A 72,089-nucleotide genomic window follows, 5' to 3' on the forward strand; every position below is an offset into this window, starting at 1 on the left:
CATACGTAGTTTGCTAGTTTATTATGGAACCAATCTCTATTAATGGACAGTGTTAGGTGGCTTTTATTTCAGTTCTCCACCAGTTTTGTAGACTGATTAGAGCTGTCAATCTTCCTTCTTTTCAAGTAATGTGTGAGTTTTCTTGGTCTGCCAGCCTAGTTCAAGTTTTGATACCTTTGGTTTACTAGGTGTGTGCTACCAGGTGAGTTACAATCTCTCTTCTTGGGGTTTTGGGCTTTTATTCCTTTCTTAACCTTCAATGAGCTTTATAAGGTTACAGGTTTTGTTACTACATTACTCTTTGCACATTGGGATGGCAGTTGCTTCATTGATGTGCACAAGTTAGAATACATTATGTGGAACATCTGTCCAGGTGTCCTTCATGCTGAGGTAATTTTGAAAGGTGGTTTCATTAACGTTAGCATCTAAGTTACAAGGCCTGTGCATTCTATATGCACTTTTGGTTTTTTACTGCTTGGAAAAGTTCTTTGATATTGTTATCTTGTACTTTAAAAGTACCTTATGGCTTTGAGGTATTGGGAACATCAAAACTGAACCCACTGCCTACCACAGCAAATTTTGGTTTTCTGAAATGTATAATTTTATTTGGCTTGGGGTCACATTAACTTGAAATGTCAAAATCTAGGTGAGTAAATTTCTTTGGGAGCAGTTTACTTCTAATTTATCAGCTCTCTAACATTTAAGCATGACTCCGAATTATTCATAAAAACTGATTTTTACTATCTACTTTGGGCAAGCTGAGTGCATTCTTTATCTCTTCACTGCTGGCCATGTTGAAGTCTAGCCTGAAAATCTCCATGGCTGAAATAATTCTGGCAAGATGAATATCCAATTGTGCAAATTGAATCTGCCTGGCCTGCTAATTGCTGTCAGTTGCCTATAATCTGGTAAAATTGGAGAAAGGTTAGTTATAATCCTCATTTCAAAGAGGCTTGAGCCCATTTACATCGGAATCAATCAGAATTGTTTAGGTGTTGCCTGGGAACTTGGATTTCACACCCCACTCCAAGTGATCTTCGCTACTCTAAAGTTTTAGGTATTGTTGCTTTAAGATGGTTAAATAATGCTGTTTCATAAAGATTTTTTGTTTTTACTTTTATTTCGGGTAAAGACAAAGGTGTGTGTTTCATAAAACAATGCCACTCAAGCATTTTAATCATGATCCCTTAAGTCTCGCTTGGAAAAAAAATCAGAAAGACTTGGCATTCTAATGAGTGTACAAGATGATTATGTGTGCTGCCGAAGGCGAGCACCGAGATGACAATGAGTAATAGTGTACCAAGTGGGGGAAGAGATGTGGTGGAAGTAGCAGTAGGCTGGGAACGTGGGGAGTTGGTTTTATGATTTTTAAATTAACTATAGGCGATACACTTTCCTTATTGCCTGCATATTGCCCCACTTTAGTTTGTCACTGATGTCACTCATCCATTCCATTGTGAATTGGTAATTAGTAACTGAAATTGACTTGCTGTAGTTTTGGGTTGGGCTTGTTACATATTGTCCCACTATCCTTAGCATCTTTTAGATTCTCTAGTAATTTCCAGCAGCCTCTTATTTTCAATGGCTGTAGTATAGAAGTAGCCTTAGGTAACAACTGTGGTATCCAAGGGACTATGCAATTTAGGAAGACAGCAATGGGTGACTGCTGAGTGTTAATTTACCCTAGTAAGCCCTGTAAATTTGGGGGGACAGAAGAGGGGCTCTAAGGGCATGAAAAAAGGACCTTGCAAAATTACTGTACTGCTTTTAAAAGGTGATGGCTTCATAAGAATTAGATCTTAAGTAAGAGCAAGGTGTTCTTTGTTGTTAACAGTCCAAATCAGTTACTTTACTTGTCAGAAGAGGAATTCTTTAAAGTCTTTCAAGAAAGTACAGAATAGGCATTAGGGGAGGTGCTAATTCATTTAACAATGATAGTTACTGAATTCTATTTTGAGAAACTTAAGTCACTTGATAGGAAGATCATTTAAACTTCAAGGTTAATTGGTATACAATTTATTTTGTAATTGGATAGGCTACATTATTTGCACTTCGGGATTTAAATGCGAGGTTATTTTTCCTGCCTCTCTCATTTCTCTGAAAAATAAAATATTTGAAGAAACTTAAGAGGTCTGTTAATGTTGCTAACCTAAAAGCGACATTTAACATGTCATGGAAGCGATGCTTTGAATAAATACTTAAGAAAAGGAATTATATAATTCCCCTTTGTTGTATGGATGGCCTTGGATTACACAAGGCTTAATCACACTTTTAGAAGACACTTGCCAATCTCACTAAGTAGAACCCGTTTAAAATAAAAAATTGGAAGATGGCTCTGGCTATTACAAGTGTAGTTAAATTAGCTAAGGCAATAAAGAAAACTTCAAAATGCTCAGAAATTTGTTGTACATTGCTTCTACAATCACTGATATATAATAAAGCATGCTACTACTAGTCAATTAGTTTTATGTATTAAGACCTATCAGCATGTCTTTGTTTTTTTTGTTTTTTTTTTAGTACCTGGTTGACTTGATTTCACACTAACGTGATGTTCTCTGTACCATTTAACATTTTCAAAACCTATTCTCCCCCCAGCAAATTCTGTTAGAACCAAGTGTTTCCATTTCTGGAAGCCTACTTTTAGAGTTCATATTAAGTTTATAGTGGGCTTTAGTGGGGTTTTAATTTGCACTAAATTTTCTTTTCTGGAAGATTACTTATGTTCAAATTTATAATGTAGTGCTTTTGTCTTACAATTAAACTCTTATAGCACTCATGCATTTTTTGCAGTCTTTTTGTTTTTCTTTCTTTTTTTTTCAATTTAAGCTTTCCCTTCTTGGATGAATACTTTGAAATAACAGGTCTTATTTTCTTAGTTGAAAAGGTAAGAACTATCATATTTAAAATGTAACAGTTTTAAATGATGGGATTCTTTTGAAAGATTATGCAAAATGGTCAAATAGTTTTTTAATTTGAAGAGTCACTGAATTCAATGGAAGAAAGAAGGGTCATTTTCAGTTTTCTCCAGAATGTTCAGGAGGAAGGATAGTGAGAAAAGGAAGATTCTGTATGGGGATATTCAGTCTCTGTCCTCTACTGGGTTTGCTGTCAAATGTGGTGAGACTGTTGAAAGTGCTGGTAGGCATCTGCTATTTATGCAGACTTGTATATATTTCTCAGAGGATGGCAAATTGAATTAGATGTGTAAAGTTGCACTAATGTTCGCCAAGGTATTCCTACTCTGAATACAGAGGAAACCTAACATAACATTATTGTTCCACTATTCCATTTCCTATGTTTGTGTTCCTCGAGAATTCTGAGGCATTTGGGTCGTTCCTAGTTCTGGCCTGCCAAGAGAGAAGCTGATATTATGGCAGGTCATGGTATGATGCTTAGAAGGTCTTCACTCCCTCACAAATGATCTCTGTGACCAGTTTGTGATTTGCCTTTTTGTTCTATAAAATCAGGCCAAGTTAAATAATGGGTTCTGTTATTTTAGGTTCTGCCATGATTCTATAATGAGAATATTAACTTTATTTTTTTAGAAGTCTCCTACTAAATATTTGGGGGGGGGGGGGCAGAGGGAGAAAGAGAAAGAATCCCAAGTAGGCTTCATGTTGCCAGTGCAGAGCCTGATCTGGGGCTCCCATCTCACAGCTGTGACATCAGGACATGAGCCTATATCAAGAGTCAGACCACTGAGCCACTCAGGTGCCCCAAGAATATGTACTTATTTAAAATAAGTTAAAATCATCTTTTCAGATTTATTAAAGTGTATAGGATATTGTCTAGCAGACTTAAAGCAATTTCTAGTTTAATACATAATTCAATGGAATGGACTTGAAAAAAAGAATGTTTCTGAGGTCCAGCTCTGTCATTTGCCCTGTGATGTTGGACAAATAAAATTTAACTTGTCTAAGCATCAGTTTTCCAACTGAAAATTATTTCTCAGATACGGATGTTTGATGATAGGCATGTGAATGTGCTTTGGAGTTAGTAGTTCTCAACTTTATCGTAAGGTTAAACACACTTTGAGGCCCTATCCCAGCCTTAAGTAGAATCTTCAGGGGGGAGAGCCCAGGCATCTATATTATTAAGATCCCTGAGTCTGAGAGTTGAAAACCAAAGCTTCATATTTATTGCTATGACCATGTTTAAGAGCTATGGAGTTCACACATAGGAAAAGGTATCAAATGTTAATACCTATATGTGCTGGGCAGTCTGAATATGAAGAGTATAATGTGGCCAGGCTTGTGGGGAGTAGATACACATAGCTGTCTACCAAGATGCGATGAGTGCCCTTTGCAGTTTGGGCATCTGCTAGGACTTCCCACTTGTGCTTCTGTAACTCTTCTGGGCTTCCCTGGCTATGAACCTTCAGATTTAGTGTAGCAGTCCCTTGAGTTTGGGGAGTAATTTGAGATAAGCAGAAAGGCTAAAAAAGGTTCTGGATTACAGAATAGTGTAAAAGCCTTTGTAAATAAGAAATAAGGTCAAGGAAGCATTTTTGTGGGGAATGGAGGAAGAATATATCATTGAGTTTTGGGGATTTAAAGTTTAAGGTGTTTGCATGATACCTAAGTGGGTGTATCCAGTAGAGAGTTGGAAAAAGGTTTGGAATTCAGAAGAGAGGTTACTTGCTGGAGAAGGGAATGTCATGGGAGTAAATAAAAGCACCCTAGAGAGTGTGGGAAATGAAGAGAACCAAAGGCTGAGCTCTGTTGCAGGCCATTTGATGAATGAGTGCATGATTAGACTCCCAAAGGCCTACTCTGCTTTCTGCACCCCCCCGCCCCCCCCCCCCCCAACACACAAACAGCAAGCAGTGTCTTAATTTGCTAATCCTCTCTCTTACTAGCCCAGTGGAGTCAGGCAAGTGACCTAGCTTGTTAAGTTTTCTTATCTGTAAAATGGAAATAAGAGTCCCTACCTCAGGGTTGTGAGGATTAAAAAAGAATCTGTAAAGTACTTAAACAGCTACTGGCATATAGTTAAGTGTTTTAACTGTTACTGTTGACTGCCTTGACCTATTGAGATAAATTTTTTTTTTTCCCTTTTTAAGTAGGCTTCATGCCCAGCATGGAATCCAAACTTGAACTCACAAGCCAGAGATTAAGGCCTGAGCTGAGATCAAGAGTTAGATATGGTTTAACCGACTGAGCCACCCAGGCACACCAAGATAAATTCAATTTCTAGTAAGATCCAATTACCAGCTCCACTTACAACCCACAAAATCTCCATCAGTGACTGGAGCTGGTGTTGATCATTATCTTTCTTGAATTTATTCTCTGCTGCACAATGTGCCACTTAAATAGGCATTGTTTTAAATGTGCTTATGATTTTTTTCAGTCTTGCTGCCTCAACTGGAATGTTAGCTTCCATTGGGATTAGGTCCATTTCTTAACTTCTGTGTATAGCCACTAATTTCTCAAACATCAGTTATCTCTATTGATGTGGTAACTTACAATAATATTGTAATGTTTTAGAACTATTTTGGTGCAGAGTGGGAGCTCAACAATGTTTGGATGCATAAATCAATGAAAAGTCTAACATTGCCTTAATATTTGTTTCTATCTACTCAGGTATTTTCTGACAGATGTAGCATAAATAGCAGATAAACACTCCTTACTAAACGAGTGCTTTTCTTCCTAACTCTTAAGCTCTAAGACAGTTCTAAGACTGGGAAAACCAGCATTATGTGGGACTTAATAGCCTGGAACCAGAGTGATAGCTTGTGTCTTATTTGTGCTGCAAGTGGAGAGAAGCTTGTCACAACATGCTCTTGATTTTTAGGCTCCTGGGTCTTGGCATCCTAATATGTAAAATTGGGGAGGGGGTAGATTAAGTGATCTTTAGATTCATGTCTTCTAGCAACACATATGCTAGTATTCACTGGCAATCAGGAAACAAATACATTGTTTTATAAATATATTACAGAAATGTAAGGGAAACACATTATATAGGCTTTAAAAATAATAGCAAAATACATGGCAGTTCTCACAATGCTTCTCTTTAAATTTCTGTCTCCTCCCCTCTCCCCCCCCCCCCCCCCCCCCAAACAACCTACCACCTACAAAAAGCAAAAATACTCCCATGTGTCTTATCTGGACCACAATTGAGGGGTCAGATAATATACTCTGAGTTAAAGATACAGATTTCCTATATACAACAGCCAGGACTTGAATTCATAAAATCTCAGCTTTCTAGGTGTGTGACTTTGAACATGTCATTGAACTTGGCTATTTTCTGATCTGCAAAATAAAGATAATATGAGCGAATATTTACACAGCACTTTTCTATGTGCCTTACATTATACTTAATAGGGGCGCCTGGGTGGCTCAGTCGGTTAGGCGGCCGACTTCGGCTCAGGTCATGATCTTGCGGTCCATGAGTTCGAGCCCCGTGTCGGTCTCTGTGCTGACAGCTCAGAGCCTGGAGCCTGTTTCAGATTCTGTGTCTCCCTCTCTCTGACCCTCCCCCGTTCATGCTCTGTCTCTGTCTCAAGAATAAATAAACGTTAAAAATAGTTTTTACTTCTTTATGTCATTGTAAAATTAATGAGACATTCCTCCTCCAAAGCACTTAGTGCATTATATCAGAGTACATATTCAATATAACACCTGTTTTTTCCTGACATAAACTACAGAAACTCTAAAGTTTCTAACATTTAAAATCCTTTAAAAATACTTTGTGCATGGAAAGGTGATACTGTGCTGGAGGAATAACAAGCTTGGTGTCTATTTAAAGTGCTGATACTTGATCATTAGAATTAAAATGAGCTATCTACCAGATAGGAACCCATGTTTTTACTCTTCCCCATGGATCACTAAGTGATTTTTAAAACTGACTTTAGACCTCAAGTTCCCATTTAAGAAACACCTCATGATACCTTGTTACCAACTGCAAAGTGAAGCTGGATGTTTTGGTTATTAGATATCTTAGTGGTTTGAGGTTATTGAGTGAAATGTAGGGGGAAAGCTATTAGGGTGGTAAAATGGGACAGGAAATCTCCAGGTTTATTGGAGATACAATACAGCTTCCTAATTTTAAAATCGTTACCCAAGGAAATGTCTAGTATAAAACAATGGTGTGAGTAGTCATTTCAAATGAAAGAATCTGTGGAAGAGGTGAATGTTTATTTCTGGACTGTGTACTCATGTGAAGAGTCAATTTTTATTTGTATTTAATTTTAGAGAGAGAGAGCAAGGGAGGGGCAAAGAGAGAGGGAGAGACAGAATCTTAAGCAGGTTCCATGCTCAGTACAGAGTCCAATGTCAGGCTCGATCCCATGACCCTGGGATTATGACCTGAGCCAAAATCAAGAGTTGGACACTCAACCAATTGAGCCACCCAGGCACCACAAGACTTCTATTTCTAAGGGAATTAATGAGATCACAGTCATTTTTCTTCTGAGTAAGAAGGAAAATATTAGGGATTTAATGCCAAAAATGCAATCATTTTTTTCCTGTTAAGTAATAGTTAACACTTAAATAGCATTTACTATGTGGTAGACATAATTCTTTGTGGTATTATTACTAGCTCCCTTTTACAGATGAGGAAACAGGCACAGGTTAAACAACTTGTCCAAAGTCACCTGATGGTATCTTGCAGGGTGGAGAGTTAAACTTCAGTGGTCTGATTCCAGGGTTTGTGCTTTTAATCTTAACAAAGGGCAGAGAGGCTGGGGAAGTAGCTGGAGCAGTGGGGAAAAAACTGGCAGCATTACAGAAATGGAAGAGGTACGAAAATTAATAAAGCACACTACAAGGACAAGGAAAAACTTCCAAAACCCTCTTCCTTCAGTCTTCCCACCACTGGGGAATGCTATTTCATAATTGTTGATTGTAGAACTCTCTATTTACACACAATTTATTGGTAACTGCTGGGGATGGGGAGAAAAAGGGTCAGGGTCAGGTTGGTATTACATTTGTACTTAAAAGAATGATGATGATTGAGAGGAGAATTACCACGGTGATGATTATAATCTTTCTGAAGTGTTTCCACCATATCCTCCTGAGAATCTTTCTTGTTTTTTGGGACTCTTTGGCCTGAAATAAAAATAAACACAAATTTAATGTTTTCTTTCTGTATCTGGATTAATGGACACACTTCAATACCTAATAAAGCTATGTAAAAGGACAGATTTAGCTTGGTTTTGAGCAATCCCAGAGAGTCCCACAAAGTCTGCACAGCTTTTATAAAATGATGCACCAAGATTCCAGGTGCCTTCCTCATTGAGTTCAGCTGTAATTTTATTAATATTAATAAATTAATATTTAATAAATATATTTAATAAACATTTATTAATAAATATTTAATAAATTAATAGAATTTATTAATAAATAATTAAATTTATTAACTGTGTGACCAAGTTAATAACTCTTTGAGCCCCAGTTTCCTCATCTTCACTTTATGATTTTACTTAAATGCCACTATCCCTTACAACCCTATTTAAAATCGCTACCCCCATCTCCATCCCAGAAACGCTATTTCCCTTCGATACATTATTTTTCTCTAAAGTATTTATCTCTTGGGGTGCCTAGGTGGTTCAGCCAGTTAAGCGTCTTGACTGGCTCAGGTCATGATCTCATGGTTTGTGAGTTTGAGCCTCTGGCTCTGTGCTGACAGCTCAGAGCCTGGAGCCTGCTTTGGATTCTGTGTCTCCCTCTCTGCCCCTAAACCATTTGCACTCTGTCCCTGTCTCTCTCAAAAATAATCATAAAAAATTAACATGTTTAAGGTATCTATCTCTTATCTAACATTATGTAAATCTTATTTATTGTGTGTTGAGAATGTAAGATCCGCGAAGGCAGGGATTTTGGTCTGTTTCATTCACTGCTGTATTCCCAACAATGCTTAACTTAGAATACTCCTTTATTTTTCTTCAGCACCCGTATATTGCTATTGAGAAATGTGATGCTATTCTGATTGCCAAGTCTTTGTATTTTCTCTCTGAAAACATTTAAAATCTCTCTTCCTTTTTTAATGTTCTACAATTTCAATATTACATACATGCCCTGCTATGGTCCTTGTTTTGTTCATTCAATCTAGAAACTCGTGTTACTTAGTTCTAGGAATTTTTCTTGCATGCCTCTAATTTTCTCTCCTTTGATTTCTTCATTGTCTGAAACTCCTGTTGTTCATATGTTGGATCTCAGATTCGCTGTCTTATCTTTCCTCTTTCTCTTTTTGCTCTCCTTTCTGAGAGAATATCTCAACTTTATATTATAATAATTCTACTGAATTTAAAATTTTTACTATTGTTTTAATTTCCAAAAGATCTCTTTTGTTCTATGAATAAGCTTTTACATAGCTTTTCATTCTTGTTTCAGGGATGCATTACTTTCTATTATTTCTCTGAAGACAGAGAAAGGTTGGGGAATGGTCACCATATTCAAAGATACAGATACTCAGGATAAAACTTTTCACTTGATCCATCGGATTTTAATATGCTGGTCACTCTGGCCTCAACTGCGTATGGTTTCTGAAGGTAGACCCTCTCTGGTCTGTTGTCTTTAGGTAATAACACTTATTATCCTTTTGTCAGGGGTAAGGAGAGGAAGTGATGTGGCTCTAAAATGTAGGGAAGAGGCTCTGCAGGTAACATGTTCCTTTTAAAGACTTTATACCCAGTCTCCTCTTGAGACTTCTATTGCATGTCTACTTTTACAAGTACCATGTATCTCCAATTTCTGATTCTTTCCAAAGTTCTATGGCCTGGATCAGTTTGCATCTTAATGTCTTCTGGTACAAACTTAGGTTTTGAGGTTTTTGCTACTAAAAAGGTTAAAAAGTACTCATAATTGGTTTTCTAGCTTCCAGAATTGTTGCCATCTCTTACCTGTTGTCTTTTCCTTGTTGTTTGTCCTAGTAATTTATACATTAAAATTCCTAATTATTGCTTTACCTATAATTTTATTGGAATTTTGAGTGTATGCCAAGATAAATGTATCTGTTTAATCTGTCAAATTAAAATCCATGACCCATATTTATCTGTAGGCAGACTGAGAGAAAGCTTACTGGCCTTTTTGTTTAAAAGCCAAATGGGCTTTTTTTTTTTTTTTTTTTCCCTTTAAAAAAGCTTATTTATTTTGAGAGAGAGAGAGAGCACTTGTGCACAGGTGTGAGCACAAGCAGAGCAGGGGTGGAGAAGGAGAGAGGGCTTGATGTCAAGAACCATGAGGTCATGACCTGAGTTGACAGGAGTTGGAAGCTTAACTGACTGAGGCACCCAGGTGCCCCCAAATCAGCTTCTTAAGGACATTCAGTAGTCTTTTATATAAAGATTAAGGGGGAAAAGAGAGGTAACTAATTTTGCAAGTCAAAAAATAGAGGTTTTTGTGAGAATGATTATGTGGTATCTGTGTGAAAAATATTCTGAGAAAAACTGTAAAATACTTCAAATATGTTTTATTGAGCTGCTTCTACTCAACTGTCCTCAAAGAGGAAGTCATTTTTTTCTTCATGTAATCATGTATGCATAAAAGTGGGATTTGTTTGGAAGGTAAGGCAGTAAAGTGAAATAAAATCTCTTACTTTTTTTGCCATATTTTTTGTGGGATTTACATGTTGCCACTTACCCCATAAAAAAGACAAAATCTAATAAAAAAATTAATAGATCTGGCAGTATGGTAGACTAAGTAATCCCATAACCCTCCTGCCACTATTACTACTCAGAAATGCTAGATAAGATATAATAAGCAAACTTAAATTCATAGCAGAATTGGGAAGAAAGTCAGAGTACAGCCTGGTGCCGAAACTTAGGCAAACAGTGAGAAATTGCACTTCTGGTGCAGCTTGTCTGGATTTGGGAGGGTGAGGACATTGGCTTCTGTCATCCAGGGCTTGGGATTTTCACTGCCCACAGGAACAGCAGGCTAATCTCTGGGCTCCATGAGGAGAACATGGAACTATATTGAATTTTCATCTTTCCTGCTAACTAGGCTCAAAACTTTGGAGTCTTCCTTAACTCCCTCTCACCACACATGCAATCTGTCAGCAACTCCAATTTGTTCCACCTTCAAAATGTATACAGAATCCAACCACCTCTCACCACTTGTACTGAACTAAATATTCATTTTATGTTACCTACACTTTTACCACTTTCCTTGCTCTTTAATTTTTTGCTGAAAGTCAGATTTCTCCTCAGAGATAATTTTCCAACTACCTAAAATACCTTCTTTAGAATTTCCTTAGTGCAGATGTGATAAACACAGCCAGCTATCCACTGCAGACTTTAGTTCCCCTCTCATAATGTAGAATTATTGCTGGCAAGAGACTCTCCAATCACAGACCACATTTATCAGGCTCTTCACCCCACTCTGCTGTTTCCCTCTCTGCCTCTTGCACATATGCAAAGCTGTAAGACTAATTCTTACCAATAGGTCGTGAGTAGAAATGATGGTGTCACTTTTGGGCTGAAGTGGCTATAAGCAAATATGCTTCTTCCACTCCATGTTTAACCAACTGCCACCTGAAATGGAAAGACTCTAAGGCCCCAGGCAATGGCAGAGTCACAAAACGGAAAAAGCTTGGGTTCCTGGATTACCATGTGAAATTATGCCCACGGAAAACCTGTTTTAAATTGTTATGCAACCAAGAAATAAACCTTTATTTAGTTCAACAGTTAGTGTTTCTCTAATACTGCAGTTGGTAGTAGGATGAGATGTTATTAAAAGAGTCTAAAACATGTGGCATTGGCTTAACCATCAGGTGGTAGGCAGTGAAGAAACTGGTAGTAGAGGCTGGAAAGATAAAGACCTATATTCTTCAGAATAAAACACTGGATAGTTTTACCATTGCCTGTGACAACTTGGAAGGCAAACAAATTGCCTATTGAGTCTTTCACTTTGGAAGAAAATGTTGGAAAACAGAATGGTAATGGTGTGAGTTCTTGTTACTGGCTGCATTTATCAAGGTACCAACTGGCTGGTTTGCAAGAAGAAATGAAAAAGGAATAGGGTGAAGAAATGTGGAACACTGAAACATTAGATAAGCTTATGTTTTTTTGGTCCAGAAATAGAAATATTGAAAAGGTCTTTAATGACAGATGCCCATTAAGAAGATTCTGTCCTCCCTCAATAACAGAAAAACTCCAAACCTATTAAAAAAAAATGGGAAAAGGACTTGAACAGACTTTCATCAAAGATCTATAAATGGCCAATAAGCATGCGAAAAGATGCTCAACATCATTAGTCATTGAGGGAATGCAAATCAAAAGGAGATGCTGGTTAAAAAAGTGAGATGCTAGTTCATACCCAGTAGGATGTCTATAATTAAAAAAATGGAAAATAACAAGTGTTGGAGAGGATATGGAGAAATCTGAACCCTCTTACATTACTGGTGGGTACTTGTGGCTACCCTCTTACATTACTGGGTTCAACCACTGTGGAAAATAGTTTGGAAGTTCCTCAAAAAGTTAAACACAGAATTACCACATGATGTAGCAATTCCATTCCTATGTATACACACAAAGGAATTGAAATCAAGTATTCAAACAAAAATTTGTACATGGATGTTAATAGCATTATTCACAATAGCCAAGGCAGAAACAACCCAAATGTCCACCAAATGATGACTAATAGATAAGCAAATAGGGGTGTATCCATAAAATGGAATATTACTCAGCCACAAAAAGGAATGCATTACTGACATATGCTACAACATGGATGAACTAGAAAAACATGCTAAGTGAAAGAAGCCAGCCACAAAAGACTGGATTGTATGATTCTATTTATATGAGATAGCCAGAATAGGTAAATCCATAGAGACAGAAAGTAGATTCGTGGTTGCCAGGGCCTGGGGAATAATTGTTTAATGGATATGAGGTTTCTTTTTGGGGTGACAAAAATGTTTTGAAACTAGTAAGGTGTTGGATATACAATACTGTGAATGTATTCAATGCCACTGAATTGTATACTTTAAAAATGTTAATTATACCTTATGTGAGTTTTACCTCAATTAAAAAAAAAAGATTCTGCCCTGTGGTGGAGACGAGGTTAAGGGTGCAATATGCTTCCTATCCAAGCCTAATGGCCTCAAAGTAGTTGTCTTTAAATTGAGAGGGAGGCATGAGGGCAAGGAGCAGGAGCAAAGAAATAACCGGGTTTCAGAATATTGTCCAGAAAAGAACTTTACATGTGGATACAGGCACTTGGAAACGACTAGAAGCAAAAAGATTCAAAATCAACCAAATTTTGAAATGGAAAATAAAGCAGAACCTGGTCCTTTGAAAAGACCAAAACAAAACAAAACAAAACAAAAAACTTGATTAAAATAATCGAAAGGCTAAGAATGAGGAAATTAAACCAACCACAGGCACAAGACAAAAGTTAAGAATACAACTGCATACAGCATATAGTATAAGTTTTTATACACGGCTAGAGTCAGTCTTTTGAGGCAACAAAGGTAAAACTATAGCAGTGAATCCTACAACACGTACAAACATGTAATGTGAAATTTATCATATTAACAGGTTTAAGAAGAAAAATCATTATCTCAATTAATGTAAAGATAGCATTTGATACAATTCAACCCCCTGTCATGATAAAGTTTCTTAGCAAATAAAGAATAGAAAGGAAGATTTATAAGTTGTTAAAAAGTATCTATCAAAATCTGAATGTAAATTTAATACTTAATTGGGAAGCATTAAAAATATTCATTTTAAATTGGGAACAAGTATTTCAGATATCACCATTTCTAGTCAATATTTTACTGGCATTCCTAGATAACATAGTAAGACAAGCAAAAATAAAGAGGGGTGCCTGGCTCTTGGTGGAACATGTAACTCTTGATGTTGGGGTTGTGAGTTTGAGCCCCATGTTGGGTGTAGAGGGTACTTAAACAAAAAAAATTAAAAAATGAATATATATGGGAAAGGATGAAAAAATATAGTCATTATTTAGTATATGATAAAGTTTTTATGTAAAAATGCAAAGAAATCCATAGATAATATTACCATGAAAGTTCAGTAAGATTTAGGATACATTAGTATGCAAAAATTGATTGTGTTCCTATTAATCAAAAAACAGAGTCAGAAAGAGACCTAGAAAAATGGAGACCTAGCACATTCAGAGATGTGAAAACAATATTTTAAAGATGTCAATCCTCCCCACATTAATGTAATTCCAACTAACATCCTAAAATTGTGTGTGTGTGTGTGTATGTGTGTGTGTAACTCAAGATGTAGATTCTAAAATTCACTGAAAGAGAAAGCAAGACTTGCTAACACAATTTTCAAAAAGTAGAATACCATTCACTGTAAGATATTAAGACTTCTTATAAAACCACAGTAATTAAAACAGTATAGTACTGGTCCAAGGATAAAGAAATGGATTAGTAGATATTAAATATGTATAGGGAGGGGCACCTGGCTGGCCTACTCGTAAGTGCATGTGGCTCTTGATCTTGTGGTCATGAGTTCAAGGCCCACGTTGGGTATGGAGATTACTTAGATAAATTAAATAAAAAGAAAAAAGAATAGAGTATATATATATTTACATATACATATATGTACATACATATACATATATATGTAAATATATATATAATTGGCATTACAAACCAAATTTGGAAAGGCTGAGTGCTATTCAATAAATGGTGTTTGGGCAACTGATTTTTTGTACAGAAAATTATAAAACTTTGATTCCTACATCATACTCTATGCAAAAAACAAAATTCCAGATGTTTTAAAGATCCATGTTTAAGAAGCAGAATTTAAAACTTTTAGGAAACAATGTAAGAATATCTTTATAACTTTGGGAAAGGAAGGAGTTCTTTTTTTTTGAGAGAGGGAGAGAGCGCTAGCAGGGGAGAGGGGCAGAGGGAGAGAGAGAATCTCAAGCAGGCTCCACACTCTGTGTAAAGCCCAATGCAGGCCTTGATCCCAGGACCCTGGGATCATGACCTGAGCCCAAACCAGGAGTTGCATACTCACTGAGCCACCCAGGCGCCTCAAAGGAGTTCTTAAACAAGACCCAGAAAAGCATAAACCATGAAGGACAAGACTGATATATTTGTCTAGATGAAAGTTAAAGACTTCTTTCCTAAAAAAGGTATTTTACATAAAGCTGAAAGCCAAGCCACATACTGGGAGAACATATTTACACTTTATACAACTAAGTATCAACAACTAAGAATTGTATACCATTTTTTATCCTTTATTATACATTAGTATTTTATGTATTTCCTATAAATTATTTTAAAAGATAAAGATTCACATTAGCAAAATGGGCAAAGGATATCAACAGGCAGTTCACAGAACAAATTCTAATAGTTAATAAACATAAAAATTGTTCAATGTCATTCAAAATTAGGAAAACACAAATTAAGACAATAGTTATCTTCTTTCCCTTACAGATTGTTAAAAATCATAATCTCATAATCCCAAGTATTAGAAAGAATGTGGGGCAACAGAACTCTCATATACTACGGATGGAAGTATAAATGGCACAACACTTCTTAAGGAATTTTGAAGTATTTAGTTAATTTAAAGATGCACACTGGGGTGCCTGGGTGGCGCAGTCGGTTAAGCGTCCGACTTCAGCCAGGTCACGATCTCGCGGTCCGGGAGTTTGAGCCCCGCGTCGGGCTCTGTGCTGACAGCTCAGAGCCTGGAGCCTGTTTCCGATTCTGTGTCTCCCTCTCTCTCTGCCCCTCCCCCGTTCATGCTCTGTCTCTCTCTGTCCCAAAAATAAATAAACGTTGAAAAAAAAAATTAAAAAAAAAAAAAGATGCACATATTTTAAGATCCAGCAATTTCATTTCTCTTTCTATATATAGCAGAGTGAGGGTTCTACAATGAGATCAAGCATCCCAGGGAGTTGCATGAGATGCTCCATTGGAAAGCAGGCAATTAATTTTAGAACTTCTCTTTGTTTATTTTAATCAAAAAAATAGGAAGGGAATGAACATGTATTAATGTACAACATATGGATAGGTGCTGACACCTTCCCTAAGTGTGTACGTAAAATGATACATGAGGACGCTTAAGGTTTTTTAGGGGTAAAGTGTAAATTCCCTAGTGACAAAGAGTTGACCACTGCCTACCCCTTTATCCATTTACCTGTAGTGTATTGCAATTCCTATAATTTACATGCATCTGGGGAAGAGAATTTATGGGCAATATTATTTAGTTTTAACTAAACTAAAAAGTACACATGTGGCTTAAAAATTCTACCAATAAAGGGGTGCTGGTTGGTTCAGTAGGAAGAGTGTGCAACTCTTGATCTTGGGGTTGTGAGTTCATTACTTAAATAAATAAATAAACTTAAAAAAATTATACCAATAAGGCAAACATAAACAACAAAAACATGGCAAAGAGGATATATCTCTTCTAGTTTGAGTATTTCATCTGCCATATTTAGAAATAAAAATATAATGATTATAATCAGATCTGACTTTTAATCACAATTACTATTATTAAAAACATTCTTATTAATATTTTTCTTAATCAGAGAGAAAGTTTTAATCTTCTTAAAAAACCAAATTATTTAATATTTTATTTCATCTTCATCCCATTCTTTTAATTACTACTTTCCTATATGCTTTATATTATATAGTGTTATTATAGAAGAATATATAATTTAGATATATATCTAAATGCATTCTCAAGAATGCACTTGTAAATTTGTAAAATTACAAATAAGTATGCATGACCAAAAAACTCTACAGATCACTGTCTTAGAAACAGTTTTGAGGGGAACCTGATTGAGGTGACTCAATCAGTTGAGTGACTGACACTTGGTTTTGGCTCAGGTCACGACTCATAGCTTGTGAGCTGAAGCCCCACATCAGGCTCCACACTATGGCCCTCCCATGTGCACTCTCTCTCTCAAAATAAATAAACAAAAAGAACAGTTTTGCAAAAGTGTACCAAGAGATATGAATAGGTTGTTCAAAGAAGTATTGTTCATAATAAAGTTAGAATCTACATTAATGTTTATTAAAAGGAGAAAAAATAAGTATACTGTGTTTATGTATTTTTAAGTTTTTTACATTTTATTTAGAGAGAGAGAGAGAGAGAGAGAGAATGGGGGATGGGCAGAGAGAGAATCCCAAGCAGGCTCTCCACTGTCAGCGCAGAGCTGGATGTGGGGCTTGAACACACGAACTTGAGATTATGAACCTGAGCCGAAATCAAGAGTCAGTGCTTACTTGACTGAGCCACCCAGACGCCCCGACTACGTTTACTTAAATAGTAATGATATGCTGTCAGAAGTTAAACTGATAAATTAAAGCTAAGTGTGTCCAAATAAATACAGTTCATAAACATAATGTTGAACTAAAATCTTATGTTTTAGTTCATTATATGTACATTATAATGTCACAAACATAAAGTTAAAAATGCAAACTAAGAATGTAGATACATATATACCTACAGATACAAATCAGGACTCAAGCATACAAATGATTCATATCAAATTCATGATAGTGGTTCTGGTGTGGAAGGGGAATGGGCTTGGGAAAGGTACACAGGGACTTTAATCATAGTCTAATTTCTTTTTTAAATTTTTTAATGTTTTTTTTTTAAATTTATTTTTGAGAAGGAGAGAGTGTGAATGGGGGAGGGACAGAGAGAGAGGGAGACACAGAATCGGAAGCAGGCTCCGTGCCATCAATGCAGAGCCTGATGTGGGGCTCGAACTCATGAACTGTCAGATCATGACCTGAGCTGACATTAAGAGTCAGATGCTTAATGGACTGTGCCCCCTAGGCGCACCCACAACTATCTTCTAATAGAAAATTTTGAACACATACAAAAATTGACAGAATGGTATAATGAAACCCTATATACTCAACATCTAGTTTTAACAATTATCAACTTATGGCCAATTTTGTTTCATTTATACCTCATTCTACTCCCCCACTCCTGAACTATTCTGAAGCTGATCTCAGACATTACATAAATTCATTCAAAATATTTTAATATGTATTTCTAATAAGTAGTGACTTTTTAAAAACATAACCATAATACCATTATTACATCTAAAAACCAATAATATTTCTTACTGTCATCTAATATCCAGTCAGAATTCAAATATCTACTTATTCGTGAAGTTGTAAATGTTCACGTTTAGAGTTTGTTTGAATCAAATTTCAAATTAAGACCACACACTGAAATGATACACCTTCTAAATCCATTTTTTGGTAAGTTCTCCCTTTTTTTTCCCTTGAAATTTATTTGTTGACTAATCTGTGTGTTTTTTAATGTAAGAAATACATCTGTTATGCAAATAAGTACCTCCTACTTTAATGGGTTTTAAATTTTCATTGTTTTATAATTAATACTTTAGTTGCATTCTTATAATTTTTTTTTTAATTTTTGTTAACATTTATTTATTATTGAGAGACAGAGAGACAGAGCATGAGCAGGGGAGGGGCAGAGAGAGAGAGAGACACAGAATCTGAAGCAGGCTCCAGGCTCCAAGCTGTCAGCACAGAGCCCGACGCGGGGCTTGAACTCACAAACCATGAGATCATGACCTGAGCTGAAGTCGGACACTTAACCAACTGAACCACCCAGGAGCCCCTATAATTTTTTGATAAAGCCATAGTTTGGTGACATAGGATTATCTCACAGTATTCCTGGTATTCCTCACAGTATTTCCTTTTGGCCATTTGTCTCAAGTCCTAAGACACTGTTTGGATATCAAGACAGGTGAACATCACTTACAGTTGTTTGGAGATCATCGGTTTTATCAGTGAAGATATTCAATCTTTCTTCATTTTCCAAAATTTCATCAATATTTTTGGACATAATATTTTTTACTTCAGTTACTTGGCTCCTCAGTGTAGATATTGAGCTATCACCTTGATTTTTATTGTATTGCATCTATATAGAAATGAAATATAATACAAATATCATTTTCTATAAATAAAATCTATGATAATAGATTATACAAATTAGAACAAAAGTGTCAAAGGCGCATTTCAATTGTATTTCAGCATAAGGAATCAACTAAACTGCAAATTGTCCCACCTTAATCTTGCTAAAAAAGGGGAGAGGGTGGATGGAAGAGTGATATTTCAATATATTCAATCAGTGGTGGAAGTCTTTTTTAAAATTTAAGTTGTTTATTTATATATTTATATAGACTTTTAAAGAGAAGTTTTAGGGGTGCCTGGGTGGCTCAGTGGGTTAAGTGTCCGACTTCTGCTCAGGTCATGATCTTGTGGTTGGTGAGTTTGAGCCCCGCGTCAGGCTCTGGGCTGACAGCTCAGAGCCTGGAGCCTGCTTTGGATTCTGTGTCTCCCACTCTCTTCCCCTCCCCCACTCACACTCTGTCTGTCTCTCTCTCTCTCTCTCAAAAATAAATAAACATTAAAAAAATTTTTTTTAAATAGAAGTTTTAGGGTCATAGTAAAATTGAGTGGGAAGTATAGAGTTCTCACATGCCCCTTATCCCCTCCCTACACCCCTCCCCCTCCCCAAAGCTCCCCATCAACAACCTGCACTAGAGTGGTACATTTGCTACAATGGATGACCCCACACTGATGCATCATTATCACCCAAAGTCCATAGTTTACATTAGGTTTCACTGTTGGCATTGTACATTCACTTGGTTTGGACAAATGTATACTGACATGTATTCACCATAATATAGTATCATACAGAACAGTTCCACTGCCCTTAAATTCCTGTGTTCCACCTATTCATGCCTCCCTTCTCCCTAAGGCCTGGCAACAATTGGTCTTTTTACTGTCTCCATAGCTTTGTCTTTTCCAGAATGTCATATAGTTGGAACCAAGTACTGGCTTTTCATATTGGCTTCTTTCACTCAGTAATATGTATTTTTTTTTAAGTTTATTTATTTATTTTGAGAGAGACAGATCGAGCGGGGGAGGGGCAGAGAGCTAGGGACACCATCCCAGGCAGGCTCTGTGCTGTTAGCACAGAGCCGGGTGTGGGGCTCCACTCATGAAACCGTGAGATCATGACCTGAGCTGAAACCACGAATTGGACGCTTAACTGACTTGAGCCACCCAGGCGCCCCTCACTTAGTAATATGTATTTAAGTTTCCCACATATCTTTTCATGGTTTGATTTACTCATTTTTTTTAGTGCTGAATAATAGTCAATTGTCTGGATGTACCACAGTTTATCCATTTACCCATGGAAAAACATCTTGGTTGCTTCCATGTTTTGGCAAGTATAAATAAAGCTGCTATAACATCTGTATGAAGACTTTTGTGTGGACATTACTTTTCAACTTATGTAAATAACAAAGGTGTGGTTGTTGCATCATATGGTAAGAGTATGTTTAGTTTTGTAAGAAACTGCCAAACTGTCTTCCAAAGTGACTGTAGCATTTTGCGTTCCCATCAGTAGTGAAGAAGCATTCCCACTGCTCTACTTCCTTGTCAGCATTGGTGTTGTCAGTGTTTTGAATTTTGGCCTTTCTATTTAAAAATTATTTTCATGTTTATTTATTAAAATTTTCTTTAACGTTTATTTAGTTTTGAGAGAGAGACAGAGTGCAAGCGGAGGAGGAGCACAGAGAGAGGGAGATACAGAATCTGAAGCAGGCTCTAGGCTCTGAGCTGTTAGTATAGGGCCCAATTTGGGGCTTGAACTCACAAACCATGACATCATGACCTAAGCTGAAGTCGGAAGCTTAACTGACTGAGCCACCCAGGTGCCCCTAAAGTCTTTATTTTTAAAAGTAATTTCTACAACCAACATGGGGCTTTAACCCACAACCCTGAGATCAAGAGTCACATCCTCTACCGACTGAGCTAGCCAGGCACTCCTTTGGCCCCTCCCCTCTTTTTGAGAGAGAGAGAGCATGCGCATGTGCAAGTGAGATTGGCGGGAAGGGCAGAGGGAGAGGGAGAGAGAGAACCCTAAGCAGGCTCCACACCCAGCATCAAGCCTGACTCAAGGCTCCATCTTACAACTGTGAGACCATGACCTGAGCCAAAATCAAGACTTGGACACTTAACTGACTGAGCCACCTAGGCGACTCTGGCCCATTTTTAAATCAGGCTGTTTTATGTTACTGTTGAGTTTTCAGAGTTCTTTGTGTATTTTGGATAACAGATGTATCTTTTGCAAACATCTTCTCCCAGTCTGTGGCTTGTCTTCTCATTCTCTTGACAATTTTTTGAAACAAGCTTACAATCTGTCTCTTAATTGGTGTATTTAGATTATTAACTTTATTATTATTTTTTTTTTATATAGTTTATTGTCAAGTTAGCAAACATACAGTGTATACAGTGTACCTTTGGCTTTGGGAATAGATTCCTGTGATTTATCACTTATATACAACACCCCAGTGCTCATCCCAACAAGTGACCTCCTCAATGCCCATCACCCATTCCTCCTCCCCCCCCCCCCCCGCCCCTTCAACCCTCAGTTTGTTCTCTGTATTTAAGAGTCTCTTATGGTTTGCCTCCCTCTCTGTTTGTAACTACTTTTTTTTCCTTCTCTTCCCCCATGGTCTTCTGTTAAGTTTCTCAAATTCCACATATGAGTGAAAACATGATATCTGTCTTTCTCTGACTTATTTCACTTAGCATGATACCCTCCAGTTCCATCCACTTTGTTGCAAATGGCAAGATTTCATTCTTTTTCATTGCTGTGTATATATATATATATATGTATATATATATATGTATATATATGTATATATATATATGTATATATATGTATATATATGTATATATATATACATATATATAGTAGTACAGTAGTATATATATATATATATATATATATATATATATATATACACTACCTCTTCTTTATCCATTCATCAATGGATATATATATATATATATATATATATATATATACACTACATCTTCTTTATCCATTCATCAATGGACATTAATGGACATTTGGACTCTTTTCATAATTTGGCTATTGTTGATAGCACTGCTATAAACATTGGGGTACATGTGCCCCTATGAATCAGCACTCCTGTATCCTTTGGATAAATTCCTAGTAGTGCTATTGCTAGGTTGTAGGGTAATTCTATATTTAATTTTTGAGGAACCTCCACACTGTTTTCCAGAGCGGCTGCACCAGTCTGCAGTCTCACCAACAGTGCAAGAGGGTTCCCGTTTTTCCACAACCTCACCAGCACCTGTTGTTTCCTGAGTTCATTTTAGTCACTCTGACCAGTGTGAGGTGGTATCTCAATGTGGTTTTGATTTATACTTCCCTGATGATGAGTGATGTTGAGCATCTTTGCCTGTATCTGTTAGCCATCTGGATGTTTTCTTTGGAAAAGTTAGACCATTAACTTTTAAAGTGATTATTGATATAGTTGGACTAATATCTACCATATTTGTTACTGTTTTCCATTCATTGTTCTTGTCCTTTGTTCCTATTTTATGTCGTCCACTTTATCCATGTTAACAAAAATGGTCATTCCAATGTAGAGTTATATATAAAAAGCTACAGCTGCAGAACAATATTAAATAATAACTTATTGAACACTTAGTATGTGCCAGGTGCTGTTTTAAGCACTTCACACATATTAACTCATTTAATTTCCAAACCACGATATAAGGTAGTACTTTTATCATTTTATTTTCTAAAGAAGAAAACAGAGACTGAGAGAAATTAATAAGGTACTCAATGTTACACAGCTAGAAGCAAAACTAGGATTTAGACTCAAGTTCCAGAGATCAAGCCTTTACCCATTGTATTAATGACCTTAGTTTTGTGAATTTAAAATGTATGTATAAACTTATGTTATATATATTATAAACATATAATGTATACAAAAATGTATACTTACATACATGTGCATACATTTATATTTATATGTATGTTTATACACATAAAAAATTCTGGAAGGTTATACACTAAACTGTTCAGAGTGCTCACCTCAGGGGGTTTGACTGAGATTGTAGGAGATACTCGTATTTTGCTTCATATACTTTTGTATTATTTTACTTTACTAATGAGCATTATTTTTTAAGCTTTATTTATTTTTGAGACAGAGAGAGAGAGAGAGAGAGGAGAGAGAGAGAGACAGAGCGTAAGTGGGGGAGGGGCAGAGAGAGGGAGACACAGAATCCGAAGCAGGCTCTAGGCCCTGAGCAGTCAGCACAGAGCCCGACGCAGGGCTCGAACTCATGAACCGCGAGATCATGACCTGAGCTGAAGTCAGATGCCCAACCAACTGAGCCACCCAGTTGCCCCAACTAATAAGCCTTATATTTTAAATAAAAAAAAAAAGGGGCACCTGGGTGGCTCAGTCGGTTGAGCGTCCGACTTCAGCTCAGGTCACGATCTCACGGTCTGTGAGTTCGAGCCCCGCGTGGGGCTCTGGGCTGATGGCTCAGAGCCTGGAGCCTGCTTCCGATTCTGTGTCTCCCTCTCTCTCTGCCCCTGCCCCATTCATGCTCTGTCTCTCTCTGTCTCAAAAATAAATAAATGTTAAAAAAAAAAATTAAAAAAACAACAACAAAAAAAAACCCCCTGCTCGTTGGCAAGTGATCAAATCCACCTTAGACAGAACTCTGATCTTGTTGGTTACAGGACCATGCAACTTACAATTGATGTTTTGTGAGGAGCTCACTAGGTAAATGTAGAAAAGAGGAGGTTGCTAGTTGAACTGTGTCCCCCAAAAGATATGTTCAATTCCTAACTCCAGGAACCTGTGAATGTTACTTTATCTGGAAATAAGGTCTTTGCAGATATAATCGACTTAAGATGAATGGTTAATTTTTTATTTTTCTTTTTGTTCCTTTTTTCTTTCTCTCCTTTTAAAAAATGTTTAAGTTTTTTAACCTAAGAGAATCATTTAAGATTTGTTAAGATAATGTATTTATAGTCCATTCATTGGCATTCAGATTATACACACACACACACACACACACACACACACACACACACACACATTTAAATCTCTCAAAACATTTTTCTTTTGTTAATTATAGTATAAGAAATTCAACAACTTTTAAAAATTTTCTACAGATTTAATGCTTACCAGGTTAGTTTATAAATGTTAAAAAGAAATGTCTTTGATGTCAGATGTGTTAACTGCTTAAAATATGCATATTTTCATATGGTAACTAGTTTTTGGGGAGCTCTGTCAATAATATATTTTGGCTGTGTAGAATATGCAGAATTCTTCATAAAAAATTTATGAATTTAATATAAAAGCATCTATCCTTAAGTATTTTTTAGGCATTGTGGTAGACACACCCTATGGTGACCCCCAATGTATCACATCCTTGTAAACCACCCCTCCCCACCCCCAAGTGTGACTTACTTCTAATTAAGAGAAGCAAAGGTGATGGGATGTGACTCTTGTGATTATGTCACATTATATAATGTTTAGTAGACTGGAGTGAGAGAGATTCCTCTGCTGGTCTTGACAGGGAAGCAGCCATACTGAGGACAGCAACTGGCAAGGACCTGTTGTTGTCAGTTCCTAGGACCTGAGGGTGTCCCCTGGTCAATAGCCAGTAAAAAGCTGCATCCCTGGCACAGCTGTAAGGAAATGAATTTTGCAACAGGCTCTGAATGAGCCTGGAAGCCAAATCTTCCCCAGAGCTCCTGGATGAGAACACAGCCTGGCTAACAAACTCACTGCAACTTTGTGTGGACCCTGAGGAGAACTTGTTAAGTCCTGCCTGGATTCCTGACCCACAGAACCTGGGAGATAATAAATGTGTGCTGTTTTAGGCTGCTGATTTGTACTGATTTGTTAAATACATAATTAGAAAACTAAAACAGTTATACTGAGAATATTTTAATACGGAAAAGTTCATATACAGAGTGAACAGTATAATGCAAAGTGAACAGTATAACCCATCCCTATGCACCCATCACCGAGTAGCGACACATGGCCAATCTTGTTTCATCTATACTACTACCAATTACCTCTTCCCCAAATATATTGTTTCAAAGCACATCCCAGACATTTTATCATTTTAATCTGTAAATGCTTCAGTTTGTATCTCTAAAAGATATGGCCTCATTTTTCTTAAAAATAAAACTACAACATCATTATCATATCTATAAAAATGCCTTAATATCATCAAACATCCAGTTTGTAACAAATTTATTAAAAAAATCATAGTTGTTTTGTTTTTTAACATTTGTTTTGCTGATCCAGGATCCAAAGTCCGCATTTAGCTGATATGCATAAGTTTCTTTTAATCTGTGGATTCTCCTTAACTTTTTCCCCATTGCAATTTATTTGTTGAAGAAATTTGATTATTTGTCTTGCAGAGTTTCTCATATTCTGGATTTTGCTGATTGGATTGCTGTGTATCATTTAATGTGGTCACTGATCTCTCTATTTCCTGTAAACTGGTAGTTAGATATAAAGGCTTGGTCCTATTCAGGTTTGATGTTTTGGGCAAGCCTACTTCAGATGTGTGCTATATACTACTTACTGTGTGACATCAAGAAACACATAACTGATGACTGATTGTCTCCCTTATTGTGACCTTAGGAATAATCAATGGGTTTAGGTATTTAAAAAAAAATTTCTTTTTTACATTTATTCACTTTTGAGAGACAGAGAGAGACAGAGCACAAGCGGGGGAGGGGCAGAGAGAGAGGGCAACACAGAATCTGAAGCAGGCTCCAGGTTCTGAGCTGTCAGCACAGAGCTGGATGTGGGGCTGGAACTCACAAACTGCAAGATCATGACCTGAGCTGAAGTTGGACGCTTAACTGACTGAGCCACCCAGGTGCCCCAGTGGGTTTAGGTATTTTGAGTCAGTTTCATTTCATTTATTATGAATTTCCCCATCAGCGTTTCACCTAATTTTTTCAGTCATCAATGATCACTGCCTAGATCTATTATTACATTAGGGATTGTAAAATAGTGAAATTTATTACCTCTTCTTTGTTTATTAGCTGGAGTATTTCTATATTTGGTCTATATAAAGACCAAAAAAAAAAAAAACCTTTTTCCCTATCAACTATTTGTTTTATCTGAAGTACAGTTCATATAAGAAAGTCAGAATAAATGGCTAAGCCTTTTATTTATTGGTTTTTGGAGTGATGAGGTGGATCCTTAGAATCTTCCAGAGCTGACTGACAGGGATTATTTCCACCCCCTCCCCTTGATAGTATCTAGGAACTCAAGGAGTTTTAACATATATGATGTGTTACAATCCACTGCAGTTATTATTCTTTTTGATGTTCAGTTATTCAATTACTGACAAGTGTTAGCTACTTCAAGTTGGCTCCTAAAGTCTTTTGACAAGAGTACAGTGAACTTTGAAAGCTTCCTTTTTTCTGGTATGACAAAATGTTTCTGGCTTATATGTTTCCTGCCTGACATCTGCAATTAGGTCTTATTCTTTTTAGTGTAAAATGGTATTTAGAGACAATAATCTAGATGCTAAGGGGGCACACTGCTACTGGGTTGGTCATTATTTCTAATGTTTTTCAATAGACAGCCTAGGAAATACTTTTATTTTTTATTTTTATGAGGTTTATTTATTTATTTTGAGAGAGAACAAGGAGCAGAGAGAGAGGGAGAGAAATAATTACAAATCACAAGGGGCCTGATCTCACAAACTGCGAGATCATGCCCCGAGCCAAAATTAAGAGTTGGTCACTCGACTGACTGAGCCACCCAGGTGCCCCATTATACTTTTTTTTAAAAGAGAAAAAAGGATTGATATATTTTCAGTGAAAAAAATTTCAATATGTAACTTTCAATTAAAATTTTCAGTATTTAATTTTCTTTAAAAATTTTTTTTAATTTTCAAGTAAAATTTAGGATTATAAGGTTTTACTCAATTCTTTGATTTTATATTTGCAACTATTGCTGAAAACCTTGATTCCTAATGACATTAACTTGATTACTTAAAGTAATATATTTATATAAACCAATTTTAGAATAGCAACACCAATGTCATTATTAACAATGGGACACTTGAAAATAAAAACTTTAATATTTATTTTTTAGTTCTTTTGTCATTAGGGTATAATCTCACTAGGAATATACAAATTGTTGTTTCTTAAAGTCGGTTGAAATAAATTTTCACTGTCTTTTAAGTCATCAGCTCAATACACAATTAGGTTCTATGCTGACAGCTCAGAGCCAGGAGCCTTCTTTGGATTCTGTTTCCCTCTTTCTCTGCCCCTCATCCTCTGTCTCTTTCTCTCTCTCTTAAAAATAAATAAACATTAAAAAAAAAACCTATTAGATTTTTTTTTTTTTGAGTTTTAGGGATTACTTTTTTAAAATAAAAAAAATTGTTATGGTAAGATATACAGAACAAAATTTACCATTGTAATGATTTAAAAAAATTTTTTTAAGTTTATTTATTTTGAGAGAGAGATAGCAAGAGTGAGCAGGGAGGGGCAGAGAGAGAGAGAGAGGGAGACAGAATCCCAAGCAGGCTCTGCACTGCCAGCTCAGAGCCTGATGTGGGGCTTGAACCCACAAACCATGAAATCATGACCTGAACGGAAATCAAGAGTTCGATGCTTAACCGACTGAGTCACCCAGACACCCCTACAATTGTAATGATTTTTAACTGTACAGTTCAGTGGCATTAAGTATATTCACATTGTTGTGCAATTATTACCACCATCCATTTCCAGAACATTTTTCATCTTCCCAAACTGAAACTCTATACCCCTTAAACACCAATTCCTCCTCTTCCTTTCCCCCCAGGCTCTGGCAACTGTTGTTCTACTTTTTGTCCCTACAGATCTGACTTTAGGTACCTCATATAAATGGAATCACACAGTATTTGTCCTCTTGGGACTGTCTTATTTCACTCTAGGGACTATTTTTTAAAAATTTAATTTAATAGTATTCTATAATTATGTAAAATATTTACATGGTTCCAAAGTCAAATTTGCAAAATAAGTTTCATTCAGAAAGGCCTTGTTTCTATTCCTGCCCCTTATCCCTATGTAGGCAACCATTAAAATGTTTTCGATTTATCCTTTTCTTGCCCCCAATCTCCCTTTTTTTTTGACTATAAGCAAACAAATAAATATGTTTGTATTTACTCCCTCTTTCTTAAATGGCTGCATATAAGATTGGTAAACAAATAATGGTATACCATATATACTTTCTCTATCTTGCTTTATTCACTTACCAATATATTGAGGATATCATTCCTTATCATTATATAAGAATAGAAATCCTCAGTTCTCATCTTTACAGCTCTTATCTCCCAATTCCAAACTGATTTTTCAGCTGTCATACAATGTTTAGGAGTACAGTTGGAGGTTACATACCATATACTTCCCTAATACTTGTTGAAAATCTGCAGCAACTGCATTTGAAGGAGAAAAATGTTCTTGTGACATCAAAGGATTTCTCAGAAAAGTGTCGCTAACCTAGGGACATTAATGGAAATGTTTAACCTGTGTAGATAATTTAACTGGAGAATTACAGAGCAAATGTTTATTTGAAGCAAAATCTGGCAGAAATGTGAAGTAAACGAATATTGTATTTCCGCACCGTTTCTAGCTTTTTGGTGGGAGAGTGTCCTTTCTAATTAAAGATGCAGTATTTATGAAAACTGTGCTTGCTCAGTCTTCTCCACTGCTGCAGTACAGATCACAATCTTACGGAGTGAGACTGCAGATACCACTTGGAGCCTTTGGTATGTCTGAGGACTTGAGGGGAAGAGCAGATGTTCACCTCTGGGAGACAAAGAAAGATGGATGGCCATGATATTTTCTAAATAAATGTGTCCTCCTGCTCCTACCCTCAAAATCCACTCAACAATAACTAAACAATCCCAACTAAGTGTCATGACACTATCTTTCAAACCCTTATGGTTGTTAAAGGACATTTCAAAGTCTCAGGAAGGAATTCTTTCAATTGTTTGTACTCGATGTTGTATTCCCCAGAAGTAGTGGTAAAATTTATGTGGTTGGCAATTTGGTATCATCTGGTTTTGAAAAGGTGGTAAAATTGGGATGTTTTGTCACAGTAGCAGAGAGATAAAAAATCAGAGTATAGTCAGTTAAATGGCTAACAGTGTTTAGTATCTAGACTCTAGGGATTGTCAAGGCATATCTGAAGAGTGAATTACAGTTCTTATGATCCTTGATTCTATATGTGGTACAGTTTGAGTTGTATTAAAGCAAGATGGTACACTAAACAAATGAAATATATACATAATTCATGAATATGAATGGAAAATAACAATTAGTAACTATAGGATAGCTGACTAATTTTTCATGAATATTTTTTATTATAATATTGTTCTGAATTAAAAATTTGTGCATAAAATTAAAGGTTAGTATCATTTACTTTTTTTTTTTTAACATTTATTTATCTTTGAGAGACAGAGAGAGACAGAGCATGAGCAAGGGAGGGGCAGAGAGAGAGGGAGACACAGAGTCAGAAGCAGGCTCTAGGCTCTCAGCTGTCAGCACAGAGCCTGACGTGAGGCTCAAACTCAAAAACTGTGAGATCATGACCTGAGCTGAAGTCGGACACTTAACCCACTGAGCCACCCAGGCGTGCCCTTTTTTAACATTTATTTTTGAGATAGAGACAGAGCATGAACAAGGGAGGGGCAGAGAGAGAGAGGGAGAGTATCATTTACTTTTTTTTAAAGTTTACTTTATTTGAGAGAGAGAGAGAGTGAAAGAGTGAGAGAGTGAGCAAGCTGGGGAGCAGCAGAGAGAGAGAGGGAGAGAGAGAACCCCAAGCAGGCTCTGCACTGTCAGCATGGAGCCTGACAGAGGGCTTGATCTCACAAACAGTGAGATCATGACCTGAGATGGAATCAATAGTCGGATGCTTAACAGACTAAGCCACCCAGGTGCTCTAGTATCATTTACTCTTTAAAATAAGAAACAAATGTACTATCTGGGCTGTAAAGTTACTCGAATAATGGGTTAGCCCTATTCTGTCTCTGAGACTGGCTTTTATAAAGTCTCCTTGGTGCTGGCTGGAGATCAAACTTGGGGTGATAATCAGCAACAGCTGATATCTATTGAGAAGGCTAATTAACCTTTAAGAAATTTATAAAATCTCATGAATGTATGTAAGTACATATACGTACGTGTTGTATTTACCATATTTTATATTTTCTGACAATTTTCAGTTAAAACTTCCCTAAAGATAGTATGTCTTGATTAAACAATTTTTTTCTTTTCATTTAACTCTTATAATTGATTCATATTTTCAACCAGAAGTGTCTTATATATAATTACTTGTAAATTAAATACACATGCTATTGAAAAGGTATATTAAATATTAGTAAAGTTTAATTTCTCTTTTACAGAACAAGATAAACACAAGGAGAGAGCCTAGTAGATCTGTGTGGATAGTCTTTGCAGACCTTGCTTTAGGGTCAGGGGAAGTGTGGAAACAGGGCAGATGAAGGATAGAGTCAAATCTCTGAAGGTAAAAAAAAAAAAAAAAAAAGAAATTTCTGAGGGTCATTAATAACTCTGCTTTATAGACAAATCAGTGATCTGCTTTTGGTTAGTGACACTATTACTAACACAGTATAAAACAGAGACCTCATAATTTCAATAACTGAAAAAAATCCTTAAAGTAGTGTAAGAAGTTACTTACGTTTTTAAGAAATGCAGATGGTGTTATAGTATCCAAGGCATTGTCTGTGGCACATAGGTAAGTGATTCCATCAATAAAGAGAGTATGGTAGACAAAGCTTTGAAAAGAATACATTCATTTACATGATAACACTGAAGACATTAAGTACCCTCACAAAGAATATAATTTTGTTTTCAAGCTCTCATTAGTAGTATACAAGCTATATAGATAACTTTTTACAATAAGAATTAGAAAATCTTTCATATATGTGAAAAATTAAATTATATTAAATAGAAACTATAAAATTTGAATATGTATTTAATATCATATCAGTAAAAATGAAATACAATAAAGAGAAAACTCTATATTTAAAATGACTTTGAATTAAAAAAAATTTTAATGTTTATTTTTGAGAGAGAGACAGAGACAGAGACACAGCACGATGGGAGGAGGGGCAGAGAGAGAGAGGGAGACACAGAATCTGAAGCCGGCTCCAGGCTCTGAGCTGTTAGCACAGAACCAGAAGTGGGCTTGAATTCACGAACCATGAGATCATGACCTGAGCAGAAGTTGAATGCCCAAGGTACTGAGCCACCCAGGCACTCCTAAAGTGTCTCTGACAGAATCACTCATTCCAAGACTGAATCAAGATTCTCATCTTGATCAAATAGAAAATGCTATGTTCACTCATTTTTACTATCCCTCTATCTTTATTTTTTAAAAAAAAATTTAACATTTATTTATTATTGAGAGATAGAGAGAGACAGAACATGAGCATGGGAGGGGCAGAGAAAGGAGGAGACACTGAATATGAAGCAGGCTCCAGGCTCTGAGCTGTCAGCACAGAACCCGACCCGGGGATTGAACTCACAAACCGCGAGATCATGACCTGAGTCGAAGTCAGACGCTTAACTGACTGAACCACCCAGGTACCCCGATCCCTCTATCTTTAGGTAGACATATTTAATTTTGGTACTTCCTGGCTTTCTATTATGATAGATTAGAATTTAAAAGTTGTAAACTGTTAATACTAAATATTCTGAAGAACCAGATGAACTGGGGAGGGGAAATTAAACTCCCCTATAGTGTGCAAAAGTGTATCTGAGCTGACCTTTTGTGCTTTCTCAGAGTCACATATTAGCAAGCTAGAAGACTCTTGGAAAGTACCTCTATCTTTACTGCCCAACAATCCAGAAAATTTAAAAACATGGCAACAAAAACAGTTGCTTGGTCCCTAGACTTCATCTAGTCATTTTGAACACTCTATATCCAAATGGTTAACAGGCAACAGACCTGGTCAAATGCTAAACTGGATATACACGAAAGTGATGAATCTTAGAAACAGGTAGAAAAGATAATCCCAGAGACAGCAAATGTAAGGCATGTGCCCTTTCAACGTAAATCCTTCATGTCTTATCATGAATACAACATGCTACATGTATATATATATCTGCTACAAATATATTTTTTTTAAATGTTTATTTATTTTTGAGACAGAGAGAGACAGAGCATGAACAGGGGAGGGTCAGAGAGAGAGGGAGACACAGAATCGGAAACAGGCTCCAGGCTCCGAGCTGTCAGCAGAGAGCCCGACGCGGGGCTCGAACTCACGGACCATGAGATCATGACCTGAGCCGAAGTCGGACGCTTAACCGACTGAGCCACCCAGGCGCCCCTGCTACAAATATTTTTAATGATGATATTGACTGATACATATAATCTCCACTTGGAAAATGTTTTTATTTCTAAATTGGGAGGAGTCTTTGTGGAAAAAAAAGTTGCTAATTCTATCATCTCTCTGAAAGTTATATGTGTGATCTGAAGTAAATTGATATTGGATGTATGGGAGGAGATATTTTAATTTTATGCTTAGTATGTTATTACTGAGTAACATTCAGAAACCATCTTTAGGGGCACCTGGGTGGTTCAGTCAGTTAAGCGTCTCTTAGTTTTGGGTTAGGTCATGATCTCATGTTGTGAGTTCAAGCCCCGTGTGGGGCTCTGTGCTGAGACTGCAGAGTCTGTTTCTGATTCTCTCTCTCGCTCTCTCTCTCTCTCTCCCCCCTTCCCTGCTCACACACACATACACTCTCTCTTTCAAAATAACAATAATAAGGGGCGCCTGGGTGGCTCAGTCGGTTAAGCGTCCGACTTCAGCCTGGGTCACGATCTCGCGGTCCGTGAGTTCGAGCCCCACGTCAGGCTCTGGGCTGATGGCTCAGAGTCTGGAGCCTGCTTCCGATTCTATGTCTCCCTCTCTCTCTGCCCCTCCCCCGTTCATGCTCTGTCTCTCTCTCTGTCTCAAAAATAAACGTTAAAAAAAAAACTTTAAAAAAAACCAAAATAACAATAATGATAATAATAATAATGATAATAATAAAGATCACTTGTCTTAAAAAAAAAAAAAGAAAGAAATCTTTAAAAGTTAAAAAACCCTGGGGCAGCTGGATGGCTCCGTAGGTTAAGCATCTGACTTCGGCTCAGGTCATGATTTCACAGTTCATGAGTTTGAGCCCCATGTGGGGCTCTGTGCTGACAGCTCAGAGCCTGGAACCTGTTTTGGACTCTGTGTCTTTCTCTCTGCCCCTCCCTGCTCATTCTCTCTCTGTGCCCACCCCCCCCAAATAAACAAACATTAAAAAGAAAAAGAATTTTAAAAGTTAAAAAACCTTGATTACCTGATGTTCAACATATACTGGTAACTAACAAAAGTGAGATGAGGAAAAGTGTGTATGATGTACTACCACTTATCTATCATTCTCATATTTTTTCCTAAGGAAAATGCACATATATATGCATGTGTCTCTTATAGGAAAAAAAGCAAAGAAAAAGAAAATGACAAACTAAAAACTTAGTCAAAATGGTTACCTGTATAGGGGGAGAGGGAGAACAGTGCAGAGAGGAAAGAATAAAAATTAGACTTTAAAAAAAAATTTTTTTTTTAACGTTTATTTATTTTTGAGACAGAGAGAGACAGAGCATGAACGGGGGAGGGTCAGAGAGAGGGAGACACAGAATCCGAAACAGGCTCCAGGCTCTGAGCTGTCAGCACAGAGCCCGACGCGGGGCTCGAACTCACGTACCGAGAGATCATGACCTGAGCCGAAGTCGGCCGCTTAACCGACTGAGCCACCCAGGCGCCCCTAAAAATTAGACTTTTTGCAGGAAACTTGTTTTTTCAATTTGATTTTGGAATCACATATATGTTTTGCCTAATAATAAAATGCTATCAAATCAAACTTTAAGAGAGAAATGCTTAAAAATAAAAAACACAAAGACAAAAATGAACTTGACTTTGTATCAAGTAACCCAGACAAGAGATGATGGTGTGGTTCCTATGCTAATGGTGGAGGTGGTCAGGTTCTGGATATATTTGGAAGGTAAAGGCAACAGGATTTGCTGACGGGCTGGATTTGGATGTCAAAGAGACAAAAGTCAAGGATCAGAAAGGTTTCAGGCCTGAGGAACTGGAAAGGTGATATGTGGAAGACTGCAGGGGGAGGCTTGGTTTTGGACATAAGTTTGCAATGTCTATCAGATGTCCAACAGAGATGTGGAATAGGCAGCTGGATATATGAATCAGGAGTTCAGGAAGAGGTATTCAAAGGATTCAAATTAGAATGCACAATATAGGTAAGTAAATTGTATTTGACTAGATGAGAAAAGTGTCTTTTTGAAATCGCACTGGCTAAGAAGTGAAAACAAAATTAGAATATCACCATTTTACACAAGGAATATCAATGGCTGCTAGCATGGCAAAAGGAGACAGAAGCAGACACATGTACCATCTCATGAAAAAAACACCTACAGTCTTGCCATAGGGATCAAGCCTGTGGATTCAGCTGCCTGAAACAGGGTATACTGCATTTTGAATATGCAATCAGCAATACCAGAGTGTGGGAAACTCTACACTCTACAGGTTCTTCAATGATAAATTGTAAGGAAAAGAAAGGGATGGAGAGGGAAAATATAGAGATTTAAAAGACACCAAAAGAAAAGAGCCGGCAGGATTAGGCACTCATGTTTGAGGCTGCCTATTTGGGTTGAGGCAATGAAGAAGCAGGGTGAGTAACTGCTATAGAAGCTGGAACACTGGTTGGTTTGGGGGAGAGGGAGAAAGCTGTGGATGGGACAGGGCACATGGCCAAAAATATTCTGTATTTTTGGCTTGGGTGGTAGCTGCATTTGGTGGGCAGGTTCCCTTGTAAAGCTTCATGAAGTTATCCTTTTGCTTGATGTGGTTTTTGTATTTTGTTTTATTTTACAGTATAAAGGTTCAAAGAAACCTACTCTTGAAAAAAACCAATGGTGAGTCTAAAAATAATAGACGCTCTCTTACTCTCCACCTGTTCTTTCACTAGCAAAATGTTTTCAAGACTGGCTTAGGCCATACCATGTAATGTCCCAAGTATAGCTTAGAGTGGTCTTATTAGAGATTTTTCAAGTGGAAGTTTCCTTTTTTATTAAAGAAATATTTTGGGTATACTAAAAAAGTATGAAGAATAAGATAATGAGAACACTTTAGACCTACCATCTGCTTAAAATGTTACAGATACCGTAATGTCCCATGTATACCCTTCCCCAACTTCGTTTTTCTCCCTTCCCTTTGCAGAGGTAACCACTATCTTGAATTTGGTGTTAATCATTCTCATCTGATCTTATACTTTTACATATAGACGTTCTCTCTTCTGAAGGTTCAATCAAGAGCATGTGCAACCAACATTTTTTTCTCATGTCATTATTATTGCTAAAAAGCAGACCTTTATTAGAATGTAACTTACCTTCCCATCTGCATTATGGTCTTTGGCTCAGCTCTAAGAAGCACCAGTCGAAGCACTGTTGCCGCTGCTTCCTAAAAATAAATTATCAGCGTTTGCTTTGTGGACGATTGTAGTGTCTTTCATTATGCCTCCTCCTAAATTTACCAGAATATCTTAAATATAGTTAATTGTATGGAGTCCTATTAATTTACTTTAGAAGTGTGAAAGGAACCTGAAAGTTACCTAGGAAGACTTGAATAGTCACATTCCTAATTAGCTTTTCCATTTCCACAAAATGACACTTGAAATAAAAACTTTTGGGGAGGGAAAAACTTATTATTAATAGTAGAAAGTAAAACGTGAAATTCTTGGTAGTGCTTGAACAATCCAGGCGGTATTGTCCAGGGGAAAGATTTCCTATGAAACACAAAAAATTAAGGGGATACTGGAACATTCTCCTAGCTTTCACCAAGTGTCCTTTTTAGGTTATATAAACAAGGAAATCATAGCACAATCTGAAATAAAGTGAATGGCAACATGAGGCAGGAACACGACTGACAAAGTAGGCTCTAGCTCTATTTCTGGAATTACTGTGCTACACATCTTAAGAAAGTGACTTGTCTGGGTCTGTTTCCTCATGTGAAGAATGAAGGAATTGGGCAAGACGCTCTCTAGAGTCCTGTCCAACTCCAGGACCCTTTAACAGCAGCAGATTTGATCTCACAATTAAGCTTTGGTAGATACTAATACTTTTCTAATGAATGTAAAATATTTGTGACATTAATATTTAGCACTGAGGAAAGACATGATAGACTGTTCCTTAAAGCTCCTTGTCACCCTTTTTCTTCCCCCTGGTCAGCTTTCTGCACAGCAGTCATGCCAAACCTTTAATCCTCTCCTCTAATTGCATACTGGTCCAGCCCATTCCACTGTCTTACTTTCCTGCATGCTTCATAAAGAGAGGCCTCCGGCCTTACGAATTTCTTCAGCTTTCTGTCTCTCTCCTTCCTTAATTGTTTGTTAAGTTTAGTTATTTTTGAGAGAGGGAGAGAGACAGAGCGATTAAAGGAGGGGCCGAGAGAAAGAGGGAGAGAGAGAGAGAATCCCAAGCAGGCTCTGCACTGTCAGTGTGGAGCCCAATGTGGGGCTTGAACCCATGGACTGTGAGATGATGACCTGAGCTGAAGTTGGACGCTTAACAGACTAAGCCACCTAGGTGCCTGTTTTTTTTTTTTTTTTTTTTTTTTTTTTTAAGGTTTATAGTTTTGAGAGACACAGAGATTGCAAGCAGGGGAGGAGCAGAAAGAGAGGGAGAGAGAGAATCCCCAGCAGGCTCTGTGCTGCCAGTGCAGAGCCCTACTTAGGGCTCGAACCCATGACCTGAGCTGACATCAAGAGTCAGACGCTTAACCTACTGAGTCACCCAGGTGCCCCAATTAGTTCTTTATGAGAACCTACTGTATACTATGGATCAAACACTGCAAAGACAGAGATGACATTCCTTGTCTTGAAGGAATCTGATCAGAAAAAGAAGATTCCAATTCAGCCTGGTAAGTAGTTTCTTAAAGGTACGTAAATTAGCCTAGGCATAGAGAAGGCTTCAAGGAAGAATTGAGACAAGTTTCAAAGTCCAGAAGAGGTTATATTACTAAAAAGTGGAGAAAAATGGGGTTCCAGGGAAAGGGAATGGAAGCTGCAAAGGGAGACCTTGGTGAGATCAGCATGAAGTTCAGGGTAGCCAGAGCACAGGAATATTCAGGAAGAGAAGGAGGCAGTCATGGAAAAGCCCTACCACGTAGGGCCCTGAATTTCAGGCTAAAGGAGTATGGACTTTACTCTGAATGTAATCAGATGCCACGAAATGATTTTAAGCAGGGGAGTGACTCATATTTGCTTTTTAGGAACAATCACTTGAGTAGCAGTGTGGAGGCCAGTTCTGAGAAGGATAAGGCTAAAGTCTGAGAGATCATGCCTAAGAGGTATTTTTTTTTCTTTTTTAAGAATTTCATTTATTTATTTATTTATTTATTTATTTATTTACACAGAGGGTGCAAGTGAGCAACGGGCAGAGAGGGAGAGAGGGAAATTAGAGAGAGAGAGAGAGAGAGAGAGAGAGAGAGAGAGAGAGAGAGAGAAGCAGGGTTCACCCAAAGCAGGGCTAGAGTTTGTCCGATGCGGGAATCAAACTCACAAACTGTGAGATCATGACCTGAGCCGAAGTCAGATGCTTAACCGACTGAGCCACCCAGGCACCCAAGATGCATTTTCAATAACCCTGGTATCAGGGCCTAGAAGGTTCAGAAGCAAGGATTTGGTTTTAAGACATATACTGGAGATAGAACTAATAGAACACAATGACAAATGAACAAATGTAAAAGTGAAGAATGGGCAGTTGAAGAGGACTCTCCAGTTGCCAGCTTGAATGGCTCAGTAGAACTACTCAGCAAGGTGAGAAACAGATGAGGAGGAATCTTCTAGGAAAGATTATTAGCTCTGGACATGGTATGTTTGAATGTCTATTGGGCAATGTAACTGTGGAGAGAGATCACTCTGGAAGTGGACTTGGCAGTGGTCAAGGTAAAGGTGTGTACGGGTGTGAATGAATGGATCAGGTTAAAAGAGGATGGAAGTAAGAACCTTGAGCAACATAGCACTTCAGGGACTGGTAAAGAGAGCCAGGAAGGAGACCAAGTTCTCTGTCTCTATATCCAGACTCCTCCATTCCCCAAGAGAAAGAAGACATTCTTCTGTCCCAAGAGTCACATTTCCACTGCTATGCTGTATTCCATTCCGTTGAGTTCCTTCAGGGCTTACCGTACTAACTCCTTCTCTCTTAGATCTTCAACCTTTTCTCCTTCCCATTAGCCTACATACATTGAGAATCTTCCCTGTTTTGAAACATGAGGCCCCTTCCTGAATCACACTTCCTCAGCTTTCACTCTGTCTCCCTCCCTTTCTAAATTCTCATAAAGATGGTCTAACTACACTCACCCTACTTCCTCATCTCCCAATCAGTTGGCCCAAAGCAGCCTGGCTTCCGCCTCTACCACTTCTTCCAAACTGCTAACTATGTGGTCACCAATCACCTGCTGATTGTAGAGTTCTAGGAGTACCTTTTAGATCTTGTTCAACTTCTTTGGGGTATAAAACATTCTTGTAACTCTCTTCCCTTGGCTTTCAGGACACCACTGCCCTCATTTGGTGTCCCACTTCTCTATTTTGCTCCTGAACAGTGTTCTGCCTTTTGGTCCTTTTCTCTCCTCACTCCCATACTTTTCTTTTCCACCCCCTTCTACTATCCTCAACTGTTAGCCCTGACCCTCTGAGGGCTACCCTATTGGACATTTTTCGATTTAAATCTTTTGGGAATAAGGTGGATAAGGAAGTACATAAATAGATTGGTGTCTTCTAACAGGCAACAAAATCCAACCTGTCTCAAACTGTACTCTCTTCTCCTACATTCCCTCTGACTTCCTCCCTCACAATCCTCCTCCATCTGTCGTTTCAATCTTGTTTAATGCCACCTAAGAAAAAAATTTAACAAATCATCACATTGTACACCTTAAATTTACACACTGTAATACGTGAATTATGGCTCAGTAATTGTGGGGGAAAAAGATTAAAAAAAGAAAAACAAAGAAAAAAAATGGAGAATCACCTTGGCATGACCCTATTCCCTTAGTTTTACAAAGTCTCTAGGATCTGCCCCCTCCTTCCCATTTGCACTGTCATTCGCCCTTACCTCAGGCCCTTAAAACTCCTAGAGAACAATACCATCCTAAGTGGTTCTTTCCCCTTCAATCCACCTTCCATATTGTAACTAGACCAAGTTTTGTGGAAGATGAATCAGATCCTGCTATTAATGAATTTAATTGCTCAACAGGTTCCCCTACGATAAGAAAACAAACTAAATATAGGACTCTTCCTTAACTAACCTCTGCCGGCTTTCTTGACTTCATCTTTAGCCCTTACATACTGTGACCCTGTGCTCTAGCCACACTGAGGTTCTTGAGGTTCCAACACACTATGCTGTTCCATCTGAATGCAGGAGTCCCCATTTCCCTTTCCCGTCCCAGGCTAACACTAACTCTCAGAAGGCTTCTACGACAAGCACCCTAATATCACCTCCGCTGTGGTCAGCAAGCGGCCACCCATCCTGAGTGCTACAGACGCAATCCCGACCTATCTCCACTGGCAGACTTTTTACACTGTAGGACAAACTGTATATAGCCCATGGTCATAAAGAGACAACGAGCTCATCAATGGGCAACTCCGGGTCCCGTTTTCTCTTCAAATAACACCTTTACCAAATAACACATGTTCAATAAGTGTGTTTTGAACTGCAAGTCATTTCTCCGCAGGGGAGAGAAAATCTTTTTAAGGGTCTCCGGAATTGCAGCAGCACGTCGCTACTAATCACGGCCAAATGGGTCGCGCGCACCACCAACCCCAACCCCCAGGCGGCGCACATGTGGCTCCGCAGTTCGGAAGCGCGCCGGCGCTCGCCCGGGATTCACCGCCTCCCAGAAGCAGGCCTTTCTCGGGGCGCTGCCTCTCGTCCCCAGTGCAGGCTCCCAGCCGCCCGGCAGCGCAGCGTCCTGAGGGGCGGACCCGGCAGGCGCCACCCTTGAAGTGCGGAACCTGCCAAGGCGGAGGTCCGGACCCGGGGTACCTGATAGGAGCCGCCGGTCAGGGACAGCTCCGCTAGGACCGCTCGGCCATTAGCAATACAGCTGTAGGTGATCGTCATGGCGGGCGGGCCAGTTAAAAAAAAAAAACCTCCCGCCTCACCTAACCGCCCGACACAGCCTCGGGGCCGTACCTGGGGCGGGGATCTGGGCGGTGCTTGCGCAGGCGCGAGGAGCGATCGATTGGCGAGGAGGGTGGGGGGCCGTCCCTGGTCTGGGCAGAGCCTATGAGGAGACGGGGGCGGGGTTTCGTAAAAAGCGGGCTTTGGGTGAGTGAAAAGTTTCTCCTTCGTCGTTATCCTCAACATCTTTTGGTGAGAGCCAGTTTACTTCACAGTAGTTACCTACCTATGATTCATTCACAGTCTCCGACGTGTAAAGTATAGCCCTTGATTTAAAATACACCAACGCAGCAAGTATTTGTTGAAACACCACAGTGCAGGCCCTGGCCCCTGGCGTTGGGAGTTCGTATTCTGCAAGTGGTTACAGAGGCATAGGCAGGCAGACGCCATTTTCAAGTGGCATGTGTGTGCCGCGGTGGAAAGATAAACTGAGTTGCAGAAGCTGGAGTGGAGGCAGCTAATTGTCCTTGGCAGCTAATTGTCCTTGGCAGAGGGAGCAAAGCTTCCAGTGTCCTTCTGATTTAGGAGGGGTTGATATTCTCTAAGTGGGGAAGGACAGGACAGTTAACAGAGGGAACTGCTTCTGTCAAGGGTTTAGAGTGGCACGTGGGTTTAGGGAATGCATAGGAGTGAGTGTGGTAGGGTTGGGTAGGAGGTGAGAGGGTAGGAGTGGTAGAGTGACTTGTTATCCTAGATCTTGAGTTCCCTGACAAGACTTTTTTAAAATATAAGCTTAAGAGAAGGTCATATATTTTCATTAGCAGGCTGTCGTGGTGGAGTGAAAAGAAGTTAGAGAAACTTGGATTAAATATAGGCATTGTTCCCGCTCCCACCTCCTGTCATTTGGAGGACCGGGGAACTCTTGATCTTGGGGTCATGAGTTTGAGCCCCACGTGGGGTGTAGAGATTACTTAAGTAAAAAAAAAAAAAAAAGTTAAAATGGGCATTGTTATTTACTCTGTGCCTTTATTGTAACTTAGCCTTTCTGAGACTCAGTTTCCTAATCTATAAAATGGGGAAAGTCATCAAGTTTAAGTAATTAGGCAAAATACTCAGCATACCATAGATAAGCAATTGCACCCTTAGTGTGATAAATACATTAATGAGAATTACTTTCTTGCTCCCAGTGGTATAACTTTAAAGGAAAAGCAATCGATGTCCTTCTGGGGTGATTGGCAGAGGTGAAGACAGGTAATCAATTGAGCTTATTTTAACCCCGTGCAGTCAGATTGGATTTGACAAGGAGGTAGCAAAACTTGTCTGGACTGTGGCTCCTGAGGAAAATGCTTTGTTGAATCATATATACTCCTATATAAAGGAAATCTTGAATCAGTGTGTCTTATCAGCTTAGAGAGAATGTCTTGTGTTACAGGTGGGGGTCACTGAATTAAAAGCATTGGTCACATTATTTGTATGTAGGAACGTGAAATACATTAATTCTGAGGTAATCATTGGAATATTTTTTTTGTTTTTTAAGATTTTATTGTTAAGCCATCTCCACACCTACCAACATGGGGCTAGAACTCACAAGGATCGCTTGCTCTACCAACTGAGCCAGTCAGGTGCCCCTCGTTGGAATATTCTTGCTTACAGTGAAAATAAGCTGAATAAACTTGGCCAAATTGCAGCACCCCTTGTGTTTGGTAAGTGGTGGAGCCAAAAGAGACTGGGCAATGAAGTCATGAGCTGTAGTAATGACAACATGCATCTGGTAGTTGAAAGGGTGTATATGGGGCCTTCCTCATCTCAGTCTTACCTTGTCACATTGAAAAATCCTGTAAAGCAGGTGTGATGGGTTCAGTTTGCACAAGCCACAAATTCAGGCCCACAGAAATGCAAAATGTAAATTATAATACAACTCTATCTTTCTTTCTTTGAGCCCCATTTTACCTGAAATCTGAGGCTTAATCTAGTCAATGCCAGGTTTCCTCAGTCAACTCCAGATTTACTTCTTCCCTTCTTTCTATCCAGGGTAGGGGCGGCATCTGTGTGTGTGTGAGGGCCCTGGTGGTGGGGGAGACCTGAGTCGTGATAGTCATCTCTTTAAGGTGGCTCCTGCTGCTAACGTTTGTTTTCTGTCTCGGGTCATCAGTTCACACACTGCATTGGGAAACTCAAGGCACCTTCAGCCACTCTGGTTGTCTCTCAGCCACTTTTGTAGCCCTCCTGGGGCGAGGAAAACTTTCCCCTGCTCCCTCATGCCATTCTGAGGCGGTGGGAGGCTTGAGAGGCTGTCTCAGGCCTCTGGCCAACACACCATACTGCCACCCCTCTGGTCATGCTGTCGTCGTGCTGTCATTCTGTCGTCATGTGGGAAGCAGCTCTTGGATCTATCTCACCTGGGAAGCAAGCCCTTGGATCCCCAATTAACTGAGAGCTTTCTCATCACTACACTCCGTCACCCCTCACCTTCCAGCGGGGACTCTAGCTAATTGGATTGCTTCCTTCGGACTCTGTCCTCTCCCAGCCTGTGGAAACTCCAGCAAGTTTAGGTGGGGAACCTCCTACCACCCAGGGCATTCTTCCCAATTTATGGCATTAATGTTGTTGGCTTCTGCTGCCTAAAACTTTTCTTTTTGTTTTCAGGGAGTTTCCAAAACCTACTTTGAAACTTTAAGAGCTGAGAATCTTTTCCTTCTTCCCCTGCTCTTCCACCTCTGCCCCTTCTCCTCCTCCATTTTCTTTGTTCTCTATTTTTATGCAGAGAATAACAGAATGAAAAGCAACAGGTAATATGAAACATCACCGGCATTTTTGTCTTTCCCTTGATAGTTTGACAAAACCTTGAGGGTGGAGCAGAGTGGGTGGTGAGAAGCTGGATCCGCGGGAAGGAGAAATCGGACATTCACTATTGTCCTTTTTTTTTTTTTTTTTTAAATATTTAAGTGTTTATTTTGGGGGAGGGGAAGTAAGAAAGGGAGGAAGAGAGAGAGGGAAAACGAGTAGGGGAGGGGCAGAGAGAGGGAGACACAGAATCCAAAGCAGGCTCCAGGCTCTGAGCTGTCAGCAGCTTTTGAGCTTTTGAGAGAGACAGAGTGTGAGCAGGGAAGGTGCAGAGAGAGAAGGAGACATAGAATCTGAAACAGGCTCCAGGCTCTGAGCTGTCAGCACAGAGCCCAACGTGGGACTTGAATTCACAAATCACAAGATCATGACCTGAGCCGAAGTCAGACGCTTACCTGACTGAACCACCCAGGCGCCCCTGTTTTGTTTTTAAATCCATAACATGTTGCTTTCTTTGACCATCACATATATTTCAAATATTTTCTTCTGAGATTTATCATTTCCTTTTTCTTTCTGGTGCCTATTCTTTTGCAGACATTTTTGTTTTTTGTTTCTTACTTAGTTAAACATAATGTTTTTTATTATGATGTTGGAACTTAGTTAGACAGGGCTTCCTTTCCTGTTCCCATATGAAAATATTTCCTTAATTTTCTTCTGTTACTTTTGTTTGTTTTAATGCTTAAGTCTTTAATCTACCTGAAATTTGTTTCTTTGTCTCTTGTGAGGTAAAAATTTGTTTTTCCAAAGGTACAGCCAGTTGTTTCAGGCCACTTACTTGAAACGCCACTTTTGCCATAAACTAAATTCTTCCACAACATTGTTTATTGGATTTTAGAGTTGATATACATGTCCTTTTCTGTGCTGATATCACAGTGATTCAATAACTGTAGCTCAAAATGCTTTAAATTTCACAGATTGGAAAGAATTAATATATTTGCAATATTTAATATTCTTATCAGGAACATGGGTTGACTTTCTATTTATTCTTTATTATAGCTTCCTGTAAGAGCTCTATGAGTTTCTTCATAAAGGCTTGACAGATTTTTTTGTGTGTTTATTCTAGGGTATTTGACTATTCTTGTTTATAGACTTTGTTCCTCATTTTGACTTAAAACTGGCAGTTTGTGGCAATAATAATAATAGTAATAATTATTATTATTTAAGTAGGCTCCATGCTCAACATGGGGTTTGAACTCCCAACCCTGAGATTAAAAGTCCCATGCTCTAGCAACTGAGCCAGCCAGGTGCCCCTGTTTCTGGCATGTAGAACATCTCTTGGCCATGATGCAGTTTTATTGAGTGCAACAGCCAAGAAATAATTCTTGAGATGTATGGTGCAACTTAGTAAGTTTATTTAAGTTGCATGGGGATGGGAGTCATGGGCAGAAAGGGCTGCACTTTTGCTGAATGAAGCTGGTGGTTACATGCTCAGTGCTCTAGGGGGAGGGGATATGCAGCGAGTATTTAAATCATAAATATCTTCTTTGAATTTCTACTCATGAAACTACTTTCATAAAATTTCTCTGTTGCTTATCATTCATTTTGGTGTTAACTATCAGTGAGATACACATGAATCCCTTTCAGGATGTAGCAACCAGCATGTATTTGATCCTTGTCAGAAGTATGTGGGCTATAGGTCAACATTCGGGGCTAAAGGTGAACATTTTTCTGCTTCTGTCCTTCACCAACCATATTTAATTTATTTTACATATAACCACTGCTCTGTTGTATTGTAAACTCCTTAAGGCCAGGAGCCTCATGCACAGCACATAGATCATGTCAATAGTAGGATACTATTGCTGACTCTCATATTAGGCTTTCCATTATATTTAGCAGCTAAGTGGAGGGGAACCTCAGGTAGCAATGACATTTGTGGAAACTGGATAATGATTGAAGACAGTGTAGTGGAAGGAGATTAAAGGGACTTTGGAGTCAAGCAGACCTGGATTGTAATGCTGACTTTGCCACTTTCTAGTTGTGTACTCTTGGTGTCTTTGAACCTCGGTTTATTTCTTAGGCTCATCTCTGAACTTAATTCAGAAAATGAATTAACATATGGTGACTGGCCCCAGGAGGTGTTTCATTGTGGATGGCTGTTATGATCATTATGAGTCCATATTGTCATGGAACGAAATCAATAAGATACACGTTTAAGAAAGCACAGCCAGGCATATACGAGTTGCCTCTTAATAGATTCAGTGAACATATTCGAATCATAATTCAAGGCACATGATACAGAAGTTTTCCAGAATTCTTCCTTTTGACAGATGTGTTATGTGTTGGCTTCTCCCCTGTAATAAATTTCCTGAGAACAGAGGTCAAGTATTACCAATCTTTTTATCTCTAGCCCCTCACGCAGTGGTGGACACGATTTAGGTGGCTGCGTTTCCTAGTATGAAGTACAATAATTTATTTAACCATTCTTCGCCTACCTTTATTTTTTGTTGTTGTTGTGGTTAATACAAAAGATGTTGGATTCTCATCTTTGCTAGGAAGTGTAGCCAGGTTTAAGAGAGGGTATGTAGATGGCAAACACCTCTGCAGGACACCCAAATGTAACTATTATATTCTAGTTGGTTTTAAATCTAATTGCTGTGTCAGGGCCAGCAGAGGGAGCACAGAGCACAGCTTTGAAAGACAGTGCAGCTGTATTGGGGAAGAATGAAAAAGGCTACTCAGGACTTTTACAGAGGAAGGAAATGACAGCTAGGAAGAAGGTCATTCCTTACTTTGGTTCTCTTCTGCCTTGCTTTCTTTTGTAACTCATTCAGGCCCTGACAGGCCTGTTCTCATCTTTTCTTTTGCCCCTTGTTCAGCAGATTTTCATAACCCTTCCCTTCCCTCTAGTTAATTACACAGGAAGACCCACAAGTGCAATCATGTTCTCCAAGCTGGTTTCCCTTTTAGGCAGCTCGGTTACTTAGTTCAGATTCAGGCATGGACATTGGTGTGGGTCCCAGAGAAACACTGAAGAACCCAGGTGCCTTGATTCACAATTCCCACTGAATAAAGCCACTTGGTGGTGGTGGTGGTGGGGGGTACTGAAAGGGCCGAGTTGAATTCTTCTCTGCATGAGGAATTGAAGAGGTAAGTGAGGACTGGACAGAACGGTTATAGGGAGTGGTGTTCCTAGAGAGTAGAGAAAATGTTACTTCCTGCTTTATTGTCTTGCATAAGCAGATTTATGACAGGTGCAGAACCACATGTGACATGTCAACAACCACAAAGAAGCTAATATAGGCCAGTGTTTCTCATTTTTTTCTCTGAAAATACAAGGATGTTAATAGACATGTGAGGATAAGATCTATGATCAAGTAACTGTGTGGAAACTGCATTAAAAAAATTGAACAGATTTCTCTACTGTGGAAGTTCTTAGATCCTTTAGCAGACTAATAAATATGGTTTGTGAATCTCTGGCAAAAGGATATTATATGCATGTGGGATTTCCCAAACTTGTATGGACTGAACATTTTTAACAGATGGCATCTATGGGATGAGTATTTTATGAATCCCATTTTGGAAAGTGCTGAAATAGACTTGTCTAATGTTCAGGAAATTAGGCAATTACTCCAATGAGATACAGTCATGAAGAACTTTCAAAAGGGCACTGTTTTCTTCAAAGATCTCCTTTGACTTCCCATTCCCACTGAAGGGGGTGTGGAGGAATGAGTGAAGTAGTTAATGAAGGAATAGCAGAATCTCAAGTGGGACTTTCTGAAATCTCTCGTGTCTCTCCCCCCACCCTCCATGAGAGATTCTCACCACCTCATCCCCGTATTTGAGGATCTCTTGAATTGTGCCCACTATTGTAACTGGGAGTGATCGTATCTCTCAGGTGTATTGGAGGAGATAAAATGGTTGTGAACTATTCTCCTACAAGTCAAGTACAAAATTCTCTGCCTGTTGTTTAATGGTTTCTATTGTCTTTCCCAGCCCCAGTATCTCCCAACTTTAACCTTCTTCTCCCCATTAATTGCCACCATAGCCAAGTTAATCTGCTCACTGATCTGAGATCATATTATGCTAATTCTGGGCTTGAAGCTTCTGTTCACATAATTTTTCTCACATTCTCCTATTCTTCTTCTATCCTTTGAAATCCAGCTGAAGACCTTCAGAGTAGTGTACCAGCTACACCACTTATTTTTTTACATTAGGGGTTTCAGCCATTAATCGAATACAGCTAATTCTTTGTTAACAAGCCTGCTGGGTTTCAAAAGTTAACAAGTTGATTGTTTGGAATGTAGAGCACTTTTCTCTGCAGAAATATTGTACCTGAGTCAAGGTGTATTTGAAATAGAAATAGTAGAAAACAATCTTTAGTAATTAAACAAAATAGCAACTCTAGTGATTAAACAAAACAGGGAATCAATAAGATTGAATTAGCTCACTCCCATTTATCTTGGTGCTGGTGTTTAAGGAAGAGCAGGTTTAATTAAAGGAGGATAGAAAGGTGTTGGAAATTAGTGGATATTCTGAATGGGCCTTATGGGGCAATTTCACAGGCTTTTTGTTATGTCTTTATTACTTCACAACTCCTAGCTCTGCATGTCCATGATGCTGGTGTCTGGCTGTTAGTGCTTTTGTACTTAGCCATGGTTTGGATTATTTTTGGCTTAAAAAAGGTTATGAGAGAATGTCAGCAAAAATGGCAGAAAAAAGGACCTTCAAAAATTTTCCTCTTCATAAGGGCAATGAAAAAAAGACAAACTCTTTGGAATTCATTTTATAACATATATATTTGTTGAATCACTGTGTTATATAGCTGAAACTAATATATGTCACCTATACTTAAAAAAAACTTCAGAATTGGGGCACCTGGGTGGCTCATTTGGTTGGGCAACCGACTTCGGCTCAGGTCATGATCTCACAGTTCATGAGCTGGAGCCCCGCGTCGGGCTCTGCTGACAGCTCAGAGCCTGGAGCCTACTTCAGATTCTGTGTCTCCCCTCTCTCTACCCCTCCCCTGCTCACACTCTGTGTCTCTCTGTTTCTCAATAATAAATAAACATTAAAAAAACAAAAAACAAAAAACCACTTCAGAATTAAAATTTCAGAACTCTAGAAATTAACCAAAGGCTTATTTGGTTAACCCAAGGATCCAACCCAAGAATCATTTACTCAAGAAAAGTGTCTGAATCTTAGTAAGAATGGTGGGCTCTGTGGCATTATAACTTACCCTAACCCTACCACCCACTTTCCAGTTATGTAGTATCCTTAAAAAATAACACCCCACATTCCTGGGGCAGCTTGGCAGCCACTAGAGAGGGCAGAATGAATTTGGAACTCTTTCAAAGTCCCATTCTCATAAAATTGTCATTATCTGATCTGTCTAGTGCTTCTCGGGGAGAGTTCACTTACAAGGCTGACTCAAAACTCAGTGCTAAAAACTAACCCCCCCCACCCCCCCCAGCAGGGAACATTGCCAGAAAACAATTACAGGCAAGGGTTTTAACTTGTAGATGCTTATATGATGGATAACAGTTGAGCAAACAATAGACTAACCAAAAGCTTAAAAGGAATAGCTGGTGAATGCACTGTCCAGAAGGGCTTTGAAAAACTTGGACATATACCTGGTAATCTAGAAGGCCATGTTACATGGAAGAGCTCTGAGCATGCTTGGGAAAGATGTGAGAAGGCCCTAAACTGTCCTGTCTGATTGACCCTAAAATTTTATGCAAGTGGGAAGTGAAGGCTGAGTTTGAAAGACATGCTCCAACACTACACCGAACTACTCACGGCAAAGCCTGGGAGATTTATTAGTTCCAGGTGTTTAAGGATATTTGTGGCCAATCATTAGTTGACCAATTAGCTGACTAAGTAGGGACGCTAACATAACAAAGAATGTAGACTTTACAAAATTAGTTCAGAAAAGTCACTAAACAAACAACTAAGTATAGCAAGTGGCAACATTAAACTCTGAAGGTAGGGGTGGTGGATCTGACTGTCAGAGTTGTCACATTGTATTATTTTAAATGTCTGGTTTTTAAAAAAATTTTAAATGTTTATTTATTTATGAGAGAGAGAGAGCATGCATGCAAGTGGGGGATGGGTAGAGAAAGGGGGACAGAAGATCTGAAGCAGGCTCCACAGTGACATCAGCAAGCCCGATTCAGGACTTGAACTCATGAACTGCAAGATCATGACCTGAGCCAAAGTCAGACACTCAACCGATTGAGCCACCCAGGCACCCCTTAAATGTCTAGTTCTTATCAAAAAATCATGAGACATACACATAAACAAGAAAATATGCTCCATAAGAGGAAAAAAGTAATCAATAGAAGTCATTCCTAAGGAATCCCAGATGTTGGACTTACAAGACACAGATTTTAAATCAGCTGTTTTAGATATTGCAAAGAACTAAAGCAAACCCTATCTAAAGAATTAATGTATAATAGTGACATTTCAACAAATAGATAATATCAATACAGAGATAGGATTTATGCAAAGGAAACAGATATAAACTCTGGAGTTTGAAGTATAAAAACTGAAATGAAAAAAAATCACTACAGGAGCTCAACAATAGTTGAACAGGCAGAAAAAAGAAATAGGGAATTTGAAGATGGATATATTGATATTATTCATTCTGGGAAACAGAATGAAAGAAGAATGATCAAAAGTGAATAAAGCCTTACAAACCAGTGGGACACCAACAAATGTTACCAACATAAGCATAACGGAAATACTAGAGGAGAGGAGAGCAAGAAAAGGGCAGAAAAAATACGTGAAGAAATAATGGTTGAAAACTTCACAACTTTGATGAAAAATATTCATCTAAACACCCAGGAAGTTGAGAAAACTCCACATAGGGTAAACTCAAAGGGATTCACTCCTAAACATGGTGTAATCAAACTGTTGAAATCTGAAGGCAAAGATAGAATCTTGAAAATGGGGGTACCTGAGTGGCTCAGTCGGTTAAGAGTCTGACTTTGGCTCAAGTCATGATCTCATGGTTTGTGAGTCCAATCCCTGCATTGGGCTTCATGCTGGCAGTGCTGAGCCTGCTTGGGATTCTCACTCTCACCTCTCTCAATCTGCCCCTCTCCTGCTTGTGCTTCCTCTCTCTCTCTCTCAAAATAAATAAATAAACTAAAAAAAAAGAATCTTGAAAATAGCAAGAGAGAAGGATTCATTACATATAGGAATCTCAATAACATTAACAGTTGATTTCTCATCAAAAGTCATAGAAGCCAAAAGACAGTTGAATGACATATTCAAAGTGCTGAAAGAAAGAGAGAAGGGAAAAAAAAAGAAAGAAAAACACCACCGTTAGCCACAAATTCTATGTCTGGAAAGAAGAAATAAAAACACTGCCAGATAAACAGGAACTGAGAGAATTCATCATTAGCAGATCTGCCCTGTAAGAAAAATTAAATGAAAGAACACTATATAGTAACTCAAATTCACATGAAGAAATAACACCAGTATACACATAGTTAAATGATAATATAAATGTAGCTTTTGTTTGTTACTCCTCCCCCCATATCTGATTTAACTGCATAAAGTTATAACTATAAATGTATGTTGATGAGCACACAATGTACACAGATCTAGTTTTTGATAATAACAGAAGAGTGGAGGGTAATGGAGCCATTTAGAGCAATTTTTAAAATATACTATTGAGGGGCGCCTGGGTGGCTCAGTCGGTTAAGCGTCCGACTTCAGCTCAGGTCACGATCTCGCAGTCCGTGAGCTCGAGCCTCGCGTCAGGCTCTGGGCTGATGGCTCAGAGCCTGGAGCCTGCTTCCGATTCTGTGTCTCCCTCTCTCTCTGCCCCTCCCCTGTTTATGCTCTGTCTCTCTCTGTCTCAAAAATAAATAAAATATTAAAAAAAATATACTATTGCAATTAAGTTAGTACTAATCAGAACCAGATTGTTATAAATTAAGATGTTCCTGGTAATCACCAGGGCAACTAGTAAGAAACTAACCCAAAAATATATAATAAAAGAATTGACAAGGGAGTTAAAATAGTACACCAGAAATGTCTATTTTAATACAAAAGAAAGCAATATCAGAGAAATCAAGGAGCTAAAAAAATCAGAGAGTAGAAAACAAATAGCAAAATGGGAGATGTAAATCTTATCAGTAATTAAATATAAATGTATTATACTCTCCAAATTAAAGGCGGAGACTGGTAGGATGAATTAAAAAACATGATCCAACTGTATGCTGTCTGTAAGAGACTCACTTTAAATTAAAAGACACAAATAGTTTGAAAGTAAAAGGATGGAAAAAGATATACTATGTAAAAGCAATCAAAGAGGTGGTATAGGTATACTAATATGAGGCAAATAGACTCTAAGGCAAAAATGTTACTAGAGACAAAGAGGATGTTTTATAATGATTAAAGGGGCAATACATCAGGAAGACATAAGCATATAACAACAGAGTGTCCCATTGTATGAATTAAAAACTCCCAGAATTGAAGGAGAAAATAGGAAATTGAAAAATAATAGTTGGGACTTCAATGCCTCACTTTCACTAATAGGTAGAATAAGGAGGCAGATAACAAGGAAATAGAAAAATTGTGTAACATGATACACCAACTAGACTAATAGACAACTCTAGGACACCCCATCCCCAAACAGAATGCATATTCTTCTCAAGTGCACATGGAACATTCTACAGGATAGACCATACATTGGGCCATAAAAAAGCCTCCATAAGTTTAAAAGGATTGAAATCATTACCAAATATGTTCTATAACCATAAATCAATATAATTAGAAATCAATAACAGAAGGAACTTTGGGAAAATATATATGAAATAAATGAAAATTAAATAACACATTCCTAAAATAACCAGTGGGTTAAGGTAGGAAATCACAAGAGTAATACATCCATACTTTCAGATGAATGAAAGTGAAAATACAACATGTCAAAATATAGGATATAGCTAAAAAAGATACTTAGAGGGGAATTATTTATGGGAGTAAACATCCTAAGTACAAATTCTATAAATAGATAAATACAGAAGACTATCCAAGTCATGTTCTCATGTGATAGCAGAGAAGCAGGAATAAATAAACTCAGTCAAGCAAGCTTTTTCCAAGCTTCTGCTTGTGTTACATCCGCTGATATCCTGTTGGCCAGAATAAATGACATGACAGAGTCCAGGGGAGGGGCACGATACACTCCTCACAGTGGGAGGGCCTTGGTGCTCTCACTATTTTATTTCCCTATTAGGTTGCTCGTTTCTGTTTCCCGGTTTTTGAAGTAGGCATAGGATTGCAAGAACCCAAGATAAAAGCAGTGGAAACCATGTTGCTTTCATTGTTCAAGATCTGTGGTTGTGAATTAATATTTAGCATGATTTTATATGTTAGAAAACTGCTTTAACTGTGTATTCTAATCATTGGTGTCCATGGGGGAAATATTTACTTGTTGTGTTACATTCCTAATTAGCAGGGTCAGTTCTGTTCAGATGTCATTGTTTAAAAGGTACTAGAAAAGGATTCTTTGATACGGTTTATCTTTTGAGGGTGTCTGTCTTGAATTAGGGAGTCCTGCTGGAGTTCTCTTAATTAGCTCAGAATTAATAATCTTTCACTAACCTGTGAAATTGAAGGATGGAATTGGAAAAAGCCTGAATATTTTTGTATTGTCCACTTGGTGGTGGAGTTGTTTTTAGAAAGCAGTGTAAAGTAATAAGCTAAGCAAAAAAGTAGTAGAATCTCATGAATTCCTTGCCATGAGAAAAACGCAGCACACATTTCCAGTAGATATTCTTCTAGGCAGCATTATTACTTTTATTAAAGTAAAAGAGCTAATGTAATCTCTTAAAGTATAAGAGATAATATCCCCCCCCCCCAAAGAGGTGTGATAATTCATTTCCCAGCACATCAGATGAAGCTACTTGCTTACTGTAGCTTCAATACTCAAAAATAGAGATTTTAGGAATTGTCTTAATTTGGGTAATCCTGAACACCATCTAATCTTTTTTTTCTTTTTGTTTAATTTAGAAAAATCCTTGTGTAAAGTAATTCTCCTTATGCAATTTTGTCTAAGTCCTCCTACTCAAAGTGTGGCGACACTGGTATCACTTGCACTTGGGAACTTATGAAAAATGTAGAATCTTGGCCCTCACCCTAGATCTACTGAATCAGACTGCAATTTAACAAGATCTCCAGGTTTTTTGCATGTTCTGTAAGATGCACTGTTCTCCACAGGTAACATGCAAGCAGTGGATGATGAGGTAGAAAAGGAAGAGAAGTCGGACAGGTATCAGGACTGGCATCATTTAACAGATATTCACAGACTTATTTTCAACCTTTAATTGCTTATTTGAAGGCATCCTGAAATGCTCATGCTCTAGCACTGGAGACTGATTGTAAACACGAAGCTACCTTGAGTTCTTTTAGATTCCAAAAGAAAGAAAGCAGAGTTATGTCAGTTATTTTCATACTCACCAATCAGTCGTTAAAATATGGGAGATTCTGGAGACTGGCGTTCTAATTTGGCCCAGCCAAAAACTGATGGTGTCACATATGGCAAGACCTTAATCTCTTAATTTTTAGCTTCTTTATCTAAAAGTGAGGTGGTTCAGCAGGTTTATCCTTTTCAATTTTTCTAAAAATCCTGTGGTTTTAGGTACAGTCAGGGCTGGTATTCCGCTGGTAAACCCAGGTATACCCATACCTATCTTTATATTGGCATCTGCTTGGAGTGCCTGGTGCTGGTGTCCCACTGGTTGTTATGTAGTTTGCTTCTAACTAATGATTGAAGGGGAACTAAGTACCAAGGACTGTTAGGAACTAAGTATTATCACTATAGGTTCCAGAATCCTTGCATGTCATGGATTCAGATACATGTAAACATAGGCCTATGGTATAAGAAAGCTGAGTCAAACAGTATAAGGAGTAGAAAGTACATGGGCTTTGTGTCAGTCTTGGGTTCATGTTTCATGTCCTAGTTTTGCTGCATATTGGCTTGTATGGGTTTATTACCTAAATGCACTTGGCATCAGCTTTGTTTTGTAGCTGAAAAATAGGATTAATATAATAATATGTACCTCACAGTATAATTATGAGGAATTAATGAGATAATTTATACAGAGAATCTGGCAAATGATAGATATTCAATAAATGTTAGTTTCCTTTTCACTTATGTATCCATACACAGAATAACTCGTACAAAAATTTTTTCTTCTGGAAACCTCTGTAATGTGATATACTGAATGAACAGAGGCACTGGGTGCCTTAATAATGATAAAAGAAGATCAGGGCATCTGTGTGGCTCAGTCATTTAAGCATCTGACTTTTGATTTTGCCTCATGTCATAATCCCAGCGTTGTGGGATTGAGCCCTGCATCAGGTTCCACACTGGCAGCACAGAAATTGCTTGGGATTCGCTCTCTGCCCCTCCCCCACTCACTCTCTATCTCTCTTTCTCTCAAATAAACAAACATTTAAAAAAATAATAAAAGAATGGGAATGCAAGCTGGTGCAGCCTCTCTGGAAAACAGTATGGAGGTTCCTCAAAAAACTAAAAATAGAACTACCCTACGACCCAGCAATTGCACTACTAGGCATTTAATCAAGGCATACAGGTGTGTTGTTTCAGAGGGACACATGCACCCCAATGTTTATAGCAACACTATCAACAATAGCCAAAGTATGGAAAGAGCCCAAATGTCCATTGATGGATGAATGGATAAAGAAGAAGTGGTATAGATATATACAATGGAGTATTACTCGGCAATCAAAAAGAATGAAATCTTGCCATTTGCAACTACGCGGATGGGACTAGAGGGTATTGTACTAAGCGAAATTAGTCAGAGAGAGACAAATATCATAAGACTTCACTCATATGAGGACTTTAAGAGACAAAACAGATGAACATAAGGGAAGGGAAACAAAATAATATAAAAACAGGGAGGGGGATAAAACAGAAGAGACTCATAAATATGGAGAACAAACTGAGGGTTACTGGAGGGGGGTATGGGAGGGGGGATGGGCTAAATGGGTAAGGGGCCCTAAGGACTCTACTCCTGAAATCATTGTTGCACTATATGCTAACTAATTTGGATGTAAATTAAAAAAAATAAATAAGCTCTAAAAAATAATAAAAGAATATAGCTAACTTTTAGGGGAATTCCAGTTGGGGAGGAGGAGTTTATAACTCCACCTAGGATTCTTGGTTAAAATCAAAGATGACTTTCTTCTTTAGGCTAGTGGCCTTTAACTTTTTTGTTTGCCTGTCCTCTATAAAAATTTTGAAACAAAAGCAGCCATGTTCTCCGCATACAGTAAAAACAATTTTTTAAGGTTTATTTATTTATTTTTTTTTTTGAGAGAGAGAGACACAGTGTGAGCTGGGGTGGGGAAGGGGGTGGGGGGAGCAGAGAGAGAAAGTGAGAAACAGAATTTGAAGTAGGCTCCAGGCTCTGAGCTGTCAGCACAGAGCCCGACATGGTCTCAAACTCATGAACCGTGAGATCATGACCTGGGCTGAAGTTGGACAGTTAACTGCCTGAGCAACCAGATGCCCCTCCACATACATTTTTAAATTTACATCTAAAATTTTTTCATCATAAGTTTAAATAGTTGTAAAGGTTATAATTTCTGGTGTACTATAAATACTACATTAAAAAATAAAACTACTGTTTATCTCTCTTAGATTTCAAATGTTTAAAGTTTGTAAGAAGCATGCTGGGAAATTCCAACCTGCAAGGAAGACCATTCTTGTATTTTTACAATTTTTTTTAAAGTTTATTTTTGAGAGAGAGAGGGTACACAAGCACAGGGGAGGGGCAGACAGAGGATCCCAGGCGGGCTCTGCACTGTCAGCACAGAGCTGGACATGGGTTCGAGCCCACAAACTGTGAGATCATGACCTGAGCTGAAATCAAGAGTCGGGGACTTAACTGACTGAGCCACCTAGGGTGCCCCTACAATTCTAATTAGTGAGAAACAGCTTGGTGAGGACTTGCTTTCCCCAGTGTCTCATTCTGTGCCCTGGGTGCTTGTTTTGCTTCATTTCAAGAAGAGAAGGTGAAAAGTTACATATTTTTTCTGACAGTTCAACACTCCATCTTTGAATAAAAGGGAAGTTGGCAAACTTTTTCTTAAAGGGCCAGATAGTAAATATTTCAGACTTTGAGGATCATACAGTCTGTGTCACAACTACTCAATTCTCCCTTATAGTGCAAAAGTGGCTGCAGACAATACCTGAAAGGACAGGGCTGTGTTCCAGTGAAGCTACTACCCTATTAACAATCACTCCTGGGGCGCGCCTGGGTGGTTCAGGTGGGTTAAGTGTTGGACTCTTGATTTTGGCTCAGGTCATGGTCTTATGGTTGGTGAATTTGAGCCCTGCGTTTAGCTCTGTGCTGATGGTGTGGAGCCTGCTTGGGATTCTCTGTCTCCCTCTCCCTTTACCCCTCTCCTATTTGCTATCTCTTTCTCTCTGAAAATAAATAAATAAACTTTAAAAACAACAACAACAAAAGCAGTCACTCCCTCCACCTGCACACCAGCCCTAGGAAACTAGGCTTTTAACCTTCTGTCTCTCGATTTGCCCAGACTGGACTTTGGGAAGCCTACTTAGAACTTGTTCTGGTGATTTTGTATGAACCTGATTCTCCATAGTGAATTTCTTTCTGCCTGAAAGGCCTTGAGGGGCTTCTGTTTCTTTAAAAAAATTTTTTTTGTATTTATTTATTTCTAAAGTAATCTCTATACCCAACATGGGGCTCAAACTCAAAACCCCGAGATCAAGAGTTCCACTGGCTGAGCAGCCAGGCACCCATGGGGCTTCTGGGCTTCTGTTTCTTGCACTGAACTTTGATTGGTTCAGTCAGAGTTAAGAGACAAACCTAAATGACATATCATTTTCAGCATTTAAAAAAGAGCTTGTTTATTAATATGTGACAAATGGTATGAAATCATTATATTTATATTCAATTGTATACAAGTAAACATATCAATATTTACAGCATGCCAAAAATTATATCCTTTGAAGACATTTATAGTTATGGTGAAAACAATGAGATATTTCATTTAAAACTGTGCAAGATACATTGTTTTTGAACTTGTTAAAGGTGAGAATCAAGCTAAGGAGTCTGAAGTCTTGTGTTAGGCAGGGTGTCATTATCTCTAGAATGTTCTTTGAAAATAAGGCTTTGACTATACTTTTTGGCTTCAGTCTTTAAACAAAAGTTTACCAGCTTTTCCAAATCATTTTGTTTGATTCCTTAAATGACAGGGAAACATGCATTTATTATTTAAAGCTTTTTATTTTATTAAAAAAATGTTTTAATGTTTATTTATTTTTGAGACAGAGGGAGACAGAGTGTGAGTGGGGGACGGGAATAGAGAGAGGGAGACACAGAATCTGAAACAGGCTCTGGGCTCTGAGCTGTCAGCACAGAGCCCGATGCGGGGCTCAAACCCACAAACCGGGAGATCATGACCTGAGCCAAAGTCGGACACTTAACCGACTGAGCCACCCAGGTGCCCCTAAAACTTTTAAACAATATAGATGTGATGGTCCTACCTTTAACCACACTTTTTAGAGGTTAATCATAATTAACAGATTTTTATCCTTTGAAATCTTTCTCTGACACAGGAGATGTAAAAGAAATTTACTCGGTACATTAGATGATCTCTTGAGGTGCTTCCTAGCATCTAAGATTTAAATACAAATTCAGTGCTTTTCACTGAGCTCTCTTTGAATTCCTAACACAGTGCCCTACCTCTGATGCTGAATGAATCTTTGTTGACACTGATCTCTAATTTAAATGATTCAAAGCCTTGACAAAGAGGTAGCAAGTAGATTACTTAAGATGTGAGTCTGAAGTGCACATCCCTACATGTAGCAAAGATCCTCTACAGTGCTTTTTTTTCAATAATTGAAGATTTTATTCACTTTTTAAATGAGTTGATATCTATTATACAGAAATAACAAATGTCTTTTTTGTCAAGTACTGTGTTCTATATCCGAACAAAATGAAATGAGTGCTTATGCTATGTCATTAATATTAATAATACCTGACACCTATAATTGTTTTGTATTTTCTTTTTTTTTTCAAATTGCTTTGTATTTTACAAAGTACTTAGAGGTGTATCTTATTTGACCCTACTGAGGCAGACTTAGTAAGGGTTATACCCATCTTAGAGATAAGTAAATGAAAGCTAAGAGAGGCTCATGAACTTACTCAAGGTCACATAGTTAGTGGCGGAAACTGAAAGAAAACATGTTGACTTTAGTGTTCTTTTCTCAATCTACATACAAAACGTTGCCCAGCAATTGCCTTTATTAAGTGAGAATTCGGGGGATAATTATGGGATGGCTGGCAAATACTTCTGCAATTTTCAGTTACTGTTGCACCACTTCCTCATCTTGGAAGCTAAGTGACAGTTTAGCACTTAATATAATTCAATAAGTTAGCTGTGGCCTGAGGAGGGTGCTCTTATTCAACCCAAGGTTTGAGAATTGATGTTAAATTTAGTTTGTAACTACATATTGCCTAAATAAGTGAGTGCAAGTGTATTTATCTTGCACCAAATAGAGTATTTTAGTTCAGTTTCATATATGAATACACACACACATACACACACACATACATATCATATTCAAAGAACTGAAATCTTGTCTTTTCCCCTTACTCTGAATATACTATAGATTTAAAACAATAAAGAATCTTCCAAAGTTGAGATTGATTTAACTGTGATTCTGAAAGGAGGGAGTGAGGGGGGAAATGAGATTGGATCAAACCAGCACTGAGAAGATGGTCAGCAGCTGGTCAAATTCCTTTAAGGAGCCCTTCTGACCTTTGTCCAACCCAGTCCTGACAATACAGACATCACATAAATTGGATTTCCTGTGTGGGCATTAAGTTTTTGGATTAGCTTGTCTAAACATTTGGCTAAACCAAAAATTATGAAGTTAACACTGTTTTTCTTGATTTACTGATATTAGAATTAACCTTAGATTCTGCTTTTGTATCCAAGCTGCCCATTTATGGACTAACCTGGGTAATACCTTTTCTTGGATGGGCTAGGTTCCCTTCCCTGTACTTGCCACTGTCACACACCCAGATACTCAGGTCTCTCTTGAGCAGGTGCTGCCCCTTCCACCCAAGACTGGGAGGTCCTAGACAGATTAGGAACATCATGTGGTCTGTTGACTCAATGATCACTCTCACTGGCCTCTAGCCAAGACATTAATTTATTGAAACCCATTATACTGTGGTACATTTAATTCCTTAAATAGTGTCAATGGGTGATGGGCATTGAGGAAGACACTTGTTGGGATGAGCACTGGGTGTTGTGTGTAAGCAATGAACCATGAAAATCTACCCCAAAAACCAAGAGCACACTTTACACACTGTATGTTAGCCAATTTGACAATAAATTATATTAAAAAAATAGTGTCAGACAGCAGTGACCCTGCCACTTCCTAGCCTGGAAAGTCTAGGCAAGTTACCCAACCTTTAGGTTTCACTTTCCTCACTTGCATAAGGCTAATAATGGTACCTACCTTAAAGTGTGGTTGTGGGGATTTAAAGATGGCTGTAGGAAAACCTCTAGCATATGGCCTGATGGATACTTAGTATTCTTAACTATCCTTGGCTATAGGCTCCAAACTTAGGGGGTAGGGTTTTTTGGGTGGGGGAGGAGGTGCAAGACTAGTAATAACAAATTTAGGAACAATAAGTTGAAATAGGGAACAAGGAAAAATTCCTATAAACTCATAAGCAGGAACTTAATAATAGGAACTTAAGGAGAAAAGATTCAGAAAGGAAATTAGTGGTAATTTTGGGAAATAGCATCCTGGGTATGAGAGGTGGTAAAGGGGGCTCAGGTTAGAATTGGAGATCTAGCAACTCCTTCCTTAAGCCATCTAACAGGAAGGATGTCTCAGTGTTAAATATCTCCAGGGTGATGGCTGGAGTAGCTCAAGTAAAGGAAGATCAGCACTTGCATTATACCAGGAAGACAGAGGTAGGAAAAATGTGTAAATTGACACCTGAAATGATGAAAATTCAACAATGATTCATTGCACATCTATCCTATTTATCCCCTCAGTGTTTGACTCTTTCAGAGTTTATTTTTACATGGTTGAAATAACGTATGTGCTTATGATTTTTTTTTAGTAAAGAAAGATCTCTCTTTTGGAAATTTCAAATATTTTTTGATTTGGCAAACTTTTTATAGCAATGGATTATTGAATTCTCAACAGAGCATTTGAAGTGATATGTTTAGTATGCAATGATTTTTTACTGCTAAAAAATAGAGGATTCTCCCAATATTCTTATCATCATTTAAATTTGTGTTTTAAACTAATCTTCATCTTCCTTCTCTGTTTTCAACTTCCTAAATGCTGCAGAGAGAGGACGAAGCAGAATCGATGTGAACAAGACTTCCCTGAGAAAGGGGAATCTATTAGAGATATAGGATACCTTAGTGGACTCAAGAAAAGATGCGGAAGAGTAGTGTGTATTTCTGTGTATGTTTGGGAGATGGGATGAGGATGGTTATGTAAAAGGAAATGTGTGATCAACTTAGAATTAAACTTCAGTTATCTATTTTAAATGACATTCTTGATTCCAGAATCTTTTTTATTTTATTTTTAATTTTTTAAAAATTTACATCCAAATTGGTTAGCATATAGTGCAACAATGATTTCAGGAGTAGATTCTTATTGTCCCTTACCCATTTAGCCCTTCCCCCCTCCCACAACCCCTCCTGTAACCCTCAGTGTTCTCCATATTTATGAGTCTCTTCTGTTTTGTCCCCCTCCCTGTTTTTATGTTATTTTTGCTTCCCTTCCCTTATGTTCATTTGTTTTGTCTCTTAAAGTTCTCCTATGAGTGAAGTCACATGATTTTTGTCTTTCTCTGACTGACTAATTTCACTTAGCATAATACCCTCCAGTTCCATCCATGTAGTGGCAAATGGCAAGATTTCATTCTTTTTGATTGCCGAGTAATACTCCATTGTGTATATATACACCACATCTTCTTTATCCATTCATCCATCAATGGACCTTTGGGCTCTTTCCATACTTTGGCTATTGTTGATAGTGCTGCTATAAACATGGGGGTTCATGTGTCCCTTCAAAACAGCACACCTGTATCCCTTGGATAAATGCCTAGTAGTGCAATTGTTGGGTTGTAGGGTAGTTCTATTTTTAATTTTTTGAGGAACCTCCATACTGTTTTCCAGAGTGGCTGCACCAGTTTGCATTCCGACCAACAATGCAAAAGAGATCTTCTTTCTCTGCGTCCTCACCAACATCTGTTGTTGCCTGAGTTGTTAACGTTAGGATTGTGACAGGTGTAAGGTGGTATCTCATTGTGGCTTTGATTTGTATTTCCCTGATGATGAGTGATATTGAACATTTTTTCATGTGTCAGTTGGCCATCTGGATGTCTTCTTTGGAGAAGTGTCTAATCATGTCTTTGGCCCATTTCTTCACTGGATTATTTGTTTTTTGGGTGTTGAGTTTGATAAGTTCTTTGTAGATTTTGGAGACTAACCCTTGTTCTGATATGTCGTTTGCAAATATCTTCTCTCATTCTGTTGGTTGCCTTTTAGTTTTGCTGACTGTTTCCTTCACTGTGCAGAAGCTTTTCATCTTGATGACATCCCAGTAGTTCATTTTTGCTTTTGTTTCCCTTGCCTCTGGAGATGTGTTGAGTAAGAAGTTGCTGCGGCCAAGATCAAAGAGGTTTTTGCCTGCTTTCTCCTCGAGGATTTTGATGGCTTCCTGTCTTACATTTAAGTCTTTCATTCTTTTTGAGTGTATTTTTGTGTATGGTGTAAGAAAGTGGTCCAGGTTCATTCTTCTTAATGTCTCTGTCCAGTTTTCCCAGCACCACTTGCTGAAGAGACTTTCTTTATTCCATTGGATATTCTTTCCTGCTTTGTCAAAGATTAGTTGGCCATATGTTTATGGGTCCATTTCTGGGTTCTGTATTCTGTTGCATTGATCTGAGTGTCTGTTCTTGTGCCAGTACCATACTGTCTTGAAGATTACAGCTTTGAGGTATAGCTTGAAGTCCAGGATTGTGATGCCTCCCGCTTTGGTTTTCTTTTTCAAGATTGCTTTGGCTATTCAGGTTCTTTTCTGGTTCCATACAATTTTTAGGATTATTTGTTCTAGCTCTGTGAAGAATGCTGGTGTTATTTTGATAGGAATTGCATTGAATATGTAGATTGCTTTGGGTAGTATCAACATTTTAACAATATTTGTTCTTCCTATCCAGGAGCATGGAATCTTTTCCCATTTTTTGTGTCTTCTTCAATTTCTTTCATAAGCTTTCTATAGTTTTCAGTGTATAGATTTTTCACCTCTTTGGTTAGATTTATGCCTAGGTATTTTATGGTTTTTGGTGCAACTGCAAATGGGATCGATTCCTTGATTTCTCTTTTTGTCGCTTCATTGTTGGTATATAGGAATGCAACCAATTTCTGTGCATTGATTTTATATCCTGCAACTTTGCTGAATTCATGAATCAATTCTAGCAGTTTTTTGGTGGAATCTTTTGGGTTTCCCATATACAGTATCATGTCATCTGTGAAGAGTGAAAGTTTGACCTCCTCCTGGCTGATTTGGATGCCTTTTATTTCCTTGTGTTGTCTGATTGCTGAGGCTAAGACTTCCAATACTATGTTGAATAACAGTGGCGGGAGTGGACATCCCTGTCTTGTTCCTGACCTTAGGGGAAAAGCTCTCGGTTTTTCCCCCTTGAGGATGATATTTAGCGTTGGGCCATTCATATATGGCTTTTATGATCTCGAGGTATGCTCGTTGTATCCCTACTTTCTTGAAGGTTTTTATCAAGAAAGGATGCTGTATTTTGTCAAATTCTTTCTCTGCATCTATTGAGAGGATCATATGGTTCTTGTCCTTTCTTGTATTGATGTGATGAATCATGTCAGTTGTTTTGCGGATATTGAACCAGCCCAGCATCCCAGTTATAAATCCCACTTGGTTGTGGTAAATAATTTTTTTAATGTATTGTTGGATCTGGTTGGGTAATATCTTGTTGAGGATTTTTGCATCCATGTTCATCAGGGAAATTGATCTATAGTTCTCCTTTTTAGTGGGGTCTCTGTCTGGTTTTGGAATCAAGGTAATGCTGGCTTCATAGAAAGGGTTTGGAAGTTTTCCTTCCATTTCTATTTTTTGGAACAGCTTCAAGAGAATAGGTGTTAACTCTTCCTTAAATGTTTGGTAGAATTCCCTGGAAAGCCATCTGGCCCAGGACTCTTGTTTTTTGGCAGATTTTTGATTACTAATTCGATTTCCTTACTGGTTATGGGTCTGTTCAAATTTTCTATTTCTTCCTGTTTCAGTTTTGGTAGTGTATACATTTCTAGGAATTTTTCCATTTCTTCCACATTACCCATTTTATTGGCATATAATTGCTCATAACATTCTCTTATATTGTTTTTATTTCTGTTGTGTTGGTTGTGATCTCTCCTCTTTCATTCTTGATTTTATTTATTTGGGTCCATTCCTTTTTCTTCTTGATCAAACTGGCTAGTGGTTTATCAATTTTGTTAATTCTTTCAAAGAACCAGCTTCTGGTTTCATTGATCTGTTCTACTATTTTTTTGGTTTCGATAGCATTAGTTTCTGCTCTAATCTTTATTATTTCCTGTCTTCTTCTGGTTTGGGGTTTTATTTGCTGTTCTTTTTCCAGCTCCTTAAGGTGTAAGGTTAGGTTGTGTATGTGAGACCTTTCTTCCTTCTTTAGGAAGGCCTGGATTGTTAAATACTTTCCTCCTGTGACCACCTTTGCTGCATCCCAGAGGTTTTGGGTTGTGGTGTTATCATTTTCATTGACTTCCATATACTTTTTAATTTCCTCTTTAACTGCTTGGTTAGCTCATCCATTCTTTGGTAGGATGTTCTTCAGTCTCCGAGTATTTGTTACCTTTCCAAATTTTTTTCTTAGGTTGATTTTGAGTTTGATAGCATTGTGGTCTGAAAATATGCATGGTATGATCTCGATCTTTTTGTACTTAGGGCTGACTTGTGTCCCAGTATATGGTCTATTCTGGAGAACATTACATGTGCACTGGAGAAGAATGTATATTCTGCTGCTTTAGGATGAAATGTTCTGAATATATCTGTTAAGTCCATCTGGTCCAGTGTGTCATTCAAAGCCATTGTTTCCTTGTTGATTTTTTGATTAGATGATCTGTCCATTGCTGTGAGTGGGGTGTTGAAGTCTCCTACTATTATGGTATTACCATCGATGAGTTTCTTTATGTTTGTGATTAATTGATTTATATATTTGGGTGCTGCCACATTTGACGTGTAAATGTTTACAATTGTTAGGTCTTCTTGGTGGATAGACCCCTTGATTATGATATAATGCCCTTCTGCATCTCTTGGTACAGTCTTTATTTTAAAGTCTAGATTTCCGATATAAGTAAGGCTACTCTGGCTTTCTTTTGTCGACCATTAGAATGATAAATGGTTCTCTATCCCCTTACTTTCAACATGAAGGTATCTTTAGGTCTAAAGTGGGTCTCTTGTAAACAGCATATAGATGGATCTTGTTTTCTTATCCATTCTGTTACCCTATGTCTTTTGATTGGAGCATTGAGACCACTGACGTTTAGAGTGAGTACTGAAAGATATGAATTTATTGCCATTATGATGCTTGTAGAGTTGGAGTTTCTGGTGGTGTTCTCTGGTCCTTTCTAATCTTTGTTGCTTTTGGTATTTATTTATTTATTTATTATTTCTATATATATGTATGTGTGTATATATATATATATAGATATATAGATATATATATCTATAGTGTATAGATATGTGTATATATATATAGTGTATATATATGTGTGTGTGTGTATATATATATATATATATATATATATATATTTTTTTTTTTTAATCTTTTCTCCCCATCAGAGAGTCCCCCTTAAAATTTCTTGCAGGGCTGGTTTAGTGGTCACAAACTCCTTTAATTTTTGTTTGGGAAACTTTTTATCTCTCCTTCTATTTTGAATGACAGCCTTGCTGGATAAAGAATTCTTGGCTGCAAATTTTTCTGATTCAGCACACTGAATATATCCTGCCACTCCTTTCTGGCCTGCCAAGTTTCTGTGGATAGGTCTGTTGCAAACCTGATCTGTCTTCCCTTGTAGGTTAGGGACTTTTTTCCCCTTGCTGCTTTCATGATTCTCTCCTTGCCTGAGTATTTTGTGAATTTGACTATGATGTGCCTTGTTGATGGTTGGTTTTTGTTGAATCTAATGGGGGTCCTCTGTGCTTCCTGGATTTTGATGTCTGTGTCTTTCCTCAGGTTAGGAAAGTTTTCTGCTATGATTTGCTCACATAACCCTTCTACCCCTATTTCTCTCTCTTCCTCTTCTGGGACCCTATGATTCTGATGTTGTTCCTTTTTAATGAGTCCCCGATTTCTCTAATTCTTAAATAGTGCTCTTTTGCCTTCATCTTCCTCTTTTTTTCTGCTTCATTATTCTCTATAAGTTTGTCCTCTATATCACTGATTCTCTGTTCTGCCTTATCCATCCTTGCTGCTGCGGCATCCATCTGTGATTGCAGCTCAGTTATAGCATGTTTAATTTCATTCTGACTAATTTTTACTTCTTTTATCTCTGCAGAAAGGGATTCTAATCTATTTTCGACTCCAGCTAGTATTCTTATTATCGTGATTCTAAATTCTGGTTCAGACATCTTGATTGTATCTGTGGTGGTTAAATCCCTGGCTGTCATTTCTTCGTGCTCTTTCTTTTGGGGTGAATTCCTTCGTTTTGTCATTTTGAAGGGAGAAAAGGAATTAATGAGGTAGAAAAATTAAAATTAAAAAAATATTAAAATTAAAAAATTAAAAACACACACACACCCAAAAATAGAATAAATGATGCTAGACCCTAGGTATGTTTTGGTCTGGGTGCTGAATGTCGTTTGACAGATTAGAGAAAAAAAGCTGAGGAGGGAGAAAATAAAGGATATCATTTGAGAATTTGAAAAAATGAATACACTGAAGTAGACTAAAATGAAATGATGGGAGTAAGGTAGAATTTGAAAAAATATACACAAAAGTAAAGAATATAGTAGAAAAAATTAAAGAACAATATTTTTAATAAAAATTAAAAATAAAAATTAATTTTTTCTTTTTCTGTATTCAAGAAAAATAAAAGAAATGAAAAAGAGAAAAAAGAAGAAAAGGGAAAAAAAGGAAATCATTTGAAAATTTGAAAAGTGAATACACTGTAGTAGACTAAAATAAAATGATGGAAGTAAAATAGAATTTGAAAAAATTTACATGAAAGCAGAAAATATAGTAATAAAATGAAAGGAAAACATTTTTAATAGAAATTGAAAGTAAATTTGAAGTTTTTCTCTTCTGCCTTCAAGTAAAAGAAAAGAAACAAAAAAGAAAAAAAGAGAAAGAAAACAAAGAAAATAGTTTAAAAATTTGAAGAGGCAAATACACTGAAGTAGGCTCAAATAAAGTAGTGGAAGTAAAATAGAATTTGAAAGAATTTACACAAAAGTAAAAAATATAGCAATAAAATTAAAGGAAAACATTTTTAATAAAAATTGAAAATAAAAATGAATTTTTTCTCTTTTTGTATTCAAGAAAAAGAAAAGAAGTGTAAAAGAGAAAAAAAAAGAAAGAAAATTGAATAGATGGACCTGCTAACAGATTGAAGTAGGACTGAAATTACTTCATTTTCCCCTAGAAGTCAGACTGTGTAGCGCTTTATAGTCCATAAACTAAGCAGGCGATGAGACTTGTGTTCTTGAAGAGTGAAGTTGGCCCAGTTGAGTGGGGCTCAGTATAACGGCTCCACTCTCCACTAGATGGCACTGCTAGCCTACTGGGGTGGAGCGTTGTGGCACTCGTAGGTGCGTATGCGCATGCATGGGAGTGGTGAAAATGGTGCCACCCAGCTACCCAGTCTCTAGTATTGGAACTCTGATCTCCCAGATCAGCAATCGTGCACCCGTCCTCTGTCTTCAGCTTTCATCCACTCCCCACTTTTTCACTGTCCGTGACCAGGCCCTGGACAGTACCTCTCTCCTGAGTTTTTTCTCAGATGCGGCTCTTTTCCCCGGCCCCTTACTTCTGAAGGACTGCGGCTTTGACCCATTCCACCCCCTCTGTGGGAGAATCTCACCGAGCAATGGCTGAATGTTGGCTGCACCCAGGAACACTTGCTGGACCCTGCTGCTGCCAGTGCCCCGAGACTGGCCAGGTGCCAGCCTGCCCCAGAAAAAGTTCACGAGATAGTGTAGCAGCAGCTTTTCAGGGATTATGGAAGATCACAACACACATCTGGCACAAGGCTTCACCCTCAACGATCTTGTTCCAGCACCAGCGAATGTGGCCATTTTCTGGGGTCTGCTGGGACCAGGTGGCTTCAACAGTCTCTACCAAATGTCCTTCCAGCAGTGGAACCGCTTTTCCCTGTGTGGCCTGAGAACCTCCGGACCCCACTCTGTTCCTGGGGATTCGCCTTTCCCACCAGAGCACCGCCAGGTATCAAGCTGTGGAGTTACAGCCTTTGAGCTCCCCTTATTTACAGTCTTAATGGAATTTAAACCCTCTCCTTTCTCCTTTCTCCCCTTTTAGTTTAGTCCCTGTGGCTGTTTTCAATTTTCCACTTTCTCTCCAGCTGCTTTTGGGGAGGGGTGTTTTCCCATATTCTCCCCCAACCCAGTCTCTGTCCTCTCTCTGCTCGCAAAAGCACCTCCCTTCCTGCACCTTCTCACTTCCCAAGTTCATCTCTCCGCACCATGTACCTGCTGAATTCTGTGCAGGTTGTTGAACAGTTGTTGTTCTGTTCAGGTTGTGCAGATTGTTGTATTAATCCTACAATCAGTTTTCTAGGTGTATAGGATGGTTTTAGTGTTGCTCTGGCTCTATTTCATGGATGCGAGACACACAAAAAACTTCCATGCTGTTCCGCCATCTTGGCTCCTCTGATTCCAGAATCTTAATTAAGTAAACTGTAGTAGTCGGGCTAGGCTAAGCTATTCTCTGGAACAGGTAAACCTGAAAATCTCAGGGGCTTAACAGAACAAAGGTTTATTTCTCTAAATATTTACATTATAGGCTGATGTAGGTCGGGTAGCTCCCGTGCTTGGCTCTCCTCTAGGTGGTGACTCAGGGATCCAAGTTGCTTCTTTTTTGCCACTCTGATGTCTTAGAGTACTTTGTTACCACCACATGGATGGGAGAGAGGGTGTGGATAAGGTACATCCTTTTTGGATTAGAAGTGACACATCACATCAGCTCACGTCCCATTGTTACGAGTTAGTGACATGATATGGAGCATTCTCCAGAATAGATCACATATTAGGCCACAAAACAAGTCTTAAGAAATTAAAAAAGATTGAATTCATATCATGAATCTTTGACAGCCACAACACTCTGAATATAGAAATCAACCACAAGAAAAAATCTGGAAAGAACCCAAATATGTGGATGTTAAGTAACATGCTACTAAATAATGAATAGGTCAAGCAAAAAATAGAAGAGGAAATAAAAAAATACATGGAGACAAATGAAAATGAAACCACAATGGTTCAAAATCTTTGGATGCAGCAAAAGCTGTTCTAAGATGGAAGTTTATAGCAATATCAGCTTACCTCAAGAAGCAAGGAAAATCTCAAATATATAACCTAATCTTACACTAAAAGAGCTAGATAATGAACAAACAAAACCACAAACCAGTAAAAAGAAGGCAATAATAAAGATTAGAGCAGAAATAAATGAAATAGAAACTAAAACAAAACAAAACAAAACAAAACAAAACAGAACAATAGAACAGACCGATGAAAACAGGAGCTGGTTCTTTGAAGAGATCAACAAAATTGATAGACATTTTAATGTATTGTTGGATTCAGTTTGCTAATATTTTGTTGAGGATTTTTGCATCTATGTTCATCAGAGATATTGGCCCATAGTTCTCCTTTCTCATACTGTTTTTATCTGGCTTTGGTATCAGTGTGATGCTGGTTTCATGGAATGAATCTGAAAGCTTTCCTTCCTCTTCTCTTTTTTGGAATAGTTTGAGAAAAACAGGTATTAACTCCTCTTTAAATGTTTGGTAGAATTCACCTGTAAAGCAGGTTGGAAATTTTTAAAAATTGGGAATTTAAAAAAATTTTTTTGATGGTGTTTTTTTTTTATTTATGTTTCTTTCTTTTTTTAATATGAAATTTATTGTCAAATTGGTTTCCATACAACACCCAGTGCTCATCCCAACAGGTGCCCTCCTCAATGCCCATCACCCACTTTAACCTCTCTCCCACCCCTCATCACCCCAATTTTATTCTCAGTTTTTAAGAGTCTTTTATGGTTTGGCTCCCTCCCTCTCTGTAACTGTTTTCTTTTTCCACTTCCCCTCCCCCATGGTCTTCTGTTATGTTTCTCAGGATTTACATAAGAGTGAAAACATATGGTGTCTGTCTTTCTCTGTATGACTTATTTCACTTAGCATAACACTCTCCAGTTCCATCCACGCTGCTACAAAAGGCCAGATTTCATTCTTTTTCATTGCCAGGTAGTATTCCATTGTGTATATAAACCACAATTTCTTTATCCATTCATCAGTTGATGGCCTTAGGCTCTTTCCATAATTTGGCTATTGTTTAAAGTGCTGCTATAAACATTGGGGTACAAGTGCCCTATGCATCAGCACGCCTGTATCCCTTGGGTAAATTCCTAGCAGTGCTACTGCTGGGTCATAGGGTAGATCTATTTTTAATTTTTTGAGGAACCTCCACACTCTTTCCAGAGCGGCTGCACCAGTTTGCATTCCCACCAACAGTGCAAGAGGGTTCCCATTTCTCCACATCCTCTCCAGCATGTATAGTCTCCTGATTTGTTCATTTTAGCCGCTCTGACTGGCGTGAGGTGGTATCTCAGTGTGGTTTTGATTTGTATTTCCCTGATGAGGAGCGATGTTGAGCACCTTTTCATGTGTCTGTTGGCCATCTGGATGTCTTCTTTAGAGAAGTGTCTATTCATGTTTTCTGCCCATTTCTTCACTGGATTATTTGTTTTTCGGTTGTGGAGTTTGGTGAGCTCTTTATAGATTTTGGATAATAGGCCTTTGTCTGATAAGTCATTTGCAAATGTCTTTTCCCATTCCGTTGGTTGCCTTTCAGTTTTGTTGATTGTTTCTTTTGCAGTGCAGAAGGTTTTTTATCTTGATGAGGTCCCAATAATTCATTTTTGCTTTTAATTCCCTCGCCTTTGGAGATGTGTCAAGTAATAAATTGCTATGGCTGAGGTCAGAGAGGCTTTTTTTTCCTGCTTTCTCCTCTAGGGTTTTGATGGTTTCCTGTCTCACATTCAGGTCCTTTATCCATCTTGAGTTTATTTTTGTGAATGGTGTAAGAAAGTGGTCTAGTTTCATTCTTCTGCATGTTGCTGTCCAGTTCTCCAGCACCATTTGCTAAAGAGACTGTCTTTTTTTCCATTGGATATTCTTTCCTGCTTTGTCAAAAATTAGTTGGCCATACTTTTGTGGGGCCAATTCTGGAGTCTCTACTCTATTCCATTGGTCTATGTGTCTGTTTTTGTGCCAATACCATGCTGTCTTGATGATTATAGCTTTGTAGTAGAGGCTAAAGTCTGGGAATGTGATGCCTCCCGCTTTGGTCTTCTTCTTCAATATTACTTTGGCTATTCGGGGTCTTTTGTGGTTCCATACAAATTTTTGGATTGCTTGTGCTAGCTTTGAGAAGAATGCTGGTGCAATTTTGATTGGGATTGCATTGAATGTATAAATTGCTTTGGGTAGTATTGACATTTTAACAATATTTATTCTTCCAATCCATGAGCATGGAATGTTTTTCCATTTCTTTGTATCTTCTTCAATTTCCTTCATAAGCTTTCTATAGTTTTCAGCATATACATCTTTTGCATCTTTGGTTAGATTTATTCCTAGGTATTTTATGATTCTTGGTTCAATTGTGAATGGGGTCAGTTTCTTTATTTGTCTTTCTGTTGCTTCATTATTAGTATATAAGAATGCAACTGGCTTTTGTACATTAATTTTGTATTCTGCGATTTTGCTGAATTCATGTATCCATTCTAGCAGACTTTTGGTGTAGTCTGTCGGGTTTTCCATGTATAATATCATGTCATCTGCAAAAAGTGAAAGCTTGACTTCATCTTTGCCAATTTTGATTCCTTTGATTTCCTTTTGTTGTCTGATTGCTGATGCTAGAACTTCCAACGCTATGTTAAACAACAGCAGTGAGAGTGGACATCCCTGTCGTGTTCCTGATCTCAGGGGGAAAGCTCTCAGTTTTTTCCCTATTGAGGATGATATTAGCTGTGGGCTTTTCATAAATGGCTTTTATGATGGTTAAGTATGTTCCTTCTATCCCAACTTTCTTAAGGGCTTTTATTAAGAAAGGGTGTTGAATTTTGTCAAATGCTTTTTCTGCATCGATTGACAGGATCATATGGTTCTTATCTTTTCTTTTATTAATGAGATGTATCACGTTGATTGATTTGTGAATGTTGAACCAGCCCTGCATCCCAGGAATGAATCCCACTTGATCATGGTGAATAATTCTTTTTATATGCTGTTGAATTCGATTTGCTAGTATCTAGTTGAGAATTTTTGCATCCATATTCATGAGGGATATTGGCCTGTAGTTCTCTTTTTTAGCTGGGTCTCTGTCTGGTTTGGGAACCAAAGTAATGTTGGCTTCATAGAATGAGCCTGGAAGTTTTCCATCCCTTTCTATTTTTTGGAACAGCTTGAGAAGGATAGGTATTATCTCTGCTTTAAATGTTTGGTAGAATTCCCCTGGGAAGCCATCTGGTCCTGGACTCTTATTTGCTGGGAGATTTTTGATAACTGATTCAATTTCTTCGCTGGTTGTAGGTCTGTTCAAGTTTTCTATTTCTTCCTGTTTGAGTTTTTGAAGCGTGTGGGTGCTGAGGAATTTGTCCATTTCTTCCAGGTTGTCCAGTTTGTTGGCATATAATTTTTCATAGTATTCCCTGATAATTGCTTGTGTTTCTGAGGGATTGGTTGTAATAATTCCATTTTCACTCATGATTTTATCTATTTGGGTCATCTCCCTTTTTGTTTTTGAGAAGCGGGCTAGAGGTTTATCAATTTTGTTTATTTTTTCAAAAAACCAACTCTTGGTTTCATTGATCTGCTCTACAGTTTTTTTTAGATTCTGTATTGCTTATTTCTGCTCTGATCTTTATTATTTCTCTTCTTCTGCTGGGTTTAGGGTGTTTTTGCTGTTTGCTTCTATTTCCTTTAGGTGTGCTGTTAGATTTTGTATTT

The 72,089-nt window shown here is 38.1% G+C and overlaps 1 protein-coding gene across 3 annotated transcripts; it reads right to left on the bottom strand.

Moving 5' to 3' along the window:
* Nucleotides 1–6,065: 6,065 nt before the first annotated feature.
* LOC106971282 (uncharacterized) lies at nt 6,066–40,238 on the bottom strand. 3 transcript variants are annotated; one of them, XM_027059369.2, is made up of 7 exons: nt 39,900–40,238; nt 35,249–35,319; nt 30,489–30,585; nt 28,184–28,285; nt 18,674–18,832; nt 7,968–8,048; nt 6,066–6,251 (listed from the first exon to the last, which is right to left on the bottom strand). In XM_027059369.2, the coding sequence occupies exons 1-7, from the start codon at nt 40,221–40,223 to the stop codon at nt 6,240–6,242; spliced, it is 846 nt and encodes a 281-aa protein (XP_026915170.2). In that variant the 5' UTR covers nt 40,224–40,238; the 3' UTR covers nt 6,066–6,239. The 3 variants fall into 3 exon arrangements, with proteins under 3 accessions (XP_026915170.2, XP_026915160.2, XP_026915150.2); XM_027059359.2 differs by having other exon boundaries at nt 6,066–7,882; XM_027059349.2 differs by having other exon boundaries at nt 6,066–8,048.
* Nucleotides 40,239–72,089: the final 31,851 nt, after the last annotated feature.

This window comes from Acinonyx jubatus, chromosome B1, assembly GCF_027475565.1.
Source record: "Acinonyx jubatus isolate Ajub_Pintada_27869175 chromosome B1, VMU_Ajub_asm_v1.0, whole genome shotgun sequence".
Lineage (NCBI taxonomy): Eukaryota > Metazoa > Chordata > Mammalia > Carnivora > Felidae > Acinonyx > Acinonyx jubatus.

Coding starts and splice junctions, on each gene's coding strand:
- LOC106971282 (XM_027059349.2), bottom strand. CDS start 40,223: ATGTTGAGGATAACGACGAAGGAGAAACTTTTCACTCACCCAAAGCCC. Junction 30,586..35,248: donor ACCATAATGCAGATGGGAAG/GTAAGTTACATT, acceptor TTCTTTTCAAAG/CTTTGTCTACCATACTCTCT. Junction 8,049..18,673: donor CCGATGATCTCCAAACAACT/GTAAGTGATGTT, acceptor TTTTTATTTCAG/GCCAAAGAGTCCCAAAAAAC.